Below are 69212 nucleotides of genomic sequence, written 5' to 3'. Positions count from 1 at the left end.
CTGGAAGAGGGGGAGTTTTCTTAACCATTGACATCTCACAGACCTCTAAGATGTAGTTTTACATATTTGTCCCTGGGTGTCTCTGTACATGTGTGTACATTCCAACAGATGCTCTTAGAAGACATCAGATGTCCTGAAATGGAATTACAAGCAGTGGTAAGCCACCCAGCAGAGATGCTGAAAGAGAACTTGAGTCTTCTGGAAGAGCACCAAGTGGTTTTAACCTCTGAGCCATCTCTGCATACATCAATATCATAGAATTCTAAACATGAAGGATAGAAATGTAAATATCTCTTATAATTATGGCTTTCCAAGGCTTTGTTTCTAAGTCTGAAGACAGGCTAATAGAAAACGTGATCTGCCCATTTCTGAAAAAGTCACAAAGTCTTCAGCCCATCCACATGCAATGCAAAGATTTCTATGTGGAGTTCAGATACAGACTGAAAACTGCCCTGCTTGAGAGGGTTTAGAATTTCACCCCTTACAATGGAATCAGCAGCACATGGCTAGGCCAAGTGAGGAAACCAAAGGCTGGTTTCACAAGCAGGCAATGAACCAATCTGTGGGTTCTGCATGTTGAAGACTCTGAGCCACCAGCTCCACCCACAGAGCCGGCCCTATATCTACGGCCAAAGGGCAGCTCACCCATTATCCCTGATTTCCAGGACAAGCAGCACTCAGTTCCACAGGAGCTACAACGCAGACAGGGTAAGACACTGCCTGTCTAGGCCTGGGACAGGAGGGGCAGTGATGGGAATGTGTCCAGGAGAAGTGGCTGTAGTGACAGCAAAGGGCCTTCAGGGAAGATAGGGAAACTGAGCCAAGGCAGGAGTCATCACTTCTCTTCTGTTCTCACAGGAAACATGGGTCTGAAGCTTCTTGAGTCCAGACTTTGTCTCCTGCTGCTGCTGGGACTTGTCCTAATGCTAGCATCATGCCAGCCACCAATCCCTTCCCAGTGGTTTGCCATCCAACATATCTATAACATGGCCTATCCCCGATGTGATGATGCAATGCGTGTCGTTAACAGTTATACAGGAAGCTGTAAGGACCTAAATACTTTCCTTCATACAACCTTTGATGATGTTGTCCGTGTGTGTGGCAATCCAAGTACCACCTGCAGAGATAGGAGAAGTACAAATTGTCATAATAGTTCATCTTCGGTACCTATAACTGTCTGTAGACTCACAAGTCGAGGAAACAATTATACCCAGTGCAGATATCAAACTACAACATCGGTGAAGTTCTACACAGTTGCCTGTAACTACAGACATCCATGGAACAGTCCCAACTATACATTTGTTCCAGTGCACCTGGATGGGACATTTTAGCTCCAGTGCCAGCAGTTTGTCCCTCAGCTCAGCTGCTACTGCCCAGGTCATTGTCATAGTGGTGAAGAACCAGCTCCTCTGTCTGCGCTAACTTCAGCCTCTGTCCTCATGAAACTGGTCCCGACTCCCTTTAATTTAGCTTTAAATCTTTTCTAATCAATAAACACCTTTGCATACTCATCTAGGTCTCTGGAATCTCTGTGTCTGACAGGGGTGGTGAGAAAGGAAAGGGAGAAGAAACAGACACACAGAAGTGTGTGTTTGTGTGTGTGTGTGTATGTGTGTGTGTGTGTGTGTGTGTGTGTGTTTTGAGGCAGAACCCTATATCAATTGAGGCATCTACCCAGTCCCTGGAAACAAATAAATCTAATAAGAAATGGGCATCTTTCCAGAACATTCCTACAGGTCATCTTCCCTGATGTTTATCTGTGGGGAAGAAGTGTCTGGCAGAGGAGACCAGGGAATTGGGATCTTTCAGTGAGACAATCCCTTGCTCTCTTCCTGCATGGCTGTCCACAGGGGTCATTGTGAGACCATTTAACAGAAACCAAGAAGGACAGAGTCCAAGATAAGGGAACCAAGATCCACACAAAAAAGAGATGAATAATCAGAGGACCTGCCATGCCTCCTGAGGACAGAACTGTAGTCAGGAATCAGTTTCAGATGGGAAGGTGCCATCACTTAAAGACATGGTTGAGCCCGGCATCAGCAGATGTGGCAGGGACCCTTCATGCAGTGTCAGATGCAGAATTAAGAGGAGGGGCACGTGACTCCTCAGGTCTGTACCTCTGTCTTTCAGTCTGCATTCCCAGATTCCATTTCTCTTCTTTTCTGGACCCCACATGAAATTCTTGGCCGCTTTTCCGCACTTGACATTGGTACTTCTTGCTCTCAGTGGACCACAGTCAGGGGTGCAGGGAAGCCACTTCTCTGCAGCAGCAAATATATATTCTCTTCCTCTGATTGGAGCATGGAATCTGCACTTAACGTGTGAATGCTAAGTTTGGGTAACTTCATGGGTTAACAAAATTTATTGACTTCAGGTAAAACAGTGTACAGCCGGAGTCAGGGTCTCACTATGTCAGAGTTTCTAGCAGTCCTGGAACTTAGTATATAGACCAGGCTGGGGTTGAGCTCAAAAAACTGTTTGTAACTTTTACTTCAACTTTAATAGGCTAAGGCTGTTTTTAAAACCTAATAAAAAACAAGTTTTTTCTCTTCAAGAATCTTCGAACTCTGGTACAAATCTTAAATTTGCTTTAACTCTCTGATTGGTAAGAGTTAGATTTACCACCAATCAGAACCCCAGCTGTTAACATCAAGCAGTGTGACAGCCATTGTGATTCTCAGATCACCTGGTATGGTCCTGCCCACAGAGGATCCAATTGGTCTGTGCATCTAGACTGGGTGTGTACAACTTTGTTCCCGTATTCCTGTAGGACTTGTTGGACTTGCCCCACGTTTCCTAGTGTATTATACGGAATCATCTGATTGACCTGAGAGTCTAACCAGAAATCATGTGAGGAAAAGCCTTCCATACAACAAACCAGGGCTGTACTCAGTATTATTTGTGGAACTATTCTAACACTTCTGAGGGCAATGAGAACAGATCCAGCCATTGTCAGAGGTTTCTTAGCAAAGTTTTGTTAGAATTTATTATAGAGCTTGGTTAATCCTTTCAGTACCACCTGAGGTGTGAGGCTTCCAATCAGAGTTCAGGTAATATTTTATCCCTAGAGTTGTGGACAGAGATTGAGTCACCTGTGATGTAAAGGGAAGTTCATTCATGAGTCTTCAATGACCAGGAATAGTGTCCTTTAGGGGCACATGTAACTGAGTCCTCTGTAGAGTCTTCAGCCCCGGTGACTAAAGTTTCTGTTGAGACAGAGTGGGTGTGCACAAACACTATCATGTATTTGAAGTTGCGAAAAGGAGACAAAAGAGTACATTCTACCTGGCAGACCTCAGTGGGAGAGGAGCCCCTCCTCTGGGTTGTTCTGAGGAGTGTAGAGGATGAGAACAGCAGCAGCATTGTGAAGGCTGTAGGCCTGATGTTCTTGTTTGACTGTGGCTAAGTCTCTACCCAAGAAAGGTCAAGTTACTGTTTATAAAGTGGCACCCCTCTGTGGACGGAATGAGGTGTGTGTCCCCTGATATTTTTCGTCACAGGACATAGATGGGAAAGTAACTGATTTCCCATATTGACCCATGGCCAGACTGGAAGAATGCTGCGCATATTGGTTTTTGTATCATCTGTCTTTGGAAGGACCAGTGCTCTCATGGGGATCTCTCTGTAAAGCTCCTTCATTGCCCTTTTCAGTGCTGTCCTGTTCCCTTAGGCAACATTAGACATGCACACCATCCTGATGGGAGTTCCAGTAGATGACCACATGAACAAGGTCTTAGAGAGCCCTCTATAGATTTAGAACCTCTCTTGTTTATGTTTTACGTGTGAGATGTTGTCTGTTAACCATCTTCAAGTTTCTAAAGAGGGCAGCAGAGTCATGTGACATCATGGAGGCATACTAGAAAGCAATGTAGATATTAGTCTCTTCTTTATCTTTCCCTAGAATGAGTCCCCATATTAGAGCTTAGAACTGCCCTGTGGAAACCTTTTCTCCCCATGCTTATTCTCAGCATACAGTGTACCAGATAGGAGGTCACTACCATAGTCGTGAGGCAGATTTGGTGTACCCGGCATTTTCTTTCTTTCTTTCTTTCTCTCTTTCTTTCTTTTTTTCTTTCGTTCGTTCTTTTACATCTTTATTTAAAAAAGAGAGAGACATGTACAGATTTTAAAGGTATTTTGTCATAACACTATATGAATGTATTTTTGTCAGTACTTAATTCTTTTAGAAGTTTGATAGTATGCATTGACATCTTACTAGTTACCATAAGCATAGTGTACATGTAGAACAGATTGTAACATGGAAACAGTCAAAGTTTTCTTGCTGTGTATAGATTAAACATAATGTTTTTTGAATACCATAAATTGCCACAAGGCTATATTCTTAGCTCTTGAATTATTAATGATTTAAGGTCCAGGTGTACCAGACTTTGAGAGGGTGCATCGGACTGTGAGAAGCCGCAAGACCCCGCTCAGAGGGTGGAGAAGCAAAGTCTGTGACATGGGAACAGGCGGCCGGAGCTGTCGGTTCTCAGGCTCCTGGACACCCAGGTGCTGCTAGATATTGCAGAAGAGCTGAGGACCCATGAGCAGGGCCGAGAGGGGGGAAGGGGAACTCTGGCTCCCATGGCCATTAGCTGTAGGCTCTTTATTCAGCAGTAGCTGCATCTAGGAATACAGAGAAGACTTCTTAGGTATAAGCTTTCCTACAGTTCCTGGCGACAGGTCCAGATGAAAAGAAACGGTTCATGAGTTTAAGATGTTCACTGTCAAGGCAGAAAGCGAATGAGTAAAACCTTACCCTGACTTTGCAGCATGGGCCTGAGATTTAAAAAATCCTTTCGTAAGGAGGAGCGTCTGGGAACAATGTATAATTGACTACGCTTTTAGGCCTTTAGAATTGGGGGTGATTTGGGAGAGGTTTTTTTGGACTTTCTTGGGTATTATTTTCTTCATAAGTAGTGTCTTCTATGTTAGTGTGGTTCCCCTCTGATTGGTTGGTGAGGACTACCTCTAGAGCCTGTAAGATATCTCTTCCTAGCAGATTGGTGGATACTTGAGCTACTAAAGGGCGTATGAGACCAGTGGCTCCACCCGGGTCTTCCCACTTATCTGCCTGTTTATTGATGAGAACATTCGAGGTGCCCCCTATGCCTAGTAACTGGGGTCCAGGGATCAGTTGCCACTCATTTGGGATCTCTTGCTGTCTTAAAATTGTCCTATCTGCTCCAGTGTCAATAAGGCACATGAATGGTTTGTTGTCTATTTTAATGGTCAACTTAGGGTGAGAGCTTTCTGAGATGCTGGATACCCATAACACTTCTAGGGGGGGAATCTTACTGTTGGAGCTGAAGACTACCCCGAATGAAGTTTAAAGGCTCCAGTGGTTTACCATCTTTATCATATGTGGCAGTACACTGTCTCCAATAGAAACCTTTTCTACAGTGGGGACAAACTGTGTTAGGGGGATTAGGGCCTGTTGTGGGGAGAGAATTTTGTGGGCATTCGTCTCTCCAATGTCCTGGTTCTCCACACTTAAAGCATATTCCTTTTGTCTTTACTGCTGCTGCAAATGCCTGAGCCACGAACATGGTCTGGTGTGATATGGTTCCTATGTCTTTGGTTGCCACAATCCACCTATCATGGTGTTCCTCTTGGAGACCCTGGCAGGCTAGTCTGGACTCAGAAGTCATCCCTTCCCATACAATATTTTTAAGGAGGAGGTCCCTGGCAGTGGAGCTAGAAATTTTTCTTTCTAGACTTGTTTTGGTTCTGAAAATAAAATCAGATAAGGGTTCTCCAGGTTTTTGTTGGAGAGGCAGTAGGAAGTTGGCAGGGTCCTGCGATCCTGAAGGTGGGGTAAGCCTCTTCCAAGCTTGAATAGCACAGATTCTTACTTGGTCATAATAGCCAGAAGGTTGGTTAGCTTGCTGGGCTCCTGTAGAAAGGTCTCCCTGGCCAAAGAGTTCATTAAATCCCCAGGATGTGTCACCTCCGTCCTGATTTAGCCTGACTTGCTGGAGGCATTCATCTCGAAATAAAGCATCCCATTCTATAAACATGGGGCCAGACATGGAAGAGTGACAAATATCTCTCCAGTCTTGGGGACTATTTAGGCTGGCCATATGGCTCTGCAGAAGAGATTTTGTTCAGAGTGCATGAATGCCATCCTCTTTCACTGCTTGCCTAAGTTCTTTTAAATCTGAAGCTTGTAGTAGATACAAATTTAGTGGTCTAGCTCAATTTGGATTGACATTTACAGGAAAGGCTCGAGTATTTGATTCTGTTTCTGTATCAAGTTCCTCAGTAACTTGGGGGGTGGTATTCGTCTCTGCAAGAGAATCCCTAAAGTTGCAAAGTTATTAGGTGGTCGATGGTTGAAGGCAGGAGACCAGGGAGTCTGGCTAAGCTTTATCTGCTATCTTGTCGTTATTGTGGCTTGGTGAATTATTATGGCTCAAGGGAGGGGAGGGGGAGGATAGGTCTTCCTCTTTTGCTGGATGGGAGGAGGGACAGGAGAAGCCAATAGCATACTTGTTATCTCCTCCGGAGTGTGAGGCAGGGATAGGTAGATGGATTTAATTTCTGCTATTAACTGGTTGATGACTGCAAGATCCAAGTTGGGGTGACTTTGGGGATCCTGGTCTGTTGGCTCATCTAATTTGGGGGGCTGAGGGGCTGCATTGTTTTCAGGCTGATTTGTTTTAGGTGATTTTGCGCATTGTCTAATTGAAGCTAAAATTGGTAAAAATTCACGAGAAGGTAGTTTTTTTTGTTGTTTTGTTTTGTTTTGTTTTGTTTTTTGTTTTTTTTTTGTTTTTTTATTTTTTTTTTATTGTTTTGTTTTGTTTTGTTTTTTTTTTTTTGACTATCTCCGTTTCTAACTAGGGAAGCTACTTGAGCCCATGATTTAGGGCTGCTAATTCCTTCATCCGCCATAAATGGCGCTATTCTAAGTACGTCTTCCCAGAACAAAGAGGCTTGCTTTTTGGCTAGGCTTATCTCACGTGACTTTAGTAAGGCGAGAATCTCCCCAGCTTGGGAAAAATTTTTACATGATTGTGAACCGCCCATTATAGAAAAGAGAAAAAATGCTTTCTCTATAGGGAAAGTTTCCTCAGCCTTTTGGCTTTTGGGGGGATTCCTCAAAGGTCCAGAAGCACTAAGCCCTCCTACCAACGCAGGCTCACAGCTGTTTTTATGGTCTTTTATGGTCTATAGCTACTGCTCTACCCAGGATTTTTGTATTTTTTTTGTCTTTGATTGCTAGAGAGGGTCTCTGGAGTTGCAGGGAGCTTACCTTCCTTCCTTAGTCTTCTGGGTGCTGAGCCTTTGGGTCACTGTCCTGCGCCACATTGGGCGCCAGTTGTTGTACTTGATCGGTCTGGAGGGAGGGGTTTCCTGCTCTGTTCTGCTCCTCCGGGGGAAGGTAGCTCCTCACACTGCAGGCCCCACGGAAGGCTGCTTCTGGTGCGCTCTGCCTGGCCCAGAGGAGTTCAGGCTGGGAGGAGTGGGAACAGATGTTAGCAGGGTGCCGCCAAGCCTGTGAATTCTGTAGGGCCAAGACTCAGCCCGGTGCTCAGATTATAGCCCTGCTGGCCAGTGCCATAAACTCCTGCCTCACTCTTAGAAAAGTGTAGAGCCTGCAATAAGGCTCTGGGATAAAGCGGTCACAGAGGACGAAAGAGTCAGAACCACAAAGGAGCCAGAACCAAGGAGAAGGTTTCAAAGTGTGTCTTTATTTTCGCGAGCCTCACTTCTTTGTTCTGTTCGCTTTTTAAACAGCCCATGATTCAACCATTCAATCCCATACGTTTGCCTCTAAGATTGGACATAATTGTTTTTCGAATGCTACCTGTGTGTGCAGGGGAGGGACTTAAGGAGTGGCTGATTTAGCTAGAGTCTACTTCACTCTTTCCTGTGGAGGTGGGTTTTGGGGCTTGCCTAGAGCCCCATTGTGGTGCATCCAGGAAAAGTGGATTTGCAATCAGGAGTTCAGAAAGCACCTGCCGGTTGACAGTCACCTGTCCTTGCGGCTTCAGCCGAACTCAACCTCTTACATTTCCAACTTTAGCCGTTCCCACAACCATGTGTTATTTTCCTTTGAGTTTGTTTATATGGTGGATTACATTGATGGATTTCCATATATTAAACCATCCCTGCATCCCAGGGATGAAGCCTACTTGATCATGGAGAATGATCATTTTGATGTGTTCTTGGATTCGGTTTGCAAGAATTTTGTTGAGTATTTTTGCATCAATGTTCATAAGGGAGATTGGTCTGAAGTTCTCTTTCCTTGTAGGATCTTTGTGTAGTTTAGGAGTAAGGGTTATTATGGCTTCGAAGAATGAATTGGGTAGTGTCCCAGCTGACTCTATTTTGTGGAATAGTTTGCAAAGTATTGTTTTAGGTTGTAAATAAATGTCTGATAGAATTCTGTGCTGAACCCATCTGGACCTGGACTTTTTTTGGTTGGAAGGCTTTTGATGATTGCTTCTATTTCTTTAGGTGTTATGGAATTATTTAGATGGTTTACCTGGTCCTCATTTAACTTTTGTATCTGGTATCTGTCTAGGAATTCATCCATTTCCTCCAGATTTTCCAGTTTTGTTGAGTATAGACTTTTGTAGTAGGATCTGATGATTTCTTGAATTTCCTCAGTTTCAGTTGTTATGTCTCCACTTTCATTTCTGATTTTGTTAATTTGGGTACTCTCTCTTTGCCCTCTAGTTAGTCTGGCTAAGGGTTTATCAATCTTGTCAATTTTCTCAAAGAACCACCTCTTGGTTTTGTTGATTCTTTGAATGGTTCTTTTTGTTTCTACTTGGTTAATTTCTGCTCTAAGTTTGATTATTTCCTGCAGTCTACTCCTCTTGGGTGTATCTGCTTCTTTTTGTTCTAGAGCTTTCAACTGTGCTGTCAAGTTGCTAGTGTATGCTCTCTCCAGTTTCCTTTTGGAGGCACTCAGAGCTATGAGTTTTCCTCTTATTACTGCGTTCATTGCATCCCATAGGTTTAGGCATATTGTGCTTTTATTTTCATTAAGTTCTAGAAAATACTTAATTTCATTCTTTATTTCTTTTTTGATCATGCTATTGTTGGGTAGAGCATTGTTCAGCTTCCATGTGCAAATGAGCTTTTTGTTGTTTTTGTTGTTATTAAAGACCAGCCTTAGTCCATAGTGATCTGATAGGATGCAAGAGAGTATTTCAATCTTCTTATATATATTGAGGCTTGTTTTGTAACTGACTATATGGTCAATTTTGGAGATGGTGCCATGAGGAGCTGAGAAGAAGGTGTATTCTTTTGTTTTAGGATGAAATGTTCTGTAGATGTCTGTAAATTCCAATTGGTTCATAACCTCTGCTAGTTTCACTGCATCCTTGTTCAGTTTCTGCTTCCATGATCTGTCCATTGATGAGAGTGGGGTGTTGAAGTTTCCCAATATTATTGTGTGTGGTACAATGTATGTTTTGAGCTTTAGTAGGGTTTCTTTTATAAATATGGGTGCTCTTTAATTTGGAGCATATAGGTTAAGGATTGAGAATTCATCCTGATAAAATTTTCCTGTAATGAGTAAAAAGTGTCCTTCCTTTTCTTTTTTGATAACTGTTGATTGAAAAATCTACTTTATTTGATATTAGAATGGCTACTCCAGCATGTTTTTGGGGCCATTTGCTTGGAAGGTTTTTCCCCAGCCTTTTACTCTGAGATCCTGAATTTTCATAGTTAGCTCTGCTTGTCTAGGAAGCTCCTCTGGTGTTTGCTTCCAGCTAATGATATGTAGCCATTTGATTCTACTATATACTTTACTAGGTGAGGTATGAGAGGTTCTCGCCATTGTCTCCAAAGAGAACTTGAAAGCCTCTTGAACTAGCAGTGTTGTGGCTGCCAGAACTTTTGGACAGGGTCCTTCCTGGTACTACAACATCTAATTTCTTTTTTTTAATCTGCTATAGGTTACATACTGTCCCCAACAGTTATAATCAATATCCCAAGGACAAGGTCTTGGCTTTCTGCCTTCTTTGTCTGGTTAAAGTGTTGTTCCAATTCACCATCCCAGCTATAGTAACAGAAGTCTGAGTTTTTGATAACCTTATAAAGAGCTTTTTTCCTGTTATTGTAAAGTTGACCACCCAAATCCAGCCTCCCCCAAAGGAGCAAAGTCCATCTTTATCTTTGGTATAACTAGTTCAATTTTGACTCAAACATACAACAGAATCTCTTTAGAGTCATAAAAACTGAAATTCATACCAAATATGGTAGTTTTTTTGCAGAATTATCTGGGCCATTTTCTGGTAGTTCTGGTAACTACAAGAGGCTAGAAGGCTAAAGATGCTAATAGTATTTTGGTTTCAAATTTTCCTAGTATCAACATGTATGCAAACATAATCTACATATTGTAGAATGGTTTCTTGTGGTCAAACAGGGTACCTAAGGTATTTCTCTAGTCCCCTGCCAAAGAAAGCTTTCCCTGAACCCTTGAGGGATGACTGTAATGCTGGCAATTTCAAGCAATTAGCAACTGCAGCTTGGAAGCAAACAGCTACTTCCTGGGCTATCTTCTCACTTCTGTGATAAAATAGGGCAAAACCAACTTGAAGAAGAATGGATTACTTTTGGCTTACAGTTCCAAGGGGACATTGGGACACAGTCCAGCATTCTTTTAAAGTTATAACAACAGGCATGGAAGTCATACTATTAGGAAAATAGGTGGTCACATTACATCCACAGTCAAAAGCAATGAACAAGACATGAAGGTAGGCTTGACCTCAAAGACCACCTCTTCCACCATCTTCTCAAATCAATAGGGGACAGGGACCCTCAGCATTTGGACACACAGATTCCTTTGTGATTTGGGTGAGCAGAATTAAGACAAAGCATTAGAACCAATGCCCAACAGAACAGGTAAGATAGTGGAGACTTAAAAAGTGTTAACTCAAGAATACCAGAGTGCAGTGTGTGCTAGCCCCAGGGAGGTTTTGAAGTGTCCAGCATTGAGCTAGTAAGGCATATCAAAAATAATCTGGCATGTGTGTGTCTTTCATTCATGAATCCAGAGTTCTTTAGTGGGTGCAGAGCGATGCATGATCCCACTGGGAGCTCAGAGAAGATTAGTTATTTACCGTTACACTTAACTACTGAGTCATCCCTCGGCTCCCTCTTTTAAATTTCTGTTTAGTCTTATGGGGTAAGTGGAAGTCAGGCATCAGCTTTGTGGAATCTATTTTCTTTTTCCACTTTTACATAGGTCAAACTCAGGTTGCCAGACTTGAATTACATAGGCCTCACTCCTCCCACACCATTACCTCCATATTCCTTAGTAGCAGGACTCAAATTGTTAAGACCTAGGTAAAAAATAGCAAGGCCTGAGTGGTATGTTCAGGCCCAACTAAAAATTTTAAGGCCTAGATAACTGTTACCTGGCCAGCTTGACACTTTGTGATGTTACTTATGTTATGAGGAAGCTTTCTCATATGTTGTTTCTGCTGTTACTAAGAAATTTTCTCATGCCCAAGTTGGTTCTTTTATGTTCTGTTCCTTTGGAAACTATGATAAAAGTCAATGGAAGTGCTTCCTGCACCTGTGTATAATAAGCCCTTATGGTATTTGCTTTAATAAGTTGCACCTTGGATGAACCCCCACATAAAAGACACGCCTGAATCTATTTAGGTTAAGACTTCCCTTTGAGTAGTGGTCGAGTAAAGTTTAAGTCCCCAAGATCTCCCTGGGACTGACATCCCACCTGGCAGAAAGAGACACTCACATGAGTAACTGACATCCTGGTTGGCAAGTTAACATGAATGTTAGAAAAGTCGCATCCTGGTTGACAAGTTAAGACATGAATGTTAGACAAGGGAAGTCCCCTGCTGTAGTTGAGTACTCTAACTAATGGGAACAGGATAAGTGGACGACAAAGACATGTTCCTAAGGAAACCCCCCATCCCTAATTCCTGATTGGTGAAAAACTTGGCACATATATTTGTAGAACTCAAGTTTAAAAAAACTCTACAGAATCTTGACTCAACATCATAGTCAGCTCCCGAGTCTGGCCAGAGTCCCTGATCTACCAGCCTGGGGGTGTGGTGTTCAGTAAACCATTCCCTGTTGACATTGTCTTAGTAGTTTGTGCAGTGATTCCCAGACCCTAACAGGAATATTTGAATCATATGTCATTTTATATTCCTAAATTTGCCATGACTATTGAACTATGGTCACGCATGCTTTCCATCCCAGCATCTCGAAGGCGGGTACAGGAGAATCTCTGAGTTTGAGGCCAGCCTGGTAAGTTTCAGGACAGCTAAAGCCACACAGGAAAATCTTGTCTCAAAAGAAATTGCCAAGGCTCACAAGAAAATTTGTTTATGTTTACTATATCTATTCATATTTATCTTCTTAAATGATGTATAGCAAATCATACACTACTTACTATAGTGTATGTTTATATAAGTATTGTTCCATTTATTTTAGGGAATTAGAGAGATGGGTTTAGCTTAGGGATATTTTGAAGCAGGATCTCATGTATCTTAGGCTGACTCAGATTCTTTCTGTAGACAAAGATGACTTTGAACTTCTGTATCCTCTACCTCTACCTCCCAAGTGATGGAATTAAAGACACGTCATCAGATCTACTTAGTAAACACGTCTTTTTCAAAACAAAAGGTAAATAAGAAAAATTGATGCTGGATGATATTTCAAAGACTCTTTAGTGGATGAAATCTTGATTCCAAATCTGATTTTCATCTGTATGGTTCTACATCATTGTTCTAGTGAGTTATATAAAGCCTGGCGTCATACAGATACGCAATTGGGAAAAGAAGAGCCTAACGGATACCACAGAAGAGCTGATAGACCACCAGGATTCCTGGTCTACACATGATGTAATCAGCAAGAGCCACTTGCTCCTGGGATCCACTGTTAAATGCAGAGAGACCTTGGCACTCAGGTGGAGACCTTGCCCACTTTACTCATTCTAGGGACCTGCTGTCACTGGAGTAGAAGACGCCAGAAAAGACCAATGATTAGATGACGATTCATTGATGTCTTGAGTCATGTACCTGGCTGGCTTACACTGTTGTGCTGCCTGTTTGCCGAGCATGACTTCACCTGTCACCTGAGACAGAATGACCTGAGAAATAGCTGAGACAAGAGTTCGCTACCTTCAGCCTCTGACTCCCGAGTGTGCTTCTGGAGCTCTTGCCTGCCTACCTGCCCACCCTGTGTTCCTACAGTGTAAAAGGAGGATAAGAACCAGACCCACACCGGGAGCCCTTCCAGGAGGTGTCCTGGTTTCTGTCCCCTGGTGACACCACCTCTCTTCTAGTCGCATTGGTGTCAGAGGGCTGATTTCAGAAAGATTGCCACAAAACCACCACTTTACCAATGTGTTAAGGACTTCTGCTTGAAAATGAACCAAGAGAGAAGTAACAGGGGGTGGGGATGTAATGGAGTCTGCTTTCACCATCTGAGTTCTGATTATCAGCTTGTTAACCCATAACGGCACCTTATTGCTTGGGGCATTTTAACCGTGATGTTCTTGGGACATTGGAATGATAACGAGGTTTTTGGTTTTTGGGTTTTTTGGGGGGAGGTTGTTTTGTTTTGTTTCTGGAGGGAGGGGGAGTTTAAAGGTAGAAGAGGGAATAGAATGGCTTTATAATAAACTATAAACTAGAACCTATGTTGTGTGGTTTTGTTATTATCACGTGAACACTCATGATTATAGTAGGATATTTGAGGATTGTTCATACACATACATAATATTTCAGGCACGGTGTCCCTTTTACTTCACTGAGATCTCTCCTTTTTAAAAAAAAATATTTATTTATTTTATATAAGTAAGCTGTCACCATCTTCAGACACACCAGAAAGAGGGCAACAGATCCCATTACAGATGATTGTGATCCACCATGTGGCTGCTGGGATTTGAACTCAGGACCTCTGGAAGAGCAGTCAGTGTTCTTAACCACTGAGCCAACACTTCAGCCCTTAAAACTTGATAGCACTGCAAATCAGCAATAGAGCTCAAGTAGACCAATGCAAGGGCCATTGGGGCTCTATGTCTCCTGCCATGCCCAGATGACACAGTGGGAAACCAAGAAATCTCAAAGGACAACAACTCCAAGGACATGAACTGGCAGGAGAGAGAAAATAGAAGATGAACAGGATAGGCAACTGTGCCTGTGTGCTAAGGAGGAGCAGCCCGTTTGTCCCTTGTGCACCCTGAGTGATCTGGCTGCTTTTCATTTGACACAAAAAGCTGATGATCATGTTCTTAAGTTTGCTGGGACAGGCAGCTTCTTCAAATGTGTTGTCCACAACAATGTTGTAATAAGTGTAACTAATTTCCACTAGCTCAGTTGTCTGTGTGCATAGCTTTATACTGTGCTTCCTGGAAGTTCACAGTCACGGTAAAGGGAGAAGATGCGGCCTTGAACTACAGAGCAACAGATATGGTCTCACGTAGGAGCAGGGACCTGATACCCACATCTGTGAGCTACACAGTGCCTTTTAAGTTCAAATTAACTGCAAATATGAAGACTTACCATTTCCAACCAAGAAAAATCTATATTTCTGCCTTCTGAGGAATCAAAAGTTTGGATGGTGTGGATCTAAATTTCCTGGATGCCACACCCAGCAGAATCTGAAGTGGCTGCTTTCTTCTGTGACATTAGACACGGTGGCACAAGCTTTAACTCCAGCACTAAAGAGGCAGAATCCGAGACCAGCCTGATCTACACAGCAAATTCCAGGCTAACCAGGGCTACACTCTGAGACCTGTCTCTCAGAAAACAGACAAAGCAAAGCAAGAACAGTCCTCAGCCCCCGAGGAGATGGGAGATGGTTTATTCTGTAACCAGCACCGGGGAGGCAGAGACAAGTTGTTCCTGGAGCGCACTGGCCACCCAGCAGACACAAATGGATGAGCTCCGAGTTCACTGAGAGACCGTGGCTCCAAAGAATGACACAGAGAGCAAGTGAGGAAGATGGTCAGTGTTGACCTCTGGTCTCCACACAGCGGGACACTCCCCCCCACACACACACACACACGTACACACAACTAATCGCTGCACATAAAGCAATATTCACCCCACTCCTGTCCTAGCCCTCATCACCTGGGAATCACTGCATAACAGACCAGGAGACTGTACCTCAAATGCCACCTCTGCATTCCAACAACAAATGAGTCCATTTACCACAGAGAGTCCTGTTTTTTAAAATGAAGATGATGTTTTATCTTGTCTTAGAGCTGTAAAGGTGTTTGATTAATACAATTCCAACATACAACATGCAGTGTCTCGTTCATTCATTCAGTAAATATTTTTGAACTTTAGTGTGTTAAAACAGCATGGATACACACACATACACACACACACACACACACACACACACACAGAGAGAGAGAGAGAGACACACACAAATACTACTCTCATGGAAGTGATGGTCTGGCAAAAAACACATATATTCAAACAACAATCACAAAACAAGGTTTATAATACACACAGGATGAGGATAAGAGAGGAAGGAAAATGGTTCTGAGAGTGTCATCCCTAGGCCCATGAGGTCACTGAAGACTTTCCTGTGAGAATTACGGACAAAGCGTTTTTACCCTCATCCTAAGAGCTGTTATCTTCTGACAGAATTTCTCTGGCTTCTTCATGTGAGATCAAAAAGAGATGCAGAGTTCTAGGCCAAGGCTGTCAGAGCAGATGAAGTGGCAGCGGTGGGAGTGGAGGGAGCGGTGGCAGGTGTGTTCTAAAGAGGACATTTGTATCTACGAACAGGTTGGAAGTCGGACCAAAGAGAAAGATGAAAGAGAGAGAAATGAAGAAGAATAGTGAACGCGTCGCCTTGCAGTGAAAAAGATGTCTCATCGCAGGTGGGATGGGTCAGAATAGTCCCGTTTTGGGTAAGAAGTGGAAAAGAACATAATCATTTCTACTTGAGACTGAGCCGTGAATCAGGCATCACATGAAGATTCCTAGTAGACAGTTGGATATGGCAGTGCCAAGGACTGGTTCAAGCTGGCTGAAGGAGAGTAGTTGGCACCTACAGCCTCGCTCTGGATAAGTGCCATACACTGAACAGGACCAGAGATGCTGACCCCTGGAGTCCCCACAAACAGCATGAAACTGAGGAGGGGCTTATGTATAAGACTGAGAATTTAAAAAAAAAAAAAAAAAAAAAGCCTTGTGGGCGAGAGAGATGGCTCAGCGGTTAAGAGCACTGACCGCTCTTCCAGAGGTCCTGAGTTCATATCCTAGCAACCCCACTGTGGCTCACAACCATCTAGTGCCCTCAACAGTGTGTTCATACATAAAATAATCTTTTTTTTTTAAGCCTTGTATGTTAGAGAAGGATACAAGAAGTAGGGGTGTCCCAGAGACCAGCACGCAGCCTCTAAATGACTGTCCCCAGGACTTATCATAACCACGTTCTACTCTAGTTTGTTCCAAGCAGCCGTGTTATCAAGAAGAAAGCTGCTGAACAAAGAAGTCCAGCCCCACTGGGATGAGTTCTCATTGCAGACGCAGCAGCCCCCCCCCCCCGCCACACCCCTTTACTGGTTACCCTATTAACAGGCTGAGGAAGCTGGGAAGTCCATTCAGAGTTACAAAATTCTTATTCTAGTAAGAAGACTCCAGTTGAGAATGTTCCAGTCTGAAGAACACATCTGTGTTTTCTGTGTTACCGGAGGAAATAAGGCCATCTCTATCCCGCTCCAGCACAGAGCTACATAGCGCACTCCTGCCCCCTGCTGGTCACGAGGAGCTCTTCTAGACCTCGCTCCTCTCTGGGCTAGCTTATGGGAACCAACCTTTCTTAGCTTCAGCCCCTTCATCCTATTCTGCACACACTTCTGGAATCTCCACCTCTGTGTGACCCTCAGATCGGGGAGTCACGAGTCTCGTTCTGTGTCAGCCTGGAATCATCCCCAGATTATGGTCTTCTGTTGCGAAATGAAGGATCATTTGTGAAAAAGACCTCAGATTTTTGTCCATCTTCAGAATCTCTCTAATTCTTTGAGTCACTGATTAAATGTGGGTGTGCGTGCGTTGTGTACATGTGTGTGTAGGGACGACTATGGAGGGGGCAAAAGGACAATCCTGGAGGTTTTAGTATGTAAGTGTGATTTATTTCAACAATTCTACCTAAATGTAGAAGAAATCTATACAGTGGTCTGTTCACCGTTGTGCTCACATGGGTTTGCAGGTCTATCTACACACATAGGTTCATCTGTGTACACACACATGTGTATGCAGTGATCTCATCATCCTTATTACACACAGGTATGCAGTAGTCCCTGTCCATAGCCAAGTTCAGTATTTTCTTCATCCACACACAGATATGCAGCTACCTCTCCATCTGAGACATCTTTTCCAGTTTAACAGAGATTGGCTCTGTGAAGAGGGTGGAGGCAGCACAGGGTGCAGAGAGACAAACACCCCATTCAGACATTCCGTTATGGTAGTTGTTCAATCGTATCGATGGTTCCAGTTAATCTCCTATTATACCCAATTTATAAGTTAGGCCATCATAAGTATTGATTGTGCTTAGGGGGAAAAAGCCACGGTACTGCACTCAGTAATGGTGCCCAGTGCGACCCGCAGTCAGGCATCCACTCAGCCTTAGGATCTGACTCCTGTAAATCGGGAACACCTGCTGCATTTGTTCCTTAAGTATTATCAAGAAAAACGGTGTCATGGGCAGCAGTGTAGATCCATAGCCTTCATTTCTGCCTAAGCCAGTGATGTGTTCCCTTACATCACTACCTCATTCTCAGGCTAGTGGGACAGAGTTCCTTCTTCCCTCCATAGCTTTATCTCAAACTTCCATTTGAACGATTCTACGTGAAACTGTGTGTTTTATAAAAGAGTGAAGAGCTAAAGATAACAGGGTCAAAGATGGCCTTTGTCCACTGTCCTCTCTTCTCTTCCCTCTGCTCAAAAGAGAGGTGAGTCCAGGCATGCTCCGCCCCCTTGTCGCTGCAGAAATGCTCCTGTTTGCTAGGACTGTCATTCACTCATCCCGAGAAGCAAAGACTCGGGTCCCTTTGCTCTGGTCCCTTAAGGAAAGTGGGGTTCTAGAGGAGTGCTCTTTCCCATTCAGATGTAACAGGGAAGCCTGGACCCAGAAGATAATTGTCCAGCAGCCAGTTGCTGGCATATTTAGAAGACGTAGAAGATGGACCCCTTCTCCAACATAGTCAGGCCAATCTTCTGAAACCAGGGACTGGAGCAACAGGGCTTTAATTACTGGCCAGAAGAATGGGACCAGATTCCTGTCTCTGACTCTAGAGGAAGGGTGTCTTTAACTGCCTAGAAGGTCGTTCAGAGATAACTATCTAAACCTGGCCTCAGAGGCCCTAAACCTTCTAAGAACAACGAACTGAAACTTTCTGCTTCACCGAGCGATCACACGATTGTCTCTCATAGACACAATTCAAACAGGCCGGCCAACAATATGAAAAGATAAAAATCCCTCAGAAAAAGCAGGTCCTTCTAGATGTCTTAGAAAATCCTGTAAATGATGATGATGGTGATGATGATGGTGATGATGGTGACTTTCCTTCTCTGAGTGGCCTGCCTCTCGCCTTCCAGCACTGTGAAAACAAGCCCGCAGGGAAGAAGCATCCAGTTCGGTCCTACTCTGAGTTTTCTATACCTTGTCCCAGAAAATGGCTCTGGAATCCATCTTAGTCTCCTTCATTCATTGGAATTAAACTGTACGTGTTCCTGTAAAACTCGTGTGGATTTCTAAACACAAAACTGCCTTTCTCGTTGCAGCCACTGAGTCAGGGAAAGCCGTGTGCAGGGTCGTCACGAATGGATGGTACCCCATGTTAGTACCCATGCAGGCATACAAGGGTCCCCACACCTTAGGAAATACCAGGTGTTGGCCATCAAAGTGGCATTGAGAAACCCTACTCATGACCAGTGTTTTCAACAGTTGTCTTTATCTCGGTGCAGAAGACCTTTTCCGGAACTGTTCTCTGACAACATTCAAATTAGAGAGTGGCCCAATGCCGTTAGTCAGTTGTGCACTTCCCCGTGATGCTCATGTGGTGTGTGTGTGAATAAAATAACAGGACAAGCCACATCCTTCTCTAAGAAAAACATTACCTGAGAACTCAGCATGTGTTTTATAAAATAAATAAAGGGGTTTCAAATTAAGGGGCCTTTAGCAAACATATCTTCCGCCAACAAAGTCATTTGGGTTTAATTTAGAAGAAATAGAGGGCAGTTAATCATACAGAGGGACCTCACCAATAAACGAACAAAAAAAAAATCTTCTTGGAGTTATTCCCTGAACTTTTTGAACACCGTTTTAACAAAGGTAAAGGATCAGGCAACAGACCTAAGTCATTTCTCAGGACATTGCTGGTGGCCAGCACGAGGGTGGGTGACATTACAAGTGCTACCGGCTATGACACGGCTCCAAAAGACTGAGCTGCTGCTGGACGTCACATTGGGACAATGGTGCCCTAATGTTGTCTATTTTAAGGCAACTCAAGAATTCATATTTTCGTATCTTGGAAAGACTTACCCAAAAATTGTTTCCGAAAAAATTTCTTAAACATAGTACTGTGGCTACCATATATAACTGCCCCCCTCCCCGTATGATAAACATTTTCATAGACAGGCTTGATGGTTTGCTTCTGAAATCCCAAGAACTGGGAAGCTAAGGCAGGAGGATTGCTGTGAGTTCAATGCCAGCAAAAATTACAAACTGAGATTCTTTCTCAAAAGAATAGGTGAAATAAATACTTGGTGTATTTCTTTGCATCTGCTTAGCTCATAAGTGACCCAAGATGGCTGCACCTCATCCATCTGTATACCCCTGCCTTGTATAAAAAGGCTTCTCACATCGCTTGGTCACAGGAGGAATCAAGTCACTCCTCAGAAGAAGGTATCAAGGCAGGATGCTGGTAGGTCTGTACTCAAGCCTGTCTAGGTCAATATTTATGTCCCTATCGATACGAATGGGATGACATTTTCAGATTATAAGAATAGAGGAAGAGGAGACAGGGACGACTCGGCGGTTGAGATCATTGTTCTCTTACTGAGGACCCAAGTTTTACCAGCACCCACGTGGTGACTCACAACCGTCTGCAACTCTAGTTCCAAGGGATTTCATGCATTCTCCTGACCTCCATGGGCATCAGCTGCACACATGGTGCACAAACATCCACGTAGACAAAACATTTATATACAAAAATAAAAATAAATAAGAAAGAATGTTTTCATAGTGTAGAGAAAGGGGGCCAGCAAGACGGTGGAACTGATGGCTAAGTCTGACAGTGTGAGCTCGGTCTCTGGGCTCGCTTGGTGGAGGGAAAGAACCAAGTCTCACAGTTCATTACACGCACACCCTCTCCCCCCCTTCTTTTCTCCCTTCTCACATTTCTTTATTTTCTAGACAGTGCTCTCATCTAGATGGCAGTACTGATCACGTCCAGTGACTAGCAAATATATTGATAGATCCTTCCAATCATTTCTCCAGTGTCTGTTTCGTGCAGGGCTGCATATCAGGTCAATATCAGGTTTGACACTTAGGCATCTTGCGGGCTTGCTAAGAGAGTAATTATCTTCAAACATCTTTTTACTGTATCCACATCGGAATCTGTTCTCCAGGGGAGCTGTGGGAGACTCCCAGTGCTTGTCTACTATTCAGTTCTTCCTCAGGGACATAGGTACCTCTCTCTCTCACGCACACACACACACACACACACACACACACACTAAATGAATGAATGTTTAGAAGATGTTTTAAAGGAAAGAAAAGTATACAAAAGTCTCTGCTAGAACTCCTCCCCACCTTTCCTCCCATCTGTTCCCGCTGAGAAACTGGCTTAGCCCCCACTCTTCCTTCACCTCTGCGCACCTTCTTTCTTCTGGTGCCTCTGTCACAGCACGGAGCAGTTTTTCCAAAACAGCAGTTTACACGTTTTCTTTCCGATTTGTTTGCTTTTATTTTATGTGCACTGGTGTTCTTCCTGCCTGTGTGTGTGTGTGTGTGTGTGTGTGTGTGTGTGTGTGAAGGTGTCAGATCCAAGAGAACTGGGAAGTTACAGACACGTGTGAGCTGAGCCAGCTCTGCAACCCTGGCCCCGAGTACTCTTAATCACATTTCTTTTTTTTTTTTTTTAAGTGACTCTTCAAGAGGGAGGTTATGGGCATGTAAACTGCGGGTGCTGCTAGAGGCCAGAAGAGGGCGGGAGATCCGTTGGAGCTGCAGTTAGGGTTATTGTGAGTTACCCATTGTGGGGCCTGAGAACTGAATTTGCAGCCCTGTAAGAGCTTAAGTACCTGGAACTCTCTTAACTGCTGAGCCATCTTCTCAGCCGCTCCTCATCGTGTTTCTTGCTTCCAGATTTGTTCAGAAAACTAGAGTGGATGGAGCTGTCACCAAGAAAAGGACCACATCCTTGTAAAGAGGAGACAAGAGATGACTTCATCCCAAAGAACACTTGTTTCTCAACTGAATTGCTCAATAAATGCCAAATGTACATTTGCAATTTGCTTCGGGGATTAGGACTTTTTTTTTTTTTATGTTGGGGTTTGAATCAAAGTTCTGTGAGGATAATGGCATTTCTCAAGCAGGGAATTTGGAACATAGAAATGGCTGCGGCCCTCCTCGGCTTGTAGAGAATCCTTAGGTCAAGTGATGTCACCATGCTAAGAAATCGTCCTGAAGAAAAGTAGCCTTGCTGTGCATTATATAAGTGTGACTGTGCTCACCTGATTATCAGGGCTCCTTGCTGAAATGAAAATGTTTGGCTCTGTTACCAAAGGGCCTGTAACAGTAAAATGAAGTTTGCACCTCTGCACTCACTTGCCTTGAATGTCCTGGTTTCCTGACTCGAGCCATAGGCATCAGTCAGGATAGATGATTTGGCTGGCCATTTATACTTTTTAAAATTTATTTATTTTATGTCTGTGAGTACACTGTCTTCAGACACACCAGAAGGTGGCATCAGATCCCATTACAGATGGTTGTGAGCCACCATGTGGTTGCTGGGAATTGAACTCAGGACCTCTGGAAGAGCAGTCAGTGCTCTTAACCACTGAGCCATCTCTCCAGCCCCCCATTTATACTTTTAAATCAGATCTCCCCCATATCCTTGTAAATTAAAACAAGTATTTCCCAATCCCATCATATAAGGGGAATATGGAGCCTCAGGATGTTTCAATGACTTCCCCATGGGCAGACAATGGTGAGCTGCTCAGATTTCCTATGAAATAAAGTGTGCTGGCACGTGCATTCAAAACTTACGTCATTCTGCTCAACCTGCTGTCACCCCAGCTACTCTGGAGCCCAAGGCAAGGGGAGCCCAAGTTCAAAGACTGCCTGGCACACGCTTAGTAAGATTCTGTCTCAAAAAGCAAAAGGATTTTTTTTTTTAATTGCAGAGTTGTAACTCAGTGGTAGAATACTTCTCAAGCAAAAGGAGGGAGAAAGGAAGAAAGTAAGAAGAGAAGAAGGAAAGGAGAAAAAGACAAGAGACAGGGGAAAGAAAAAAGAAATGGGGGTCGGGGAGTGAGAGACAGATTGCCTAACTCTACTTTCTAAGGGCTTACTCAGCCCCTTATCCAGTCCTGCCTCCTGCCTTCCTGTTCTTCACCTCAGGACCTCAGCTCCCTGAGTCCCCACAGCTTTCTCTGGCCTCCAGTGAGACTCCTCATTCCATCTTAATGTCATGACCTCTTCTTTACCCTCTCTAGGCTGAGGGTTGCACACCAGGCAGGGATTCTGTAACTGGAGACGTCCTCCTGAGATGTATGTAATGGCTCCCAGCAGTGGTGAGGAGCAGCCCAGGGTGAGGCTGCCTACTGATGCGTTATCTTTCAGGGGGATGAAACTGAATGGAGCGGTTGCGTGAGTTCTGCCGTGGTGTGTGGGAGACAGCACTGCAGAAACCTAGCAATCCAGGGGTGAGTCAGACTCACATGCCGGGCAGGTGAGGGAAGTTAGCAACCCTGACAGTGAGGTTCTCTCTAAACTGTCTCTGCTCCCTAAGCCCAGCTTTTCTCATAGGTCATAGATGAGAAAATACCTCATTGATTGTTTGTTTTCGGTTGTTAATAACACAATAGCACAGACTAAGGTGAATTAAATTTGACTCACAGTTTGGGGGTGGGGGTGGGGCCTCCAAACCTGAGGAGCCATATCCGGTGGTAGCCATCTTGCTAGCAGACTCCTGAGGCAGAGGCAAGTGGATCTCTAAATGCAAGGCCAACCTGTTCTACAGAGTAAGTTCAAGGACAACAACCAGGGCTACACAAAAAAACCCTATCTCAAAATAAAATAAAATAATAAAGCAAGCCACCAGAATACAATCATGAAATCTTCTAGTCCTTATCACCCTGCAGGTCTTGTGTGCCATGGCCAATCACTGTCTCTGGCCAGGCTCTGTTAGTGTTATTTGGTTCTTTCAGATGACCTACTCATCCCTGCCTGGCCTCCTTTTCCCGGAACTCAGAGCTTCCTTTGTGATTAATAAAGATCCCACCTTGATCTGATAAAAGACCCAAAAGGGACTATCATTCTCCCATCTCAGAGATTAATGCAAAAATTCACATGTGATGTTGTTGACCCATAAGTATCACAAGCTCTGTAATTTCTTTCTAGAAGAAATGAGGCTGTTTCATGAAAAAAAGGGCTGTCTTGGTCTTTAAAGCAGATGTCTTCCAGCCTTGTGTCACATGGCATTGTGATGACAGTTCTGTTGTGAAGCTCTCCCACCTCCAGGATTCCTGTCTGATGTCCGTCTGGCTCTTCACTACAAGCAAACACTATTTTATTTATTTTTATTTTATTATGAGACAGTGCTTCGCTGTGTAGCCCTGGCTATCCTGGAACTCTGTAGACCAGGCTGGCCTCAAACTCAGAGACCTGCCTGGCTCTACCTCCTGAGTGCTGGGACTAACAGCACATGTCACCACCATCTGACCTGCAAGTACTTTTTTTAACATAGTCCTCTTAACCTGAAAGCCTGTGACAATTGGACAATTGAATCATTCTTCACTCTTCCCATTTTCAGAGGACATTTAAAGATAAAAAACAAACTACATGTTATCCTTTGGTATGGCAAAACCACCCTTCCTTTTCTAAAACTCCTCTTTTAAAAACCCTTTATAAAAATCGTTCTGTTGGGTTTGTAATTCTCCAACTATTCGTCATGTCCATAGCCCTTCCAAAAGGTATTTCTGCCCCACCAGGGATGCCTTGTCAGATAGAAAGGCCGTAGAAAGTGAAGAGCTTCTGCCTCATGCTTTGGGCTCTAGGTGCCTGCCTGTCTTTCCTATTTGAGCAGCCATCTTTGCTTCAGGGTCTCAGAGAGAGCAGAGGTCTTTCAGAATACCACGGGGGCAAAGGGATTCAACTCATACCTGCCAGTCTACCGAAAAGAAGGATGTAGCCCAGACAAAATTGGAACCAGTGGATTAAAGGAGCATGGCATATTCCCAGGCTCTGGTTATAACCAAACAGCTTCGCAAGAAGTTCACTCCTGCTCACAGTGCAGAGCAACGTTCCTGCACACTCATGTTTAACCTGCAGCGCCTCGCCAGTAAAGCCGAGCAGTTTTCCGTACTCCTCTCCGTACGCTTTGTCTTAACAACACAGTAATTATTTACCAACAACTTGCAAAGGCTAAAACCAAATTTCCTTTCCTTTTGTAAATTTAATTATGTGAGAGGAAGCAATGCATACATATGAAGACAGTGCCCAGAGAGGTGAGAGACCCCTCGGTGCAGAGTTACGAGCAGCTGTAAGCTGTCTTATATGAGTGCTCAGAACTGAATACCAGTCTCTTGCTCTAAGCAAAAGATCTCACGCTCAAACCTGCAGTTACAGGAAGAGCTATTCCCCAACCTTGGTAGGGCCACATCAGGGTTCTGCAGAGCAACGTCTTAGCCTGGCTTCCCAGGGTTACGATGAAATCCATAACAAAAAGCACCTTGGGGAGAAGGTTTCTTTTACCTCAAAGATGGCAGTCAAGGCGGGAACCTGAATGTGGGAAGTGAAGCGGAAGCCACAGACTACTTGTATAAGGGTGACACTAGCCACAGCTGAGGTTCCCTCCTCTAAAATGATCTAGTTTGTGTCAAGTTCTGTCAAGCTGACAGAAACAGAAACAAGCAAACACCCTAGCACAGGCAGTAAGTACATAATCCATATCTGCCGTAGCCCTAGGTAGTCAAGCTCTCCCCAGCTCGCTCCATCTTCTTGATATGAAAACTCACTCATCAAATGGCTCTGGCTAGAGAGAGTTGGCTCAGTCATGAAAGGCTAGGTGCACCACCAAACTTCAGGTGCCTGTAACTCCAGCACTTGGAACTCCGGGAGGCAGAAGAATTCAGAGCTCTGTGAGTTGCGTCACGTTATCCAGGGCTACGTAGAGAGACGCCGACACCAAAACAAACAAAGAAACAAACAAACAAAGAAGCTGCTGTTTGTTTTGTCAGAAGATTTCAGCAGAAGAACGGGAAAAGAAAGTAAAACCTTGGAACTTCTAGTCCTCCTACCTCTGCCTCCCAAGTGAGACGCACGCACGAGCTGGGAACCAAACCTGGGACTCCGTGCATGACGGACAACATTTTCCCAGCTGTTACATTCCCAGACACTCCAGGTTTTTAAGACAGTCTCACTACGTAACCCGAGCTAGTCTCAAACTTATTTTCCTGCATCAGTCACTGAAGTGCCGGGATTATACGATGATTTTATTTTAATGTGCTTACTTAGTGAGTTGGTGTTATCTAATATCATCCAGTTTCTCCACACTCGTGTTTGGTTTAAATGCAGAAACACAAAATTAAAAATACGTTCCTAGCATGTCAGAGTTCACAGACTGAGCACAAAACGAACTTACTTGTGCTTTTCTTTCTTTCTTTCTTTCTTTTTTTTTTTTAAGGGCTGGGGTGGGGGAGGCAACCTAATCAGGAATGTTAGATCCAGACTTTTATCTTTCTATCTTGCCAAGGTGTTTTTCAGTGTTTTTTAAATCTGTGTGTGCCCATAGGTGAGTATGGGACATTCATGTAGGTGCTTTCAGAAGCCATAGAAGAAAGCACTGGGTCCCCTGAAGCTGGAGGTATCAATGGCTGTTGTGAACTGCCCTCTGTGACTGCAGCAAGGTCCTCTAAACGAACAGTAGGGACTTTGGCCTGCTGAGCAATAAATATACTGCTCCAGTCCATGCTGACCACAGAAGCAGAAAGTATGAAAGCTGCAAGGTGTAGGCGGGGCATTGATGGCACAGGCCTTTAAACCCAGCACTTGGGTGGCAGAGCTTGGTGGGTCTCTGTAGTTCTAAGCCGGCCTGGTGGGGGGTAGGGAGAAGGACGGGGGAGGGGGAGGGTTGGGGAGGGGCACTTGTAAAACTGCAGTAGGTAGCACACACCTGTCATACACACTCCATCTAATCTCCAAAGATTTATTTGATAAAATCAAACCTCTACGACTCACGTACAAACAGGCACCTAAGTATCCAGCTCAAACAGCTGTCCATTCGTGGTCCTGTAATTGTCAGCCCACTTCTGCCCCCAAGAGGCTAAGGACGAAACCACAGCTGGGTTAATTACGTACTGTAGCCTGGACCCAAAAATTTACAGGACAATGAGGCTTTTTTTTTTTTTTTTTTTTTTTTTTTACCCTTCAGAACGTTTAGCATAAAATTCTCCGTTTGCATTTCAAGGGCCAACAGCGCCCAGTAAGGTGCATTTGTTTAAAGGTATAACCCGGATTTTCAATTCCCTAGCACTTAATTCAGCGGCTACCTATTAAGTTTGTGGACTTGGCTATATTAACCACGTGAAAAATTAAGTTAGCCACGGAGGTTTGTGGAAACAGGACTGTGGGAGTTCGGTGTACGTTGTGGAAGCTCGACAGAAAATCTGAAGCGTACTCGCAAACAACGAGTTTTCAAAAAGCAAACCGATTAGGGTTTATATTTATTGCGACTGCAAACTATAATAATTATTAGCTCTCATTATCGCTGGTCGCCTAAATCTGATTTTTGTTATGAGACTGTTACTGCTCCGCTGGTCCCCAAACTCCCCAAGCCCAGCCCCCCACCCCTGGCCTAGCCCTGCCTCCGCCTTCCCAACCCCCACACCCTACCTCCCCCACCATCTCCCCACCCCAGGGAGACTGCTCCCCTCCTCCACCTCTCCCCCATTCCCCTACTCCCCTAACCCTTATCCCCCCACCCCTGTGATCCTGCTCCCTTCCCGACCCCTCAGAAAACACACCCCCGCCCCCGCCCGGTTAGTCTCGCCCACAAGCTACGCACAGCACTGAGGCCACACCCCTTCTGGAGACTAAGCCCCTCCCACACACGGCTTCCGACGCAAAGAGCTGTACATAGAGGTTGCTTATTGGCTGCCAGCAAATCCTCCCTCTCCTTTGTGGATACCGTCCGGGTCGAAGTTCCACGGAAGATGCTCTTAGCTGCTTGGGCTGAGGGTCACAGGCACGTGTACTTCCGTTTCCGGCATGTCCTGAAGTCATGGCCACCGCCAGGGCACCGGGGTTTCTGCTACTGTTCTGCAGATCATGCAGAAGCCTTCGAGGACCCCAACTCCGAGTAAGTGCTTCTTCCTGTGCTGGAGAAGAACTGGGTTTCCAGAGACGTCTCTCGGAGAAGGAGCGACCTCGGGGATGCCTCGGGCAGCAAGCACCTGCAACCTTTCGGTTTCTTTCGCTGTCTGCAGGCATTCGCCGCCCTTGTGCCCGGTGTGTCCCAAGTAGACAACAGGTCCGATTTCCTGGGGAAGAAGCCCCATCGTAAGCATCCCGGCATCTTGCATCTTCCGCACGTACAACTACCGCAAGCACTGGCTAACGCTGCGCAGTTATTGCTTCTTGGTGAGAAACTGCGGGAAGGGAAAGCCAGAAAAGCAAAACCGAGGTCAGCGCCTAGCGATGACTCTTACCATTTGTGACCACAGAGAGACCCATGAGCAGTATAGAGAAGCAGGTGCAAGCACTCACCAACTATCTCTGGAGCCGACATTTACCAGTAGAGCCAGAGGAGTTGCAAAGACGGGCTGCGTATCTTGAGAAAAAAATTCTGGAAAAACAAGGTAAGGCTTAAGACTCAAAGTATACCGGATTAAGATGTCAGTTAGAAATTAAGAACAAGGAGTAATTTAAATCTCTTAGAAAAATGCTGATTTTTCCCTCTACCTCTGCAAGTCAAATAGATTATGACTATATCTTGATTCGGGTAGATAAAGGCCATATGTCTGTCCATTAAGTATGAAACCCTCTTCAGAGATAGAAGATGGTTACATTTCAGATTATTTTTAAGACTAGGAAGTTCATATTGCAAATTTGCCCTTTACTAATCTTGTACTCCCCGCACTTAACACAGTATCTGGTTCAGGGTAGTGTCTTAGTGTTCTATTGTTTTAGAGACACCATGATCATGGCAACTCTTAAGACAAGAAGGCATTTAACTGAAGCTGGCTCACAGTTTCAAGAGATTTAGTCCATTCTTCAGCATGGCGGAGGCAAAGCTCTGGAGGAATAGCTGAGAATTCTCCTTTGGGATCTGCAGGGAGAAACTTTGGGCTATACCCTTGTGACCAATCATTCTAATCAATGAGCCAAATGGGGCCGAATCGGGGCCATTCTCATTCAAACCACCACAATATGTGTTTGTAGAACTTTGCTCAGTGGTACAGAGCTCCACACGGTCATGAGACTTGGATTTTTCAAGCCCCTTTCTGTGGCAATATTGAAGATGTCTCACTCCTAAGTGTAAGGGAGTGAAAAAGTCCATAAAGGTGCCCTTATCGTAGCTTTTAAATTATCACATGGGCAGGAAAGGTGGTGCAAAGTAACCTGCTACCGAAGGGTGAAGTTGAGGACCTATAGTCACACAATAAATTAATAGAAGAAATATTTCATTTTTTTTCTCAGGCTTCTGCTTACTAGGAAACAAAACTCGGATGGGTTAAGTTGACTAAACTACTGTTCTAGTAGACTCGATACTATTGGGTAGATACTGTAGAGACATTGGATACACTATAGGTCTGATCACTCTTCCCTGAAGTCTCTCATAGACTTTCTTCCCGGGTGGGAATGGGAAGGGGGGGTGGCAGCGTGTAGTACATGGGATCTGAGCAGTTCTCCAAGGCCCCCACCTCCAGTCCCTCTCACCCTAGACTCAGCTCAGACAGAAGAAAAACTTCGAGAGGCGGTGCTGCATGCCCTGCGCAAAACTACCTACCATTGGCAGGAACTCTGGTAAGGACTTACAGAAAGGGTAGGAAGAAAACGTGTTTGAGGCCATCTGAGGGACCAGTCCCCTTTGTGTTTGAGAGGGAAGAGTCCTTGACAGATACTTTGTTTTGTAAATTTTAGAGGGTAACCCGGGCTGGGCTGTTTGCTAGGGAGACTGTCTCTCTGACTTTTTTTTTTTTTTTTTTTTTTTTTGGCAGCTACAATGAAGAATTGAGTCTGATCTACATGGCAGCAAGACTGGACGGCGGTTTTGCCGCAGTTTTCAGGGCGTTCCACGAGGTGAAAGTCTGACCCCCTTTATCCTTGGTTTTTGTTTTCTGTAAAGTGGTCTTCTGTGGTAGACGTTCTTGGGATGTTATACACACTAATGGTCCGATTTATCCTTTGAAAATAATCCTGGGGCCTAAGAAAGGTTGGGATCACTGAGATGTTTGCTATCTGAAAGTATTTTTTAGGGAATCTTACAAGTGCGCTCCTCTTACCTCCGTCACAGTCCCCTAACATTCACTAAAGTCCTTATTGCTGATGTACCTTTCTCTGGGGTGGTCTGTATCTCCTTCAGATCCAGGCTCGAATCCCAGAGTTCTGGCCACAAACGTTGATGGACTTTGGGTCCGGCACTGGTTCTGTCGCCTGGTAAGTAACTTTGTTAACCCTTAGCCGTGTCAGGGCTAACTCCGGAGCAGTCGTTCTCAACCTGGGGGTCGCGACCCCTTTGGTAGCTCAAACTACCCTTCCACAGGGGTCGCATAACAGGTATCCCTGCATATCGGATATTTCCACTGCAGTTCACAGCAGTAGCAAAGTTACAGTTATGAAAATAATGTTATGCTTGGGGGTCAGCACAACGTGAGGAACTGTGTTAAGCATCAGGAAGGCTGAAAGTGCTGCTCTTGAGAATCAGATTTTGTATTCCACCTCAATATCAAGAAACTGGGATACTAGAGAACAAGAAAGTTGGACCTAAAAATGCTGCTGCCCTCAGATTAGGCAAGGCAGAAGAGGGCGTTTGGGCTAGGGTCAGAAGGGGCACACAAAAAGGCTCAGTACTTGGGTTAAAAGAGAAAGAAATTTAGCGAAGGAAACAGGCGTTTTTTTAGATACACCAGAATTTATATGTCTACAGATCAGTTTTTTAATCATCCGCCTTTTATTAGATTATCTGTTGTGATGTAACACCGATTCCCCAGGGTTAGGACTGAGGGCAAGCAGGACCCTTGGAGGAACAACTGTTTGTCATAAAAGTTGGTGTTTTTTCATCTCGCCATCTTAGGGCTGCTCACAGTACTTGGGGCCAGAGCCTCCGTGAATACGTCTGTGTGGACAGTTCAGCTGCCATGCTAGCTTTGGCTGAAAAGCTCCTTAAAGGTGAGGCCACGCTGTGACCCAGGACTTTCCAAAGTTAAGGGAGACAGGAAAGTGCTTTATTGGGACAGGAGGAGACTGTAAATTATTATGATCGTCTTCCATTATTCTAGTGGACCATTGCTAGACTCCCCTGCCGGCCTGCGCTGTTGGATGATGTCTGTAGATCACCCTTTTTTTAATGCTCCCTTACAGCCCTGCGCCCCTCGGCTGGTGTTATCATCCGAGGCGTGTTTCTTCATTGAGTATAAACTTGTGGCTGTAAAGCACGTGTTCACTGTTGGCTTGCGCATCTTTTCTTCCATAGGTGGTTCAGAATCAGGGAAGCCCTGTATCCCAGGTGTCTTTTTCAGACAGTTTCTACCTGTATCACCCAAGGCAAGTAGCAAGTAGGCTTTTTCTCAGATACACTGTGTGGCAGACAGGTACGGCCTCAGCCGTGAAATGCACCATTTCGTGTTAGTAGATAAAAGGAGCAATAGAAGACATTTAAAAGTAGGCCTCATGATGCACACCTGTAATCTCCGCACTTGGGAACTGAGGCAGGAGGTTTACTGTGAGTTCAAGTCCAACGTGGGTTACATAATAAGACACTGGGGTCAGGAGGCTGTAGAGGCCAGGACTTTGGTGTACCTTTGGATAGGGAGATAGCTGGTGTGTATGTTCCTTGTCTCGATCCGCAGGTCCAGTTTGATGTGGTAGTGTCAGCCTTCGCCCTCAGTGAACTACCCAGCAGGGCCGATCGCACTGAAGTAGTTCAGAACTTGTGGCGTAAGACAAGCCATTTTCTGGTGAGTCGAAACCCTCAAGCTGCATGTTTCAAAGCATCTGTGTGGTTCTGTGCCTTTTCCTCTTGTAGATGTCTGTGCACTTCTTAGGGTACCCACCCCCTTTCACACAGTGCCCCCTCCCCTAGCAGCTGTTTGAGGGGCTGCAGAATGCCTGCCTGTTTTTGGTTGTTCCGAACAGGTATTAGTGGAGAATGGAACAAGAGCCGGGCACCGACTTCTCATGGATGCCAGGAACCTGGTCCTCGGGGTAAGGTTCTTTGTGCTCGGTCCCCACCTTTTCGTCATAAGTCATCCTCGCACCCTTGGGAGCTGGTGACTGTCACACACTTACACTGATGACTCAAGAGTGAGACACACAGAGTCATGATACAGCAAAGTGGTTGGCAAATGAGGGTTTCTGGGTCAGATCCAGCCCAGGACCTGTCGTCCTAGGAGCTACGCATATTCATGAATGTGGTAGCTTAGAAACAGGTGTTGCTGGCTCCTCGGCAGATTAAAAACCTACTTTGCTCACTCCTGGTTGAAGGTGTTGCTGAGCCAAGAACTTTGTCTCAGGATGAGCCAATATAGACCCTAAATCTAATTGTGCCAGAGTGAGAGATTTTTGAGTGGGGGTTGCTGATGAGAGAGTACAAGCCCGTGTGCCAGCTTACCTCGGTGAACATGGTTTGTCCGTATAAGAATTATTAGGAGGCGTCTTCAGTCCGCCAGCCACGGAGGTTGGATTGTGAAGACAATCTCACAAGTTCTGCTTTATCTCCCTGATTTCAGGAAAAAGGGAAGTCACCTTTGGACCTTCTGCCTAGCTTTGTCTTTGCCCCAGTAAGTGCTGCTTCCTCCTGTCCGCTCAGATCTGAGAGAGCAAGAGTAAATCCCAGGCAGTCTACACCTCCTACAGTGCTTCCCTCCGCTTTCCCAGCCCCTGCCACGCTCCCTTCCCCTGACCCCTCTTGACCCTAAACTTATTTATTTTACTTTTCACTGTGCGCATGAGGTGGATGTGGGTGCATGTGTGCAGCGTGGTGGAGGTTAGACAGCTCTGAGTCTGTCCTCTCTCCTTCCTCTGTGGAACTCGAGGGTTCAGATCCAGGCCATTCGGCTTTTGTAACAAGCTTTTGTACCAGATGAGCCTTTTCCCCAGCCCCAGTGACATTACTGATGGATCTTCTGTTCGCAGTGTCCGCATGAACTTCCTTGTCCTCAGCTAAGTGCCTCCAAGTCCCTGGCCTGTAGCTTCTCCCAGGCTTACCATCCTATCCCCTTTAGCTGGGTATGTATCCACCGAGTGCTGTAACAAGGTGAAACGGAATAGCCGGGAGCTCTGTGATTTATACTATGAGAAAGGACTTCAGGGAAGGGAGCTAAGGCTTGTTCCCTCTGAACAGCCTCTATATTCTTCTCCTAGAATAAGAGACCAAAGGAGGAAGTGTTCTCTATGGTAATCCTTGCCAGAGGGTCTCCGAAGGAAGCTCACCGCTGGCCCAGAATCACACAGCCTGTCCTTAAACGGCCTCGCCATGTGCACTGCCACCTCTGTTGTCCAGACGGGCACATGCAGCACGCCGTGGTTACAGCCCGTCGGCACGGCAGGGATTTGTATCGCTGCGCTCGGGTCAGCTCCTGGGGAGACCTTTTACCTGTGATCGCTCCATCTGAGTTTCCTCCTCCATCCCCTGCGGAAGAGCCCCCTGAGAGTTGACAAGGACGTTCCTTTCCATCACACCTCCCAAGGGCAGAGCTACCTGGTATCCGGGACGACAGCTCTGGTACCCCCGTGCTTGTATTTGTTTGAAATTTTAATAATAAATGTTTTGAAAGAACAGACGTGGATTTTGTGGCTGCTTAACGATACAGGATCAGTTGTCCTGGCCTGTCTGTAATGCAGAGCACAATCAAATGTGGAGAGGTCTCACTGCTTCAGAGAGACACCTCCCTGAAGGACATGGAGGATGGTGGGGAAAGGCACCGCTAGTCCTGTGAGAAGGGGCTCAGCAGGTCTCAACCGGTGGTCATGTGGACCTTCTAAGAGGGAACTAGCAGTTAGCTGACTTCTTTACCCATTTGTTTCCTTGGACTTTGCCTCATGTTTCCCTCAAAGTTAATCTAGCCAGGACACTTCTGTCTATTTGGTTTGTTTCCATTTTCTACAACAACCCCAGTTCAAAGCAAGAAATGTTAACCTCCAAAACAGGAGAATACTGTAGTGGTGATTCCTGGTTGTCAGCTTGACAATATCTGGAATGAACCACAATCCAGAATTGGAAGACTCACCTCTGATCCTGATCCTGAGGCTGGGAGATACAAGGTTCTGACCTGGATCTTGGCATGGAGACCTTGAGGCATAGAGGCTTTGAATCCCAGGACACTAAGGCAAGGAGAACTGAGTTCAAGGTCATCTGGGACAAAATTAAGTCCCAGATCCAGGTGTGGTGGTACACACCTTTAATCTGGGACACACCTTCTGTTGGGGACTTACAAAAGGACATTGGAAGGAAGACTTTTTGCCTGCTTGCCTCGTGGGACTGAGCATCTGCTAAGTCCTTGGACTTTCATTCACAGCTGCTGCCGACCATTGTTGGGGAGTTGGACTACAGACTGTAAGTCACCAACAAATTCCCTTACTATATAGAGACTACCCATAGGTTCTGTGGCTCTAGAGAACCCTGACTAATGCAGATACCCACTGGAAAGGGAAGGCTGCCTCGAGTCAGCCTCTGCACAACAAGCATAAATTCTGAGCTATAAGGAAAGGCACAGAAGAGGGCTGGAAACAGCACAGGCTTTGATAAAGATCAAGGGTTTTAGGTTTCTTGGCACGGATGGACATCTAACTGGTGAACCATTCAGGTTCAGCAGTCCGAGGTTCTGCACTTCAAGCTTGTAAATTGTCCTGTGCAATGAACGTGTCAAGGTTAACAGTTGATAATTCTAGGACTGGATCTCAACAGGGACATCGCACAGCTCACCCTCAATAAGACAAGGATGTGTTCTGCCTGAGTTTTGGTTGTTTGTTTGAAGTTTGTGGGTTTCCTTAAACTTTAAGATTTTAACCAAAAAAAAAAAAAAAGTGTTTTTTATGTAAGCTTTTATGTAAGAGAAAACAATTGACTGATTTCACTGGGGGATGGGGAGAGGGCTTCATCACTGAAACAGAAGTGACAAGTGGGGCATAGTGACCCGAGGCTTTGGAGAAGCAGAGGCAAGTAAATCTCTGAGTTTATCAAGGCTAGCCTGGTCTACATAGTTCCAGGCTGGTCAGAGCTACACAATGAGACCCTCTGTCCAAAAAAAAGTGACAGTATCCATGTTGTAACACCATACACACACCACAGAGAGAGATGAGAGGGGGAGGGGGATTGCACGCCGCCACACACTCACACACTTACCCTGGGAATTTCCATGCCTGGAGCTATTTTTCTAGAATTAGAGGAAAGGGGACTCTGCTTGCTTGCTAATTCACCCAGAAGAGTAGCAACTCCACCCCCTTTACCCTCAGGTGGCCCCAAATCCTCTCTGAAAGGGTTCAGTTCAAGTATCAGAGAAGCAACCTGTTAAGACTTAGGACAGGGTAGAGCGTAGGTAGAGCATGTGGAAGGCTTATATTAAATGTCCAGACCATGGCAGGCCCAAATTGCCTCACACATAAATTAGCTGGGACCTAACTACCATAGGTTGTTCTATTTGAGGTCAGATCAACCCCAGACATGAACTAAGTCCTCAGAGCGCTTGGATTAGTCACGGCAGCAAAGAGAAAACTTCTCCGAGCTGTACCTGGCAGGGAGTCTGGAGTTTCTGGTTTGGAAGCTCAGGAAGGTGTGAGGCAGGGGAGGGGCCTCCAGATTGTGGGAGGGTTGGTGGCTGGGGCTGAGCCCTAGTCAGCTATGCAGGTGAGGGCTGTGTTAGCCCAGACAGTCCAGGGACGGGAGGCTTATCGGCAGTCCTGAAATTCACGCAAGGAGATACTCCGCTTTGGCCACTTCAACTGCTCCTCGTTGCTTTTATCTCTCTGAGGTCTCTGCTTACCCTACACCCCAAAGATGGAGGTACTACTAGGAGTAAAGATCGGCTGCCTGCTTGCCCTTCTAGTTCTCACACTGGGCTGTGGCCTTACCCCCATCTATGTCAGATGGTTCCAGATGGATGCAGCAACAGGTATAGCCCCGACTCTGACTGTCCCTTACTCCGCCTTACCTCAGCCCTTTCCTAACATTCCCCCAAAGACGTCTGGGTGCTGTCTGTCGCTCTTCATTCATGTCCGTTTACCTCCTTGCTGACTGTAGAATAACCTGCTTTTTATCAGGTCACCACCACAGGGTTCTCAGCCTCCTGGGCTGCGCCTCTGCCGGTGTCTTCTTGGGAGCCGGGTTGATGCACATGACTGCCGAAGCCCTGGAGGGAATTGAGTCTGAAATTCAGAAATTCGTGGTGCAGGTGGGTAGCAAAGAAACCAAGTGACAGGGTGCTGGGGCCAGGATGATAGACAGACGCTGGAAGACACCGGAATGCCTAGAGCACAGCGCACGGGAGTAGGAGCCGGAGGTGGTCAGGCCGAGCATCTGAGGAAAGCTTGCTGGCCGGAAGGGCAGGACAAGGACCAGAGCTGCCTCAGACTCCGTCTGATTTCTGTTTCTGCCTTCCTAGAACAGTACAGGAAGTAAGGGAAATTCTTCTCGTGATGCTGCGTCTAGTTACGTAAGTATCTACTGTTAGCCCCGCGTCTGAAGAGGGAGGCGAACCTGGGACTTCTCATGCCCCCTTTGATATGTGAGGAATACCAGGACACTCTTCTCTCAACTCAAATAATCTAGAGAAAGACGGTGCCGACCTAACCCTCAGAAAAGGCTTTATACCTCATCCTTCCTACCCTGGACCCTCTGGCAGGCTTCACATTATTTTCCTTTATTTCTGATCCAAGCGCGGTTCTGTCCCTCAGCCCCTCTGGGTCTCCTCTGCATGTCTACTCTCAAGCTCCGCCCCGTTTTGTCCTTTTCCATTCTCCTCTCTCTCCCGGTCCCAGCGTCCACTTCCCGGCTCATGGTCCCTCTCTCTCTTCCTAGGTGGAGTACCCCTATGGCGAACTCATCATCTCCTTGGGCTTTTTCTTAGTCTTCCTTTTGGAGTCCCTGGCCCTGCAGTGCTGTTCCGGAGCTGCCGGAGGATCCACGGGACGGGAGGAGGGATGGGGAGAGACTCATGCCTTCGGATTCCACAAGCATCCACCCCTGCCCTCACCCTCACAGGGCCCCCTCCGCGCCCTCATCCTGCTGCTCTCCCTGTCCTTTCATTCCATCTTCGAAGGTCTGGCCGTGGGACTGCAGACAACCGTGGCAGCCACCGTACAGCTCTGTGTTGCTGTGCTGGCTCACAAGGGGCTTGTGGTGTTCAGTGTGGGCCTGAGGTTGGTGAAGAACGGCACCGGAGCACGATGGGCCACGTTCTACATCCTGTCATTAGCTCTCATGTCTCCTGTGGGCCTAGCCCTAGGGCTGACTGTGGCTGGTGGGACCTCGGGACAAGCACAGGAGTTAGCCCAGGCTATCTTAGAGGGCATAGCAGCTGGCACGTTTTTATATGTCACCTTCCTAGAAATTTTGCCTCGGGAGCTGGCTTGTCCTGAGGCCCCTCTGGCCAAGTATGGCTGTGTGGCTGCTGGGTTTGCCTTCATGGCCCTTATTGCTTTGTGGGCCTGAGATATTCCTCACCGCTCTGATAGAGCTAAGATAACTTCTCCTGAGGACACTCCCTCAATAACTTTGGTCCTCACACACTATTTTTCAGTGAGACTAAACTTTTACTAGGTACGGACTAACCCAGCGTTTATATACATAAGATCTCGTCCTTGCTCGGGACTTGAAAGAATGTTTTGATTGCCTGTTTAACTGGAAAATTGGTATCGAGACCATCATTCCAGATTTGTTACTGTGTATAATAAAATTCCCATTTTACCTGTTCCCTTCAACCTCTCATTAATTCTGCCTCTGGTAGAGGAAAGGGGGGTGGGGTGGAATTAAGGTCATAGTTATTTAAGTGGCTATAGGCCATTCTCCCCCAACCCCCACCCCAGACATAGGACTGCTGAAAACTTCAACAACCTCTTAAGCATAATGGCTGAGAAATAGCACAGCATTTAGAGGAAGACGGACATTTAGAAAACAGAAACTAAGGCATAGATATTTTTTCCTTCGCTAACTACCTCACCCCACTCTCAGTGCCTGATGCCAGCCCCACCAAGTTTCTCTTTTCACTGAGTCTTGCCTACCCTCTGGGACACTACTGCTGTCCTCTGGGCTTCTCTCTCTCTCTCTCTCTCTCTGGCTGCCACAGGCTGAAGGATTAAAATCCAGTGTTTGTAGAAGGGGACAGGCGCCAGATAAATACCTAGTGTGATTATCTGAGGTGAAACCACCTGGTGACTTCTGTCTTCCCGACCAACTGCTACTAAAGATAGTGCAGAAGGCAGCTACCCCTGAGTCAAGGGCGGACAGGATGGCACTTCTCTGCCCTCGCCAGGTCAGAGTTTCTCACCTGGGGATGGACAAACGGACTGTGCAGCTCGCTTACCTCACCAGTTTACCCTTTCTTGTGATTTTCCTTGTGATGGCCCAAACAGCCTTAGCATGAAAAAACTCCCCTGAATTCATCCATGTCTTCTTTCTGCCTCGTTCCCTCCTGAAAAAGTAAGAAATCTGGATCCAGTCTCCACACAACCAGGGATCGATGAAAAACCAAACGGGTGGGCAAAGATAGGAGAGAGAAGGAGGGAATGTTTTCCCTTGAACAGTCCCTTTGTGCTCAAGCAGTGGCTACACGGAGTAAGGTGCCCAGGAGAACCTGGTGTATTAATAGACCTGGCAGGGGACACCTGCGATGTGACAGGTGCTCCGCTGCTGTTTGTACACAGATTACCTCACTGGCACAACTCCAACAGTGTGACATTATCCCCACAGTAACCCAGGAAAACCAGCATCCAGAAAAGTTAAAGAACTTGATCTCTCAGCCGGTGGGGCCTCAAAGCTCATTTCCCTATAACTGTACAAAAGGGTCCATAAAGAGTCTCTTTTTCCTTGTGCTTTCTCTTCCAAACGTCCATCTGTGTTAGAATCCCAGAGCAGAGCAGAGAGTGTGGGGTGGAATTGAGGAAGCAGAATGGGAGGGTATTCGGCAAGATGTGTGTGGGCAGGGTTTAGACAAAGCAAGAAACATGCAATACCCTGAGCTGAGTAATAAGTATGCTGATAGTAGAAACTAGAAAGGACCAGCCCCGAGAGTTGTGTCCTTGATATACAGAGACCCAATGAGGAAGGTGCTATAATAATCTTAGTTTCCTGCTCTGGTTTGCTAATGTCTTATTACGTGTAAAACCAAACAGAAGGCTGCGGGTTGAAATGGCTTGTGGTGCTCCATAGACTGGTCAGCCTGGGGTCACAGATCTCTCCTGCATGTCATCCGTTCCCTGCCAGAACTCTGGCAGGATCAGTTGTGTAGAAGCTAGAGAGTCATACCTATCACAGGAATGTGTCTGTCTAAGAAAGGAACCTGAAGGAGGAGTGCCCAAGGCTGCTGTGGCTCTGTCCGTGTGTCTGGATCACTGGTGCCGTCAGCATCGGAGACAGATGAGGTAGAGTTTGTTTTCTCAACTGGCTGGTGAGTCTTGAACTCAATTCCATCCCGGAAACCTGGATTCCCCTTCTGCCTCCTCTCCAAAGCCACCAGCATGTTCTTTTCCTCCCCATGTCTATCTCCCTTTCCCCCAAATTCTTACTAGACATGTGTTTATTTTGGAGACTATTATGCCAAGAACAGACAGTAACTCTAGAGGGTAGGTGCATCAGGAGAGCACCAGGGACCAAGAGAAGGACTGAGCGCTTTCACAAGGCACAAAAGAGCAACCCTAGGAACAGGAGCGCGCAGAAGAACCCTAATGAATAAGAAGCAAGGTGGCTGCCTCTGCCCGGCTCAGCCTTGAGGAGATTGTGCTGTAACAGAAGATGCTAGGACAAACAATGAGTCTTAAAAACAGAGAGGAGAGGTGAGCCAGGCTGTGTGTGTGTGTGTGTGTGTGTGTGTGTGTGTGTGTGTCAATTTTCACATCTTCCTGTGATGATGTAAACACAGAGGAAGTTTTTCTCTGGGGCCATATAGGACTGGCTGTAGCCCAGAAAAGATTTAGGTTACCCCTCATTCCATGTTCCAACCATAGTGACATGAAGTTTGTAGCTGCTTTGGGGTTGGTTTCGTTTGTTTTTTCTGTTTCAACTCAGAGACTCTATGTAGCCCTGGCTATCCTGGAACTTACTATGTAGACGAGGCTGACCTCAAACTTAAAGATCCTCCTGCCTCTGCCTACCAAGTGCTGGGATTAAAGGTGTGCAAAACCATGTCAGGTATCAGTGTGTTTTAATAGACAGGACATAAGTCAAAACTTCAAGGACTCAGAGGCTGTCTGATGACATCCTTATTTTTTGTTATTTATTTTTATTTGTATGAGTACACTGTCTCTGTCTTCAGACACACCAGAAGAGAGCATCAGATCCCATTACAGATGGTTGTGAGCCACCATGTGGTGGTTGGGAATTGAACTCAGGACCTCTGGAAGAGCAGCCAGTGCTCTTAACTGCTGAGTAGTCTCTCCAGCCCGTCTGATGATATTCTTAACCCTGTTGACACTCAGGTTAGTGAGAGCTAACGGTTATTAATTTATCCCAGAAGACTTTACCTGATAGATGTCAAGGTGAGTCAGGAATGGTTATCTGGGGGGAGAGGGCTAAAGATCGCCTAAGAGAAACTGTAATTAAGCACCAGACCTGCAACATGCCAACTTCTTCAACAGTCACATATAAGTTCTGATCAGTTGATCAGCCTCATAGAATGGTCACTGTGGGAACGTCTTTCCAGGAACTGTATTTTATACAACTCATCTTCTCCATCTCTCATGGCCACTCCCTCAAAAATTTTGTATTTTATATTGCCAAGGACCAGCCTTGGCTTAGAGAGGGGTTCTGAGAGAAGGGGCGTCTGGGAGCAGTGGGGAAAAAAACACTTGAAGACAAATCATAGGGTCCAAGCTGGTGGCCGCTGTTCTTTCGGCTTAATACAGCTCTCTGCTAGTAAAAAGTCTAAAAGCTCTCTAAATAGTTCACGGGTTTTTTGGACCAAAGTTGGAAAAACTACTACAAGAAATTCTTGTATCTTCCAACTAAGTCAGAGATCCTGTTAGGAAAATTCTAAAAGTAATTTTTGAGTTTTCAGATCAAAATCGGAAGGCCAGAGTAACTTCTAAAGGATCAGCGTCTGCTCTTCAGACAGCCTTCTCTGGACAGCTGCTGGTCAACATTCTGGAAGAATTATGTCATCTCTCTAAGTAACTTTCAGGATTTCAGAAATCCTGTTAGAAAAAAAATCCTAAAAGAGCTATTATAAGAAAATGTTTAAAGAGCTTTGTTGGCTCTCCATGGATTTTCCGACTAAAATCAGAAATCCTGTTAGAAAAAAATTATTGAAGAGCTGTGTTCGCTTTCCAGAGATGTCCAGTCAGCTTGGCTCTCTCTAGAGAAAATTCCGAACAAAGAACCGCTATCACTTTCTGCTAGCTTGGAGCTGGAGAGACGGCTTAGTGGTTAAGAGCACTGACTGCTCTTCCAGAGGTCCCGAGTTCAATTCCCAGCAACCACATGGTGGCTCAAAACCATCTGTGATGGGATCTGATGCCCCCTTCTGGTGTGTCTGAAGACAACTACAGTGTACTCACATACAATAAATAAATCTTTTTAGAAAAAAGCTTTCTGCTAGCTTATTTCATGAGGACCAAAAGCCAGTTTTTATGTGCGTACATATCAATCCAGTTATTTATTCCATGTTCCCTCTTGACTGTTCCATGAGTCAGCAGTCTCTGACTTTAGCCTCTTGATTCTCGGGCAGACAGCAAGCAGAAGAACAAAATGGCTGGACAGGGCCCACCCTGGATTCATCCTTCTTACCTCAACAGAAATTCACTCTGTCCCAGGCTGACCTTGAACTCAGGAACCAGCTTGCATTTGTATCTCTCTGACAAGCTGGCTCATAGCGTATGTGGCTGCCACTGTTCCTTTAGATCTGTGAAACCCCTTACACAATTCGTCCTTATATTTTTGCATAATTGAAAAACTGCATGTTTTTAGAATTCTTTTCCACAGCCTTAAGGGCTGTCCTGAAGGTCCCAGTATTTACCATTTGGCTGAGATATCAGCCACACCTTTGCCTCCTGGACTCATGCTGTCTGGTTTTCAGGGAGTCATTAACATTAACAGGGAGAATGTTCCTCAGAGGAAATGAGAATATGTACATTATTACACAGGCAAGCCTTACGCCCACAGCAGCCATCACACTTGTGGAGGCCCACGCCTGCTGGCCCTGTCCCAGGGGCAGGGACCAGTCACTCTGTCCCTTCCAAGGCCATGCCAGACTTGGCACTATACGCTTAAGAAGAAAGCTCAGGAATTAGGCTTCCAACCAACCTCCTTCAGAGAGCTGGATGTCTGTTCCTGCTACCAATAAGCTGTGTCAGAGGCAACTTTTCTGGGACCTCTCCTGCCTCTGCTTGAAGGCTTGGCTTGGCTTGCCTTCCACGCTGTATTCACAAGAAGACAGTTTGTGAGGAATGCAAGAGGAACTAGACTTCAAAAGATTGACTGGAGCAGAACAGGTCCTCAGGCAGAGAACAGCATTTGACAGCTCCTTGCTTATTGTGTGTGAGGACTTGGGTTTGGTCCCCAGAACCAAAGAGAGGACTGAGCTAAAACCTCAGACTCACTCTGCCAGGGTAACCCGTGCCTCTTGGTCCTTCCTGGAGAAGTTGTGAAGTGCCTTGCCTCTCCCACCACAGAAAATAGTCCCTGTTTCTGGAGACAGAGGACAGTGCTAGAGCTTAGAGGGGTGGGGTGTATGTATAGACACCCTAGGCACCCTGAGATGCCCGTTGCCACTAGCAAAATTAAATTAATGCATCATAATATGGTTTGGGGTTGGTTTTTTGGGGGGGATGGGAATGGGTTTTTGTTTGATTGGTTGGTTTGGGATTTTTTTTTTTGGGTTTGGTTTGGTTTGGTTTTGGTTTTGTGCTCTCAGTGATTCTCCATGGTCATACCAGAGTGTGCCATATATTTTCCATGAATTCAGCATTATAAGGGAGCGTCTGCTGGCAGAGGGAACTGGTAAAAATAAGCTACATTGCTCTGGGCACCCTATATCCTTGCTAAACCCTAAGCCTCGGGTCAGAAATCATTCCTCTTTTCAGGTTACTCCTGACTTACATTTCAAAAGTGCTGTTTCCCACTCCAATCTGTCTTCTGACCAGGGGTTTACTTCTGCCTACTGTGAGGCCACTGTTCTTTTGGTTCAATCATATATTGCTTAAAGACAGGGATACGTTCTGAGAAACATATATTAGGTAATGTTTCTTGTCATTGAGCAAACACTGGAGAATGTGATGCACAACCCAAAAACCCTTTGGTCTCTGTAGGAGAATACTGTGAGTCTATAGTCACATATGTGGTGATATATGTTGGGCTGGCCAAAATGTCATTATGTAGCCCACAGAGCATCCTTCATGGTTTTCCAAACTGATACTGAAAGGCCCTTTTTCACTCTGTTCTGATTTCTCATTCTCTTGAGCTATCTCTTATCTCACCTGCCCCTAATGTCTGGAAGACACTAACATGCCTTAGGAACAAAACAAGATTCAGAGCAGGTCTTGGTTTCTGTTCAATTATGAACAATATAGGGCTGTAAGACTGAGAGCTGACCACGCGGGGGCGCTGTGTCTCCATGGATAAACTAGACGATGTATGTCCAAAGACTAGGGTCAACCAGGGACAGCAGACGCCCTCCCCCAAGTTCCCGCAAAACACCTTTTCTCCTGCCTTAGATTCTGGAGCAGAAACACCCATAGTTGCGTGCACAAACATGTACACTTAAGTGAGATTTTTCCTAGTTGTGAAAATTACCCTGCTAACAGTACAACCTTTGTAGACGGATATTAAGCAAAGATCTGGCTTCCCTTCCACAATACAGAACAGCAACTATACCAGTAAAGGCTGGTTGAGGTCTTAGGTCTTCACTGCTTTCTTATGTTCTGCTATATGACCCCAGGGATTACAACCATGCTATGCATTCCCACCCATCCAATCGCTAACTCTAACCAGCCAACACCCTCTTCAGACACTGGTCTACAACGTCTAACTAGGCTTAGGGGTAGGGCCATAGCTCAGTAGTAGAGCACTTGCCTAGCATGCACAAGGTCCTGGGTTCAATCCCCACCACAAGAAAGAAAAAGGAAAAGGCCTCAGAATCAAGGACCTAGCTTGGCTCACTACCACGTTGGGGTGTGAGCACTTGATGTCAAGGGGCTCCGTCGTCCTCTTATGCCATTGAGGAAACGGTGCAATTGGGACTTCCATAAAACAAGCTTTAATGACCACACATACTCTATCCACATTATTCATAAAGAGCTTTCTTCTTTATACTTGTGTGCATGCACAAGCACACGCTCACACACCCGTGCATGTTTGCAGTGTTTACACCTACATGCGAAGGCAGAGGTGGACTTTGGTTTGAATCCTCCGTCACTCTACACCTCATTTTCTGGGACTGTGTGTTGTCTGGCACAGCCCCCTAAACCAAACAGCCACCACTGTCATGCCTGCTTGTAAATGATCCATACAGCGGGGCCTGTTGACATGTAGGAGGGAAGCAGGGTCATAGGATCCTCACCCAAGAACCCAACCCTATGTGCTCAAATCCCATGAGGCCTTGGAGTCTCAGGGAGGAGCCCAGGGAAGACTAGAAGGGAGAGGCACCTGAACAGCAATGGGGAGTCACCACCGATGCTGGATACAGACCTTCCAGTGTGCCTGCCTTAAAGCTACCCACAGTCTCTAAGGAAGCTTAATGAACTCATTGGCTACCCAGGATGAACTTTGGTAGAACCCATCTTTGCTTGGTTACTGGGGCCTAGTGGGGGGGGGGACATACGTTGCTTAGTTCCACACCCTCAGGAAGAAAGTTCTCTCAGGACTAAGAGTGGTGTCCACTGATTAGCTAGAATAGCCAGCTAGTGAGCACCAGGGTCCTCCTGTCTCTGCTTCCCAACACTGGGATTATAGGTGCACAGCCAAACCCAGACTTTTCCGTGTGTGCTAGGGATCAGAACATGGGTCTTCATGGTTACATAAGGACTTTACATGCTGAGCCATCTCCTCAGCCCCTCCTTTTGCCTCAAGAGTCCAAGAAAGAACCTCCTGTAACAACTACAAGACCATATTTGGTTAACAGAACCATAGTTTTGCTCCCAGATCTCCTGGAATCTATCGGTGACTAAAATTCTAAAAGGGAGTTCTTTTCACTGTGGCCTCCTTGAAACACAAATAGGATGAACTTATAAGCAGCACGTAGTAAGTCACATTCTAAGTCTGGGTTCACACTCTTACTGAATGGTCCTTCTAAAATGTTCTCCAGGTAAGTCCAAAGGGGATCCTGAAAGATGGGTCGTTAAGGAGTTCCATCCTTTATCTTTTTTTTTTAACTTTAGTTTATGCATGTGTATGCTTTGTCTGCATGTTTGTCTGTGTACCACATCTGTGCCTGGTGCCCATCAGGACTAGAAAAAGGCACGGCTCCCCCGAGAACTAGAGTTATGGATGGTTGTGAGCTGTCATGTGGGTCCTGGGAATTGAACCCAAGTCCTCTGGAAGTAACAATTGAGCCATCTAGATTAGGCTGGCCTCAAACTCAGAGATCCTCCTGCCTCTGCCTCCTAGGTACTAGAATGTGTGCCACCACCACCCAGTTTTGTTTCTTTCTCTTATTTAAGGTATGTTAAGTGCACTGTGGCTGTCCTCAGACACACTAGAGAAAGCATCGGATCCCATTACAGATGGTTGTGAGCCACCATGTGGTTGCTGGGAATTGAACTCAGGACCTCTGGAAGAGCAGTCAGTGCTCTGAACAGCTGAGCCTTCTCTCCAGCCCCTCAGTCAGTTTTCTTAAAGGGCATGATATGGAAGACATCTCTGAAATCCTACAGTCTTTCTCAATGACCCGCAAACAATAAAGAAGCCTTCTAACATCTACCACGGCTCCTCTTTCCCAAGCTTGAAAATGTTACTAAGAACAACACCATTTTCTTGGCTCCCATGGTCATGCTCCGTGAAGCTTACGTACCCCGAAAGCCATCCCGGTTATGGGTGCTTTAGGAGGAGCAAGGAACGGGTAAGAAGGGCAGGGTGAAGGCACATTCAGACCCGGATTAACAACGGTGCTCAGTTTCTTCTGTCATTTATTGTCACAGCAGAAGTTGTGTGAGACAGGAGGTTACGCTCTACACATAAGAGTATGGTCAGAGCCTGAGGTAGCCCTTCCCACCCTGATGCCAAGCCCCAAGCAGTCAGACCTACGCTCTTTCCCCTAGTCCCACTTTAGGTACACACTGAAGGCTATTAAAGTTAGTGCGGCCAAAGGACCCAGGCCCCTCCCCACTGCCCCAGCTTCAATGTGTTCACCATGGTTCTTCACTGGCCAGCATCTCCTATTCTGACGTTCTTCATACATGCTGGATATTCCTATCACGTTAAGGATCAGCACACCTTCCTCTAATAGACAATTCGTTTAGGATCATTGCCTTCAGAGGCCTGACGCATCAAGGCAAAGCCCCTGTTAGTTTTGGGGCATGGAGTTCCCCGTATCCCACCACCACCCCTACGGGTACACACACTCTCCTACCCTTACAAATATGGGATAAAGAGGGGGAGTGGTGGAGGGAGGTCCCGTGACAGCTAGAACAGCTTATGGTTCCTCGTCTACAGAACCTAAGTCAGGGGGAGAACATAAAAGCCTTCTCAAGACCAAAATGGGAGAGGAGATAATTTAGGGGGCCTGGATCTCTAAGAGATATTAGGACACCTCACCTAGGAGCTAGAGGATATCACAGGTTAAAGGTCAAGGTTAGGGTAGCAATTAACGATCAAGGTTATCTATCTCCCTGCACAATCTGCCCATTTTCCTTGCTTACTCTGGCCCAATGCCCTAATAACACCTCTTTAGTTAGTGCCAAGGGAGGTGAGGGCTGGGTTCCACACCAAGGCAATGAGGGTCATTCAACAGGAGACTTCCATGGTGTGTCCTGGGGGTCCGGAAGGGAGAGTCCCAGACTCGCTACTCTGCGACAGGGTGCGGGATCGGGACCGACTGCCATCAATGGATGCTGCACTGGTCAGAGATGCTGTCCGAGACCGAGATAGGCGAGTCATGCAGGATGAGGCCACTGTAGACACATAATGATAAGAAAGGCATCAGAGAGGAGTGGGAAAGACAGCTGGAACTTCTAGTGGAGCCTAGAGGAAGACAAGAGCTTCGGCCAGAGAATCAGCAAGCTTGTCTCGGTAAGACAACAAGTCCAAGAATAAGCCTAAAATAGGTCTACCTCACAGTGCTCTTCTTACCCTCTGTCCCAATACTCACTGTAGCCCATGCCTTGCACGAAGTACTTGAAAGCTTCTGTCAGCTTGCCTGGCTGTGGGCCCATTACAAGGAAAGAGAAGAGAGAGAGAGAGAGAGATGGCTGGACATTGTACATGGCTCAGCAACCCTAATAATCCATCCCATTTCCTCAACCCAAGACTGGCAGGGAACTTACCTGAGTCAGCTGCGGCTGACCTCCAGAGTCGGCCATCTGCTCCGGAAAGAAACACCCGGAAAAGAAGGACAACATGGAGACATCAGACGATCCATGTAGAGGGAGAGGGGTTCACTCCTCAGCTCCCTCAGTTAGCCCCTTTGTTCTTTGCTTCCTTGACCCATAAAGAACTGCAAGGCTTAGACGCTGGAATTTAGAATATGTATGCCCCTGCACTGGGGGGCGGGAAGCAAGTGAGGTTTAGAGGAGACCACTAACCTTGAGGAATGAGGTCTGTGTGGGGTCCAGTTTGGAGTTACATTCCACCTGAAGTAAGAAGGAGGCTGAATGAATCAGGTGGCCCTGTCCACAACCCTCCAAGGGACCCTGATCTCTTCCCTCTTTTTGTCAGCCCCCACCCAATTACTTCTTAACAGAAGCCAAATCCCTAAAGCCCTGGGGTTGCTCCTCCTGTCGCTCAGCTCTCCAGTTTGCAACTTGGGAAGATCCACGGCTTGGGTGGACCCAGTGCTGGCAAGACCCCAACATTCCCTCACTATCCCGAAAGCCACTACTGACCACGGCATCTTCGTGAGGTGCTTGGTCTCCTACCACCAGCATCACAGGGCACCTGGAGACACGGTTCAGGGAGAAGACTGTGAGCCTTGTATTCTCTCACCCACACTTCCCAGAAAAGTAGCCAAACAAGAGTCTGGTTCCAATGATTGCCTTTCTCCTGCTGACTCAGCAAAAGGATCAAATAGGGAAGCCCCAAAGGAGACAACTTGTTACACAGAATGGGATAAGGGAGACTGATAACTTCTCTACAAAGGTTAAGGGATGTTGGTACCAAGGGGCAGCGCAGAGACAGGACAAAGCCGCATCTACCAACGTCTTACTTGAGGGTCATCTCACCACCTCGCTCAAAGTTCAGGTCTCGACGGCTGCAGAGGGTTCAAAGAGAGATTGTTTTGACAGGCATCGCTGTCTACCTAGATGAGCCTACGTCCTCCATAGGAAGCTATCTCCCTTATTTATGGTCAGCTGTTGGTGATTAAAAGTAAATACCAAGGCAGAAGTTACACCCTGGTGATAGAGTAGCTGCTCAGCTAGCATCTGTGTGGTACCAGGTTTGATCCCCGCAGCAGTTAAAAAGGGAAGAGGGGATACCATAAAAAAATGGTAGGCACAGGCCAAGAGCACACCACCTGTAACCACCGGTGCCCTAGATCTCTGGTAAGAGGCAGCTAAGGGAGAGGAAGGGCCCAAGAGAGATACCCTCACTCCTGTCCTGAAGATGCGCAGCCACACTGCCTGTGACACACACTGCTCATGGCCCTCTCTCTTCTGTTTCTCCACGCGCACACAACCCACTCACTTGTTGTAGCTGTTCCAGTACAGCTCAATGTTCTCCAGGTTGGGTGCATGTGTGATGATACTCCTATACTTCTGTATCAATTCAGAGTTTCCAGACAGCTCTTCCTGAAGCATGGGAGAGATACTATATTAACATGTCAGACCCTGGGCCAACTAAGGAAGTCACCCCAAAGCATTCAAGTCCCTGCTGTTCACCTCTACTTCTTCCGCCTCCCACAACCACTTACCTGGCTGAAAAGATGGCCAAGAATCATCTCCGGGATGGAAGACGTGAGGCCGGTTAACTACGGGGACAGGTGAACAAGTAGAGTAAGAGACCCAGGCAACACAACTTCATCTTTTGTGCTCTACGATGCCCCCTTTGAAGGTCCAGATCTATTCAGTTACACTGGTAGTGCCATGAAGAAAAGCCCCCACCCTCGATGTCTGCACACATGGCCCTCCGAACCTTGTGGGCTGCCCAATCCATCCAGCCCTTGGCGTTGGGATCAATGTTGATGAGAACAAGACCTTCGACTGTGTCCGGGTGGTTCAGCTAAGGGATAAGAAAAAAGAGATCAGAACCAGCCACTCTTCTGTCCCCACCTCACTGAGCCCCACCTATCCCCCCCCCAGACTCCTATATGGCCAACTCTCTACCCCCTCCCTATTTCCTTCCAAAATTCTGGAATGACAGGAATGTGGACCATTCATTCCTGAAATATTCTGTCGAATATGGGGGACCCACTGCTCCCCAATGTAGCAGTTTTTGCTTCTTACAGCATATCGTGACAAAATGTAGGCTCCAGCTCCAACACCAACTCCAATTATTGTAGAGAAACTGTAAAAGGTAAGTGTGTGTGTCATAGGCTCCAGCAGCCAAAAATCTGTCACAGTCCAATCTCTTCAAACTCGTCGTCCCTCCTGAGTTCACAGCCACAGAAGAGGACAGCAAAGGGCTTGGCTTTGAGGATGGAAAGAGGCACCAAGAATGCCTGATCCTTGGTGTAGATGCCTGAAGTCTACCCTCAGCTTCCTCTCGGAGAACGTCTTGAAAAGACATCTCTTCCTACACACAGCTTATCAATTCTCAACTCCCTGAAATGGGTTTAACTTGTTCTGAGCTTTGGCTCTACAGAGGAACTGGAATTATGCACCTTAAAGCAAAAAAGGAAACAGCTGTGGTGTTAGTCATTTGGGAGAACGGAGGGGGCAGGAAAGTAAGAAACTCAGAGCTGCTGAGAGCCATGGTGCCCAGGAAAAGCTAAACCAAGAAGAGATCCCAGGATCCCTGGGCTGGCAAGATGGCTCAGCAGCCAAGAGCACTTGCTTCTTTTGCAGAGGACCCAGGTCCAGTTCCTAGCACCTCCTTGGTGGCTCTCAACCATCTGTTATTCAAGTTATGGAGATTTCAATGCCCTCTTCTGGTCCCTGTGGTTACCAGACACGTGTAGTGCCCATACATGTATGCAGCAAACACTCCCAGATAATAAATAAAAATTAATAAAATAAATAAATCTGAGAAAGAGAAAACACCCAAGAGTAAGCATTTTCCTCTGCATGCCAGAGGCCCTTGTGAGTGAGGCTTATCTTCCTTCTCCCACTGCCTTACATACCTCTCTCCTGGTGTACCAAATGTGATCGTGGGAGACAGGAATAGGGACCAAGACAGGTCTATCTAGTTCCTCAGGGGTGAGGTCACCCAATACCTCCTCTTGCCTAACTTCCAAATCAGAGAAACTTCCCCTAAGCCTGAGACAGGGACAAGTTCACACCCTTTCCTCCTCTTTCTCCGGGTCAGTAATAACATTATTCTGATCATTCCAATCAACACACCAAACCCACTTCCCTTCCTAACAATCAAGGTGAAAATCCATGGAAGAAGAAGATGGACTGAGACCAAAATTAGTCCAGAAACCATGGTGACCACATTCTAGGGGCTTTCTTATGAGAAAAGAAAATTTGAAGCCTCTCACTTTAAGTACTGCAGGATGCAAGGAATCATGTCAGCAAGCTGGTCCAGAGATGGGTACTGGTACCTGGAAAAGAAAAAACTAGTTACCCGTCTGTACCCATATCCCTCCTCCTGGAGTAACCTGTGTATCCTTCATGCCTCCTTCACTTTCATCCTCTCTGGTACACTGTGCACTATCTTGCTCACCCCCACCACACACACACACACACACACACAGAGAAAGAGAGAGAGAGAGAGAGAGAGAGAGAGATAGAGAGAGAGAGAGAGAAAGAGAAGCGGGAGAGACCTGCTTAGTAAGGAACTAATTCTTACCCCAGAGGGAACACAGGTGCCCCCTCTTCCATTCCAGGGGCATCTACATGAACCCGCACGAAGTTCTGTATGATTTCTTGCATATCCCCGAACTGAAACAGTGGCTGGAAGCAAGATTTATCTAAAGAGAACCCACGTTCCCCACCCAGCAACAAAATCAGAGGGTGAAAGCAACCTTGTGTCAGAGCCCACACTCTTGCTTTGAACCCACCCTCTTCTTCCTACACTAGAGGAGAATCTCTCTGCTGTGTCACTGGGTTCCCTGCCTGACCATACTGACTACGCCCCAGTACACATTGGATTTTCCCCTTCCCCGTCTCTTCCCAGAAAGAGGTAGGAAAAGAAATGAAGGTCTTACAGTTGAGTCCTACATCATGGTAGGTGAATATCGCTGGGCGTTTGGGTTTGGGGGTGCCATACACGGTAAAAGTGACCGAGCCATAAGGTGTCTCCACCGAGTGTGTCTGTTAAAAAAAGAAGAAGAAGAAGAAGAAGGCTTACCATCAGAGAGGGAATACACTGAACGTTTTCCAAAGGGGAAAAGGCAAAAATAAGTGAACCATCTGTTAAAAACAGGATCAATGGGGTCTTTAGGGAAATATGATGGTGGAACTGGGTCTGAAGGTAGAAAAATCATGAGAGATCAGAGATTAAGGAACTCAAGGCGAAAAAGAAAAGAAAAGAGAGAAGCAATGTGATGAATAGGAAAAAAAATGGAGAGGGCCAGATTGGGGTCCTCTCATTTGGGGGACAGAAGAGTTCCTCCTCCCACCCCTGCACAGTCCCCCACAGTTACCTGTCCCTGGTCCAGGAGGATGCGGGCAGCTAACTCGGCCTCCTGGAGAGACACACATCGACGGACACACACGGACAGAGACATGCAAGTAAAGAGATGGACACAGAGGTAGGTAAAGAGAGACCAACAGACACCGAACACAGAAAGAGTGACAACAAAACGAGACAGGAGAGGATGAAGGTTAGTGTAGTGACAAGACGAGGTCTGGTGGGCTCCCTTTACAGCGTCTGGGACGAGAGGTGGGAGGAGATGGGTAAAGGAGACGTGTGCATTAGAATGAGAGTCATGGGCCTGGGGAGGCGGGAGGCAAGGGCGATTTTTCAGAGCATGGGACTGAGGCAGGGAAGTCAGAGAGTCTTTATAAACCTTGGCAGTTTCGGGTGTTTGTCCTGGCAACAGTGGTTTCTCCTCAGTGATCTGCACCTCCTGAAGCTCTGCCATGGTGACCTGGTGGAATAAGAAGCAGTAAGCCAGCCAGGCAGTGGTGGCGCACACCTTTGATCCCAGTCCTAGGGAGGTAGAGGCACGCAGGCGGGCCTCCGAAGTTGAGGCTACCCTTGTCTACAGAGAGAGTTCCAGGACAGCCAAGGGCTCACTGGCCGGGCACACAGGGTTAGGGTAGTAAGAGTTCACAATTGACTATGACCTTCAACAATCTTGAGGGGCTAAAATGACTGGCAAGGACCACCTGCAAGTACTCAGCGGAGGGACCAAGATGTTCAATCCAACCACCATCTCCACCCAAATACACAAATGAGCGTTCATCAACTGGTCGGTCCAGAGAGCAGCAGAGCCACCTGAGCAGGCTCGGGGGTGGGGGTGGGAGGAGAGTCAGCAACATGGGGTGGGTGGGGTCCATTTACTGAGCTCTTATTGGTTAGATACGGTGAGCGAGGAGGTCAGGGTTCTTATTCCTGACTCTGGGGTCTGAGAAAACACAGGAACAAGGTGAATGACATGGGAGACAGACTTAGGTCTTTTAGGGACATACAGCCACAGCCAAGACCCGGAATTCCAGGGTCACTAACCCTTCCTAATCTCCCCTGAGTCCAGAGAACGAGTCCTCTAGAGGTTCCAGTCAATACAAGCTAGAGGGGCCTGCGGGGCAGCAGGAGCAGGTCCAGGCTGGGTGGGGTATGAATGGCGAGAGAGCATGACTGTGTCAAAACCTCTGGGTCCTACCCTACTGCCACTACTAAGTGACCTTGTCCGGTTAGTTACTACTCAGTTTTGACAGTTCTCAGCTGATATGTGGGTAGTACTGCATGACCTTTTCCTCCACCACTTAAAAACAAACAAGCTTCAAGCCTTCGTCTCTCCCCTCCACCCAATCTAATCATAGGTCGGGTGGAGAAAGAGGAGGGTAGAATAGAGGGGCCCTGTAACCTCCGCACTGCCCCAGACTGCCAGCCAGCATGTGCCAGTCAGAAAGGATGGGTAGGACTTGACCTGCTGCTCCCAGAACGCGAAACCTGACCCTGTGAGTCCCTGTCGGTCCTCGTCCGGACCAACACCCTCTCACGGCGGACACGTAGTGCCCGGAATCCGGTACATCATCTCAAGAGAGCCTCAAACACGCCCTGCACTTTGCAGCGCCTCCGTCTTTGTGCGCAGCTGCGGAGCGCCTCACTTAGCCAGTTCCTTCCCCAGAACAGCCCCGGGACCAGAACCACGATGCCCACCCTCCTGGCCCGCGCCTTCCCGGACCAGAGGCGCTCTTGCCCCTCCCCCTACCTGCTGCAGCCGCCGCCGCGATCGCTGCCACCTTCACTTGCCTTTGACTTAGGTCCGCCCTAGCTCTGGATCCCCAAAGACCCGCCCCGGGCCCGCCCCTGGGCCATCTCCCTGCAGATCCGCCCCGACCCCCCATAAACACGCCCCATAACTCTCAGGGGCTACCAGGGGAGGGGCGAGAGGGTGCGGCTTGGGAGCACACAGAGGCAATGCTTATAGGCTTTCCGAGTGCTCCCCACAACTCTGAGCCGCGGAAAGTGGGGTGGGTGTGCATGGGGACCCCTTAAACCTCCAAATGATCCCCACGCTCACCCCAACGGCGCTCCCTACTGTGACCTGGCTCTGCCAGGATCACTTTTGGCTCTCTTCCTAGCCCCCCCCCCCCAGATTGAGTGGCGGCGACGGATAGAGTGGGGAGGCCAACCCAAGGTGCCCAGGTCCCACGATTTCTGTTCCGCCCGCCCGGAAGCAGAGAGCTAGGTCAAGGAAGGGGGAGGTGGGTGAGGGCCACCGCTCAGACCCGGTCTCCGGGCAGGTGGGGGTAGAAGTGCCAGCGTATCTGGGGACGGGGCGTCGAGGACGCAAGAACTCCGAACAATTGGGGTGCTGGTACCTCCTCAGCCGAGTCCTGCCGCTTGCTCTCCGGCTGCTCCGTGAGAAGTTGGACAACAAGCAGGGGGTTGGGGGGGCGGGAAATGCTGGGGGCCGCTATAAATAGAGGATGAACGAAGGAGGGGAAAGATGATGGCCAACAGCGACTCCCGGGTCAAGGCCCCAAAGAGTGGGGCGGGTAGAGGAGGGGCTGGGGACCCCCCAAGGGCTCTGACTCCTGTGTAAACAGGCGCGGAGGCGGAGCTAACTCTGCAAGGGTGGAGTCAAGGGTTTGAGGAGGACTCGATGTCCTGGGCTGAGACCCAAGAGACCCTGTGGCTGAGGCGCTAACCCCTCCTAGTCCAACCCCTAGATCAGCTCTGAAAAGCCGAGTGGTAGTGCTCTGTTGGCGATGCCTCCTGAGCTGCTTTGTCCGGGGCCGGACCCTCGGTGCCTGGGTGGATTTACTATCCTCTCCTAAACTTCACAAGATTCACACCTGAGACACGTCCTCCCTGTGCTTTTTAAAAGAAGGCTTGCTGAAGCGGAATGGTTGACGGGCTATGGGGATTGAAAGTTGTGTTGAGCAACCAGATTGTATTTTCCCATATGCCCTCGTTCTCGCACCCCTGCGCCCAGAATCAGCCCTACCCCATCCCCCTTCAGCCTAGTTCCAGACTTGCCATTTAGGGGGCTGGGCGCCAGGCCAGTTGAAAACAATGTCCAATGGAACCGGAGCTGCCAATTGCAACACCAGAGTAGACTGCTACCCCGAGACCCCCAGATTGCCCTTCCCCCTGCCTGGGAACTACCCTCACCACCCACGACCCCCCTCCCCAAGGAACATCAATGCCCCTTTCATCCCCAGTTGGCAGGTCTGTTGGAAAGGAGGAGAGGCCAAGAGGGAGGGGGAGAAGACCTGGGTAGGCTCAAACCCAGCTTAAAAAAACAAAAAACAAAACCACCCTAGACCTAAAGAACTTCCTATATCCCCCAAACAGAGCCCCAAGTTTTTCTCTGTTCTTTTCTCCTGCTCCCTTCCTAAGAATTGCCCTAGAAACGGGCACAGAAGCCTGGCATCCTAGCTTCCTGCCCAGCCCCTGGATGCAGGTTTATCGCTCTCCTGGACAAGTTTGCTGGAAATAAGAGCAGAGCTACTGATGGGTAAGATAAGAAAGCTCTCCACAGCCCCCATGACTTGCAGAAAGGAAGAGAACCCCGACTGAGCACTTCAGCCTGCAGGCTTCTTTCATGTGTCCAAAGTAGACATACTTGGAGAGGGGGAGGGAGAGACTGGAAGGTTCCAGCGTCTAAATCCGTCTCTGGGTCAGGATGACTCAGGGGGAACATGATAAGGGGCAGACACAGGGGCTTGGGCAGGGCTGGAGGTGGGAAATTTCCACTGAGGTCTGTTTACTTCCAAGACCTAGGGGTCTCTAGGAAGCTCCTGGGGAGGGACACACACACACACACACACACACACACACACACAAACCTGGTTCTGCCTCATTGGTCTTTACTGTCTGGACAGATTCAAGACCAACCTGAGTATTGTTTACCAACAGTATCTAACCCACCTTGTCTGGGTCGAAAGCAGTTTCAAAGTATGCTTTTAGCTAAGTGACAGTTTCAAGCACATTCAGTGTGCAAATCCTGGAGAGATGAAATTCAAAGAAGTAATAAGTTTTGCTCAGTTTTGTGATCCAGTGATTGAAGCAGTGTAAAAATATAGAAAAGGCTAGGGAAAAGTATACGATCAGTGTACAAGAACAAGTCTTATAGCAGGCTCCACCAATCACCAGTGGGAGAGAAGAGCTTTTCTCCCCCACCCCCACAAATGATTTTAATAACCCCTGATGAAGAAAGCAGAAATCGGAAATTCTGTACATAAAAGTAATTTTATAGCACTCTAGCTGCCGTTTATGCATTTGCAAAGCACATTATTTAGAGTTCACAGTCAATCTTGTTTGTGCCGGAAGCTTTCAGGGCCCCTTAGCAATACTTCTGAAACCCCACCCCTGGAGGCTAAGAGCCACCCCCAAGTGTTCCTACAATCTGGAGAAAAAAATTTTGTTTCTAGGGTGAACCGTCCAGATAAGAAGTGGAACATTTGAGAGGGGGGTATTTCATCTCGGCAGAAAGCAGAAGAGAAGGGATCCCCTGAAGAACTGAGAGTAGGAAGTGTGTGTGACTCCCAAATCTGCACCGTTATCCTTAACTACACAGATGGGGAAACTGAAGCCCAGGAACATTAATGACCAGCCCATGGCCACCAGCTGATCACACACCCAGGATGTGAATCCTCATCAGATTCCTTCCCCTCCAGAGTCTAGTCTCTTTCCACCAGGTAAATGTACACCTATTATGCCATTAGGGCCCCAGGTAAGAGCAATGTTAGTGAGAGGCGGTGGCACTTGGTGGCACAGACTGGGTCCAGGTTCTGCCCTTGAATGCTAGGCAGAATGATGAGAACCATAGAGTATACTCTCTTTTTAAAGATGCTTTATATCCTTTAATGTGTCTGAGTGTGAGTATATGCATGTGAGAGCAGCACCCATGAAAGCCACAGACATCAGATACCTCTGGACCTGAACTCACTGGCAGCCATTAGCTGCCTGATGTAGGTTCTAGGAGTTAAACCCAGGTTCTCTGCAAGAGCATTGCATATTCTTAACCACAGAGCCATCTCTCCAGTTCCAACTATTCTTGAGTCATTCAGTGAGACAGGGTATCAGGTATTCCTCAAACTGGTCACATATCTATGGCTGGCCTTGGCCTCTAGGGTCCTGTCATTACAGACATGTGTCACTGTTGTCGGGCACCATGATCTGTTCTCCAGCAGGAAAAGTAGAAAATCTTGGCTGGGGACCAATACACTAATTGGAAGGGTAGCAGAGCTGGTCTGGGAATAGAAAGAAGTAAAAAAAGCCGAACCTAGAAAAATGGCAGTTCAGAAGTCTCAGATAATTGCAGAGATGTAAAGTACAAAAGACTTGAACCTGGAGACAGAGCTTAGTGGTTTAAAAAACCTAACTGTTCTTCCAGAGGTCCTGGGGTTTTCATTCCCAGCACCCACATGACAGCTCTCGACTGTAACTCTGGTCCCAGGGGATCTGACGTTTCCTTGACACTGCTCCTCTGGTCTCCATGGGCACCAGACCACACATGATGTACAGACATGGTTGCCGGGAACACACCTGTAACATGAAAATCAATCAATTGGATAGACTTGAATAGGATGCAGGAACGGGAATGGAAAGGGTTTTTTGTTGTTTTGGTTTCTGTTTAGTTCCTCTTCGTAGCCCTGGCCATGCTGAAACTCAAGTCTATACACCAAGCTGGCCTTGAACTCAGAAATCTACCTGCCTCTGCCTCCCAAGCGCTGGGAGTTAAGGTGTGTGCCACTGCCAGCAGGGATGAAGTCATAAAATTACAAACTGCTTATAGGATTTTAGGACCTGGTTTGATAGCTAAGACTGGAAGGAAACCAATCTCTGGTGTGGGATCCCTAACGCTTGATTCTCTTAGAAGGCTTTTGTCCAGAAAGAAAACATTAAGGGACATTTGGAACTGCTCAGAATCATCTCTGGGGGATTTTCAGAGTTTGAGACTTACTGACACATTTCACTCTACTTTATATGGATCTGTTACGCTCCGGGTCCTCTGCTTTTTCCCCCGTCTTGAGTCAACAGTTAAAGCTCCTTAAAATCCCTCAGGTGGTTGTTTTTCTACAGCCAAAGGGATTCTCCGCCTGGTAGTCAGCACACCTGGGCTGGGAGATTAGACAGGAGGGCAGTGCCCAACTCAAGCCAGCCTATTCTCAACCCCACATGCTTCAGTGTTGGGTCTCCCCAAAATGTACATGCTAAAATTCTTCCTTCCAATATGGTAGTATTAAGGATCGGGACTTGGGGGAGTCGTGTTGTGATGAGGTTCTGTGAGGGTAAAAAGATAAAATTTCAGGAATGTAATTCATAAGCCAAGGGAGCTCTAATATGCGAGGGCATAGTGAGGCCAAAAGCTGTAAGACTGGTAAACTGGGACGAAATGATTGGGGGGGGGGGTGGCCATTTGAAAATGCTGCCAGACCGGCAGCTTACTCAACTCAACGGTCACATCTTGCTGGTCATGATTACCCAGTCTTCACACGGTTTGAAGTTCTTGCTGATTTCAATGCTGTGGCTAGACCATTCCCCAAAGACGGGAAACTGATGGATCTCTGGTTCTGATGCTGGAAGGGAAGACAGTAGAGAGACCGAGCCAGAGCCAGAGGTGATGTCATGTAACACTGTGACATCACAGTGTTTCTTCTCTGCTTTCTTCACCCATTTTTGTCTTCTTGTTGCCACACCTTCTCCTCAGTCATCTGACTACCACATAGCTGCACACACTTGTATACAAAGGCACAGACACTGTCTGGGCTCCCAGGTATGTGAAAGTGATGTCTAAAGAGGATTGCTCATGCATAGGAGTTTAAACTTGACTCAGGGCTGGGAGGGGAGGCTCATGCAATAGCTGCAGAGGTGGGTGGAAAGGTGGGGGAGACAGGAGAGCAACAGGGAAGAGAACAGTTGTTCCTGGAGCTGCTGTGGGGTACCTTGCTCCTTACCCTTCACCATCTCATTCTCCCTCCCCAGCCCCATTCCCTTCTACCCCTCCCCCACCCCACCCCCACTCTCACAGCAATTGACCATGGCCTCAGAAGCAGAAAGAACATTCCATCGATTTGCTGTCTTTGGAGACTCATCTAGCAGTGGCAATGAAATTACCAACAAGAACTTCTCCAAACTCTGTAAAGATTGTGGCATCATGGATGGCAAGGCAGTGACCTCCACAGATGTAGACATTGTGTTCAGCAGAGTGAAGTAAGGAGCCAGAGGTGGGGGCTGAAGTGGAAAGGTGATTGGTCACAGCGCAGTGTTTTGTTTTGCTGAGACAAAAGTTTCTCTGTGTAGCCTTGGCTATCCTGAAACTCTCTCCGTAGACCAGGCTAACCTAGAACTTACGGAGATCCATCAGCCTCTATCTCCTGAGTACTGGGACTAAATCATGCCCCACCAGCCTGGCACTGCCTGACACTGCCTGGCGTAGTTCTTAAGATGGAAGATTTATAAGGAGCATCTGACAGGTCCTGGGAACTGTCCCAGCCCCTATTCTTAAGATTTATTGGCGGGATAAAATAGGCCATTCCCAACTAAGAACAAGGTAGATGTTGGGAGGTGATGACTTCACACTCCACAGTTACTGGATTTCTGTCTGACTGGCCAGGGCCAAGAATGCCAGGACCATCAACTTTAAACAGTTTCAAGAGGCAATGAAGGAGCTGGGCCAAAAGCGCTTCAAGGGGAAGAACCCAGACGAGGCTTTGGAAGATGTTTTTAAACTTATGGAAGGCAAGGACCCTGCCACCACCGGTGTTACTGTGAGTCATGCTCTTACCTTTTGTCTGTCTTTCCTTCCTTCCTGTCTGTCTGTCTGTCTGCCTTTCTATCTAGTAGTCTCACTCTGTTAGACTAGCCTGAAACTGCTTGTGTGACCCAGGCTGGTTTTGAATCTTCATACTTCTGCCTCCCAAGTGCTGGGATCACAGGTGTGTGCCACCCCCACTGACCTCGGTGTTAACGTTCGTCTCAAACCCAGAGCCCTACTACTTCCTTAGTCTCTACTGCTTTGGTCACCTCTCTGCTTCTGTGCCCCAAATCTTGTTGGCAGTGTAACTCAGGAGACAGGGTGAATAGACTGTGGTACACTGCCTGTGCTGCAAGGCTTTCGAACCTTGTTGTCATTCCGAAGATGAGGGATCTGTGGCCTAGAGAGAGATGTTTGCTCCCAGTGCAGTTGGAGTTCCAGCTACATCCTTCACCACAGAATAGCTGTTCACTAGAGGAACTTAGACTGGTCTCAGACCTCATGTGTAGTCAAGACACCTCAGCCTTCTGTGGCTTTAGAGGCACACTAGCTAACATTGGTGGACTTGGTGCCTGCTTCTCCGGTCCTCCTACATATATTAAAGTTTAATCCTGCCTCTCACCCCTCTCCTTCATAAACTCTTCCCTCTGTAGAAATAGTGCTCTCAGCTCTGCACAGTGTGGGCGTGGCTCGGGATGGAAGCCCTCTGCTGGTATCCTGATCAGAATGATTTCTCTGAATATGGTGGTGGTGGGGGGGGGGGGTAATCCACAGTCCTTTCCTCAGGAATCAGCACCATGTCTGAGGCAGACCAAGCACTCTCAGCATGTGTCCTAAGGCTCTAAGACTGTCTGTGGGGAAGGGCTGTGAGAATCAGGACAGGAAGGCTTCAAGCTCACCCTCTGGTTTGCAGAAAGCAACGACGGTGGGTGGAGTAGAGCGGTTGACAGACACCAGTAAGTACACCGGAACCCACAAGGAGCGCTTTGATGAGAGTGGTAAGGGAAAAGGTATCGAAGGACGGGAAGAGACCACTGACAACTCAGGCTATGTGAGTGGCTACAAGGGGGCTGGCACCTATGACAAGAAAAGCCAGTAAGGGAGGAGCCATCTCCGTCTGCTAGTTTGCCGACCTCGTGTTTCTAACACCAGGATATCTAGGAAATAATAAACAATGTGTGTGCAGCATCAAGTGAGTTCTCTCTCATGAGTATGAGGAACAGATTGGCCCACAGACAAAGGGAGAAGAGAAAGCCCAAAAAGCCAGGGTTTCAGTCATGGACCCTTTACCCTACTAAGCCTCATGCATACCAGCTATAGGATAGTAGTCTCCTTGGCAACTGCTCCTGAGACCAGGACTAGAAAGTACATTTGGTGATAAGGGTTAAATCAGATGCAGAAAAAAAAAAATATTTACTTACTGTGTTCACACAGGACCATGGCCCAGATAATCATTTATGATCTTGAATGTGTCTCCCAACTTCCTCATCTGTTAGAATCCAAGTTGTTGGAAGATAAATAGAAGCCAGGAAGGGAAGCCTCACACCTCCTACAAATCACAAATTTATTTTCAAGCTGGGGAAAGATAGAGTATTTTTGGTTGGTTGGTTTTTGAGACATGGGTTTCACTGTGCAGTCCTTGCTAGCCTTGAACTCCAGGTCAGGCTGGCCTTGAACTCCCAGAGATCTGTCTGCCTCTGCCTCCCAGATGCTACTATTAAAATCTTTCACCACCCCACCTCCATCCTCATGGCCACAGAGAAGACATTTCCAACTGCTATGACGGTCAAGGCGGGCGGTCACCAGGACACCCAAAGCAGGGAAGGGAATTCAATCATAATTGAGTTTGAATGTGTTTTTAACTTTTTATTTTGAAATTATTACAGATTCTCAAGAAGTTAGTATAGAAAGGGGCTCATGGACCTCCTGCCCGGTTTCCCCCAATGGTTTTTACACCTTACATGACTGAGCCCGGGACTGCCTCTTACCCTGCCCCCTGAGTGAAACAGAAATAAGGAGGGAGGTAGGGGGACCGTGGGACCTTGGGAAGAACAGGAAAGCTCATTTGAAATTGTGGTGGGCCAAGGTGAAAGACATGGAGACAGGGGTTGGGAACAGGCATGGCTAATGTTGATTGGGAGAGTCTTGAGGAAAACCACCAGACTCCATGGTGGAAGGAGGTGGGAAAGGATAGGTTATATGAAGGGAAAGGGGAAATCACAGATGAGTACAGGCTGGAGACTGGGGGGGGGGTGGCTGAGGAAGAGAGGCAAATGGGCCTGAGGGTCATAGGGAGGTTCTTATTGCCAGAGTGTGGGCGGGAATTAGAAGGGAACTTTACAGGAGCTGTGGTGGGGGGTGGAGGACTGACTGACACTAAAAACAGGCCTAGGGAGCAGGGTGCCTGTTGCCATGGAGTGAGTTAGGGCCTGGCCTCCCTCCAGGAGTCGGGATCTGGCCCAGCAGATACACAGGCGTTGCCAGCTGGACAGTCTGCTTCTGGGGTGGGTTTCACTGTCGCTGGGAGAGAAAGGCTCGTGGTGGGAGCGATGAGAAAGCCAAAGAGCCGGATGAAGGGTGGGGCTCTGCTTCAGACGTCAGGGAGGAAGAGCTGAAGACAGACTCAGAGTTTGGGAGCAGGCCTTGGTGTGGCATGTCAAGGCCTGTAGCAGGTGGGACTGGTTTAGGAGCTCCATCCCTAGTAGAGGCCAATGATCCCTATGGGTTCAGCATCATGCTTGCGGGAGCAGAGCAAGTACAGCCTTTGGTTAGTCAGAGTGCTGTTGTAGTTACAGCTGGCTGGCTCCTGTTTGTGGCCCAGGGTGCAGACTGTGATGGGGAAGGAGTTCTGAGTGAGGGTGCAGTACTCATTGTAATTTTCACAGAAGCTCTCGCTGTATTTGCAGAACTTCTGGATGCCTTCGAAGGGGGCATGGACCACATAGTGGACCTTAGGGCAGTACCAGTCCTGCAGTTTGCCCCTCACGTAGGCCATGAGGCCATTACAGTATCCGTGGAAACCCTTCGGGTAGTTAACCATGGGGTAGTCGACATGCAAGGTTCGGAAGTTCTTGATGGCTGTCTGCATTGTGATGCCTGTCACCAGAGTTGGCTGTAAGACAAGTTGGAGGACCAGGAGCCAGGCCACATCTGGTGCCATGCCTTCTGTTGGCAGAGTTAAAGTGATCAGAGGAGCATCGGGCTAAAGAGACTGTCTGCCCTTTCCACCCTTCCCAAAGTCCACAGCATTCCCCAGCTTTCCCTACATGCCTCTCCTAACCTGTAAAGAACTGCTCAGTACCTTACAGATGCTCACACTCCAAAGCAGCAGAGCGCTTGCTCAAGGCCACCCCTTAGACCAGCCAACTTGAGCTAACCCTCTGTGATTCACCAGCAATACTCAGTCTCACCCAGTCTTTGGGCTGTGCAGCACAGAATCGGAGGTCCAGCTGGTCCTTGGGGGAAGACGCTTCTGAATGCTCTCTGTTTCCTGGTTCTCCTTCGGGTAGATACGGAAGGAACAGAGAGTAGGCTGCCTCGGAAGGAACTGAAGACAGGATGGAGGGGAGTGGGAGGCAGGGATGTGTCTTGCCTAAGGCCACTTACGGCCTAGAGGTGGGTTGGGACTGAGAAGTTTCTGGATAAAGACAGTCTGGAAGGATGAAGTGTCCTCTGGGTTTGAGGAGCACTGTGCTAACGGGGTGAGATGAGTAGGAGGAAAGAGATGCCACTGTCTGGTCTCCATGATGGTATCCTCAGGACACTCGGATCCAACCTCCTGGCCAGAAATCCCTAAGTTCTTGGGCCTCCTTTGATGTTTGCTCTGGCTCACTGGTCCTGCTTTTAGCGAAGTGGGAAGGAAAGAACCATCTTTTCTATGAAGAACAAAGTGTTTACCTTTGATCAAGGGTTCACCAAGGTCTCATCCCACTAATTAGCCCCGGGGCCATGTGCACCACCCACCAAGAACCTCCAGGTCTTCCCACAATCCTCATCACCAATGCCCAGCTGAGCGTGCCAACACCTCGCACCCTTAACGCAGGGCCTGTCAGTTCAGAGCATTGCTGGGAACCTCTGCACTCTGCCTCTGAAGCCCCAGCATGGCAGGCTGGTTCTGGCTCTTGAGAGAATGTGAACCACCTGGCTCGATCAGATTCTTGGTCTTGGCTGCTGTGTGGTAGTTTGTCCTGCTGAGGAAAGGGCTAAGTTACTCAGCTTTTTTATCAATTATCTGGATCTTCATCAAAGTCAACAAGCTGGTTTCAAGGAACTTACCAGCTCCAACCTTTGACCACACAGGCCTTTCAGCCTTGTCTCCCTGCAGGCATCCTCCACATTTACACATCTGGGGGTTTTATTTGTGACAGGCTATCACTGTGAGTGCTAGGCTGGCCTCAAATTTCTCATCAGCCTGTCTTCAGACTCATGAGTGTCCAAAACAAAGCTAGGTATCACCCTCCCCAGCCCCTGGGGTGAACTTAGGAGAACCTTTTCACCTTCAACAGCAGAAGCAGGAGTCAGAAGGCAGATCCCCAGGTGCTCTAGGGTTCACTGTGGAACTCACAGGAAGGAGTTTGTCTCAAGAGACACATTGGTATTCTTTCTGTGGTCTCTCATTTGCAGCCTCCTCTGGACTCCTCCTTTCTGGCTGCACAAGCCTGAGCCCAAAATTAAATCTATTCTGCTTAGACTCGACTCTCTTGTGTGTCTTTATTTTCCTGTTGCCATGCTAAAAAGCTTTGACCAGAGCAACTTTAAAGGAAAAAGGTTTATTCTGGCTCGAATATCAAGGGGTGGGGAAGTCAAGGCGGCAGGATCCTGAAGCAGCTGGCTGGTCATATGGAATGTTCAGTAGAAGGCAGATCCGAATGAACACACGTTGCTGCTCAGCACCTTTGCTCCATGCATCAGTCCGGGGTCCCACCCAGGAGACAGCAGCTGGGTCTTCCCACCTCGATTATTGCCGTTAGGAGTGAGCCCCAGAGGCATGCGCAGGTGCCCCGGAGGCATGCGCAGGTGCCCCGGAGGCATGCGCAGGTGCCCCGAGGCCATGCGCAGGTGCCCCGGAGGCATGCGCAGGTGCCCCGGAGGCATGCGCAGGTGCCCCGGAGGCATGCGCAGGTGCCCCGGAGGCCATGCGCAGAATCTCACCTCCCAGGGGATTCTAGATTCTAAGTGAACGTGAGCACTATCACCGTCAGGACAGTGTGTCTACTTCCTCGGTTTTCTTCGATAGGCTCCTCCATCTCCCTAACCGTTAACCACACGGCATAATGGTAAAAGTCAAGGCTCGAGTCTTGGCTTTATATGGCACGTGCCATCGCGGAGTTTTCCAAGCCTCTGCTTCATCTGCTCCTGAGGATAATATGTTATTCCTTGTAGCGGTATTGGGACTCATTACCATGCAAATCACAAGCTTTTGCCCAGTGCCTGAGCTATGGTGACTACTCAGTATGCAGTCCCTAAAGTCATGCAGTCCTCAGAATCTTATTTAAAACTCTCCCCAAATTAGTCCCTTCCTTGCATACTTCTTTCCCAGCCCAGCCTCTCCTGACACCACACACTCAACTCCACTAAGTCTTGGATATCGTTTATTCAACTACTGAAAGAAATGAGTTCCCACCGGACAGGAGAGATGGCTCAGTAGTTACGGTAGTCACAGGACTGGCTGCTCTCCTGGAGAACTCAGTTGCATTTTCAGCACCCACATGGTGGCTCACAACCACCTGCAACTCCAGTTCCAGGGGATCTGATCCAACCTGCTGAACTCTGTGGGCACGAGGCATGCAGGTGATGTACGTACATTCATGCCAGCAAAATACTTATCCACATTAAAAATTTAAAAAAAAAAGTTCCCTGTTTTTGCTTAACACTTTGCAACTGTTTTATGTCTCTTACAATATATAACCCAGTCAACATGTCATAGGACATGAGACTGTCATGCTATTGCTTTTTTGTGTGCCTGTATCTGCATTTTCACCCAGATAGCTTCCCACCTTAAACTTCATCTCACACCATGTCCCCAGAAAAGCTGCTACTGTCTCCCCTTGGCCTCTTGCCTCATTTTTTCCATAACTAGTTTGTATGAGGACAGTCCTGAGGTCTCATTACCAAAGGCTCTGCTCAGCAGACCTGCCCTGAGGACTGTGACAGTTCAGACAAGGGACAAATTCAGATCCACAGAGGTAAGTGGCTGTCCTTTGGGCTGCAGGACGGTGCCCTGGCCTGGCGGATTGAATCTATGCTTTGAGGACGTCAACCCACAAAGTCTAGGATGCCAGTTTCAGTCTTGCGCCTCACCCCTCACCCAGGCTCCAGTTGGAGCTTTTATATGTCTCTTTCCATCTCATTGGCCACCACTCTCTAGCCCCGCCCCTTCATCAGCTGCTACTCACAAGTGCATACAAGGTCCCAAACCCAAAAGCATGTTAGAGAGGAAAGGGTTTCTTCCTCAATGGCTCTTGTCTCATTTTCTGTAAAATTATTTTACTTATTAAATAACATGCAGATGGGTAGCTGTCAACACCTTTCCTAAGTTCTACATTAATTCGCTTGTCATCTTTAGAGTCTCATTTATTCCCTACACAGACCTAATGACAAACCTTCATCCCCATGTCACCAACCCAGAGTGTCCTTTAAACTCAGCCTCTGTCTGAGATTCATCTCCACAAAGCTCCCAGTGATAATACTATGGCAGGATGTTTAAAATGTTTTAATTTATTCTTTGAAGATTTTGTTAGGGTTCAAGGATCACTGAAGAATAATGCCCCAGACACAAATAGTATGTCAAAGCAAAACGTGTTTATTTTGTTGAATTTTCTGCATGCAGAGATCTCCCCATTTGGGAATGGAGACCTCCAGAAGACTCAAAGGCCCAGATTTTATTGTCAGGGGAATTTTAGGGAGGGTTATGTGCCTTTTACCTTGGTTGGTTAGTTCTGTCTCTGGGGGTTTGACTGACTCTACAATTAGGCTCTGGAGACTTCCCAGGTGGTTGCCTGCTCACTTTAGCTACCTGTTCTTACTTTAGGCCAGATGACAAAGTGTCCTCAGATTGGCTGCCTACAGTTGTGGTTGGCTGACCACAGGTTCCTGGATCTGGGTTCTTGTTTCTGAGGAATAGAAACTCAGGTCTAGTCTCTCGAATTGCCAGTTTGCAACCTGTCATGGAGTCAGCCTGGCTCTGGCTAACTCAGTCCTCTCAATTTCATACATCTATTTACACCATCCTCACCCCTGTTTCCCCCTCCAACTGCTCCCAGACTGCCCTTGCCTTGCTCCTATCCCAACATCATGTCAAAAAACAAAACCTATTAAGTTCAATTAGTACCATTCATGCACGGGTGTAGGGACAGTTAGGAATGTGAGTACTCTACCAGGGAGTACAACCCTGAAGAGAACCAACTCTTCCTCAGCAACCAGTAACTGCCAGTAGTAGCTCTTCAGTAAGGGGTGGCTCTTCGGAACTCTCTTCTCTTTCTTTTGTGTCGGCAACCATAGCTGCTATGAGTTCCTGAGAACAACAGCCTGTCCCGTGCAGAAGACTATGTTTTACAGCAGTCCTACATGCCCTCTGGCCCCTATAATATGCCCACCCATCTTCCTCAATGGTCCCCAAGCCTTGCAGGGAGGAGGTTGTGGTATAGATGAGGGATTTAGGGCTGAGCTTTTCACCCTCATTTATTCCTTGCACTTTGATGAGTTGAGAGTCGATATTGACCATCATTCACTGCTAAGGGAAGATTCTCTGATGAGATCTGAGATTTCTATGGGTAGAAAGATACACGTTTAGAAGGCAGCTTGATATGTCCATTAGCAAGATTAGTAGTAAACTTCTTTCCTAAGGTCTATGACCTCCCTCCCAAGCCATGGGTTCTAAGTCAGTAGCAGGCATGAGTTCTATCATCCTGTGGAGCAGGTCTTAAATATAATCAGAAAGCTGCTGATTGTGCCTGTAACATTCAAGTCATTGTTGCACCGGCCGGCATGTCCTACCAGGCTGTTCATCGTTGTCCCTTGTAGGATCCACAGCTCGGTAAGACAGCTAATGATTTTTTTTTGTCTCCCAGCAGGCTTTTTTGCACTTTCTAGCACTATAGAAGTGAGCCAATAGAAATGTGTCCAGCAGATCAGTACCGGTTTGCTTTCTCCATGTCCTGTGGTCCAGGTATGTGGTACCTCCAGCAACTAGGTCTTACCTCCAAGTTCTAGTGATTAACGGGTAGCAACGGCAATGTCCTGTATTGTTTGGAGGCTCTGTCACTGCCCAGCCTCCTGAGTGCTACATCTACACTGTACCACATGCTGTGCTTGTGTGTGCATGTTTATAGCATTCTTCTGTTTAATGCAAGGTACAAAAGAACCGTTGTTAGTGGATAAATCTGGTCTTCCGATGACTAACCATCTTATTGTTGATCCTTTGAGACATCATCTCTCTATTACGTAGCTCTGTCTGTTCTGGAACTCTCTATGTAAACCAGGCTGGCCTCAAACTCACGGAAATCTGCCTTCCTCTGCCTTCTCCCAAGTGTTGGTATAAAAGGCATGTGGCCCCATGCCACACAAATTTTCCTTCTTCTTTTTTCTTTTAGGTTTATCTTTATTATTTGTTTAAATTATATGTAGGTGTGTGTGTGTGTGTGTGTGTGTGTGTGTGTGTGTGTGCATGTAGGTATGTGCACATGTGCACAAGTCCCTTGGAGGCCAGAAGTGTAGAAGCCCCTGGAGCTAGAGTTCCTGTCAGCTATTAGCTCTCTAATATGGGTGCTAAGAGCTAAACTCTGGAAGAGTAGCAAGTGCTCTTAGCCGCTAAGCCATCTCTAGTACCCCCCACCTTTTATTTATGGACATAAATAAGGGGTATGGAGCTGGAAAGGGTTTAGAACACAGATCAAGCTGGTAAAGCCCCTCACACTAAGACCAGGTCTCTCTCTCCTGTGTCCTAGATTGTCTAAAGGTCTAGGAGCCAAGGATTCCAACCTTTGGTCTGAGCTCCCTCCTCCAAACTCACAGCTGTTCCAGGAAAGGTCATGGGAATTCAAAGACCTGAAGAGAGCCCCACAGCTGATCCCAACCTTGCAATTTTTCACCTTCTCCAAATATAAAAATGAGCCTATTGCCCTTATTTATCTAAGACCTACATTAGGCTGACAGAACTTGGATTGGCTCTAGACTGGAGGGAAACGCTCTCCCATGGGCTTCCCATTAGTATCTAGAGGCTGTGTGGAACTCCGGAAGAAAGGCTTGGCTCTGAAGGGTAGGCACCAATCCAGGCCTAGCCTCTCTCTCCACCCCCCTGCTCCCTCCCACTGCAGGCTTGAGGAAGCAACAGCTGTTGTGCTGTGGGGAACACAGGCGGGGATCCACCTGGCACTGGCAGAATTTTCACAACACCCACCCCAACTTTAACAACATACACACACACACACACACACACACACACACACACACACACACGGATAGTTGGACAGACAGTCAGTTGGGCCAACAGCAACAAGTAATGGTGGGGAAACAAGGAAGCCAGAGCTCATGCTTCCCTCCTCCAGCCACCTTCTGCTCCGCCATCTTTCCTTCCCAGCGCCATCCTCTTTCTCTCAGCTTCTCCTCCTTTCGCCGTGAATATAAAGCGTCAAAATGGTCCTAGCAAGTTCAGCTGGCAAGTTGGACAGTTTAGGCTAATGAAATCAGATGCAGATAACAACGACAAAGGTGTCAACCTGACTTGTGTAGAGTGTAGGCTTCAATTTTTGTGTACAAACCTGAAGGTCCGATTCTTTCCCTTTGACGGGAGAAACTAAAGCTTGTTGATCTCCTTTATACTCAGAAGGCAAGCAACCTCTGGAAAGCCCAGGGTAGTAGAGTCAGGATCATAAGGACAGAAAAACATAACGCAGATCGTGGCTTGGAAGCATCACACTTTGGGGAAAGGGAAACTGTTAAAGAACCCTAAGAATTTTAATGAGCTTACAGCTCCTTGCCCCTCTTCCCACCCTAACCAGGGGCAAGCCTGGACTAAGCCGATAT

At 47.1% G+C, this 69212-nt stretch overlaps 6 protein-coding genes across 7 annotated transcripts; 4 read left to right on the top strand and 2 right to left on the bottom strand.

Annotated features, from left to right (window-relative positions):
- Positions 1–668: 668 nt before the first annotated feature.
- On the top strand, positions 669–1331 carry LOC308427922 (ribonuclease 2B-like; the record flags this gene model as incomplete). The annotated part of the gene is made up of 2 exons (XM_080926198.1): positions 669–708; positions 859–1331. The coding sequence occupies exon 2, from the start codon at positions 864–866 to the stop codon at positions 1329–1331; it is 468 nt and encodes a 155-aa protein (XP_080782324.1). The 5' UTR covers positions 669–708; positions 859–863.
- Positions 1332–27462: 26131 nt separating this feature from the next.
- Positions 27463–33141, top strand: METTL17 (methyltransferase like 17). The gene is made up of 13 exons (XM_080926210.1): positions 27463–27550; positions 27678–27831; positions 27915–28049; positions 29136–29217; positions 29412–29493; positions 29777–29850; positions 30488–30582; positions 30887–30957; positions 31263–31370; positions 31549–31617; positions 32142–32192; positions 32548–32640; positions 32776–33141. The coding sequence occupies exons 1-13, from the start codon at positions 27473–27475 to the stop codon at positions 33067–33069; spliced, it is 1386 nt and encodes a 461-aa protein (XP_080782336.1). The 5' UTR covers positions 27463–27472; the 3' UTR covers positions 33070–33141.
- Positions 33142–33871: 730 nt separating this feature from the next.
- SLC39A2 (solute carrier family 39 member 2) lies at positions 33872–37060 on the top strand (the record flags this gene model as incomplete). Its single annotated transcript, XM_080925861.1, has 5 exons — positions 33872–33967; positions 35382–35522; positions 35671–35801; positions 36012–36062; positions 36428–37060. Exons 2-5 carry the CDS (start codon positions 35408–35410, stop codon positions 37058–37060), a joined length of 930 nt encoding a protein of 309 aa, XP_080781987.1. The 5' UTR covers positions 33872–33967; positions 35382–35407.
- An 8604-nt stretch (positions 37061–45664) lies between these two features.
- On the bottom strand, positions 45665–53878 carry NDRG2 (NDRG family member 2). 2 transcript variants are annotated; one of them, XM_080926467.1, is made up of 16 exons: positions 53803–53878; positions 51822–51902; positions 51456–51497; positions 51018–51123; positions 50660–50780; positions 50349–50411; positions 49153–49213; positions 48842–48928; positions 48621–48677; positions 48395–48498; positions 47916–47960; positions 47596–47647; positions 47296–47343; positions 47038–47073; positions 46863–46914; positions 45665–46665 (listed from the first exon to the last, which is right to left on the bottom strand). In XM_080926467.1, exons 2-16 carry the CDS (start codon positions 51894–51896, stop codon positions 46499–46501), a joined length of 1116 nt encoding a protein of 371 aa, XP_080782593.1. In that variant the 5' UTR covers positions 51897–51902; positions 53803–53878; the 3' UTR covers positions 45665–46498. The 2 variants fall into 2 exon arrangements, with proteins under 2 accessions (XP_080782593.1, XP_080782592.1); XM_080926466.1 differs by lacking the exon at positions 53803–53878 and adding an exon at positions 53190–53264.
- Positions 53841–60368, top strand: TPPP2 (tubulin polymerization promoting protein family member 2). The gene is made up of 5 exons (XM_080926468.1): positions 53841–54944; positions 55861–56127; positions 58418–58645; positions 59049–59202; positions 60103–60368. The coding sequence occupies exons 3-5, from the start codon at positions 58473–58475 to the stop codon at positions 60286–60288; spliced, it is 513 nt and encodes a 170-aa protein (XP_080782594.1). The 5' UTR covers positions 53841–54944; positions 55861–56127; positions 58418–58472; the 3' UTR covers positions 60289–60368.
- A 1243-nt stretch (positions 60369–61611) lies between these two features.
- Positions 61612–63756, bottom strand: RNASE13 (ribonuclease A family member 13 (inactive)). The gene has a single exon (XM_080926469.1). It carries the CDS (start codon positions 62347–62349, stop codon positions 61888–61890), a length of 462 nt encoding a protein of 153 aa, XP_080782595.1. The 5' UTR covers positions 62350–63756; the 3' UTR covers positions 61612–61887.
- Positions 63757–69212: the final 5456 nt, after the last annotated feature.

The sequence above is a fragment of the Micromys minutus genome (assembly GCF_963924665.1).
Source record: "Micromys minutus genome assembly, chromosome: 12".
NCBI lineage: Eukaryota > Metazoa > Chordata > Mammalia > Rodentia > Muridae > Micromys > Micromys minutus.
Note: the sequence above shows the minus strand (reverse complement) of the source record. Positions and strands in the feature narration are given on the sequence as shown.

What these genes read in the sequence shown, in the direction of transcription:
- METTL17 (XM_080926210.1), top strand. Translation starts at nt 27,473, where the DNA reads ATGGCCACCGCCAGGGCACCGGGGTTTCTGCTACTGTTCTGCAGATCA. An exon ending in CCAGGAACCTGGTCCTCGGG is followed by an intron (nt 31,618 to 32,141) that starts GTAAGGTTCTTT and finishes CCCTGATTTCAG; the next exon opens with GAAAAAGGGAAGTCACCTTT. An exon ending in CTAGCTTTGTCTTTGCCCCA is followed by an intron (nt 32,193 to 32,547) that starts GTAAGTGCTGCT and finishes TTCTGTTCGCAG; the next exon opens with TGTCCGCATGAACTTCCTTG.
- NDRG2 (XM_080926467.1), bottom strand. Translation starts at nt 51,896, where the DNA reads ATGGCAGAGCTTCAGGAGGTGCAGATCACTGAGGAGAAACCACTGTTG. An exon ending in TACTGGAACAGCTACAACAA is followed by an intron (nt 47,961 to 48,394) that starts GTGAGTGGGTTG and finishes AACCCTCTGCAG; the next exon opens with CCGTCGAGACCTGAACTTTG. An exon ending in CACAGACCTCATTCCTCAAG is followed by an intron (nt 47,074 to 47,295) that starts GTTAGTGGTCTC and finishes TTTCCGGAGCAG; the next exon opens with ATGGCCGACTCTGGAGGTCA.
- TPPP2 (XM_080926468.1), top strand. Translation starts at nt 58,473, where the DNA reads ATGGCCTCAGAAGCAGAAAGAACATTCCATCGATTTGCTGTCTTTGGA. An exon ending in ATTGTGTTCAGCAGAGTGAA is followed by an intron (nt 58,646 to 59,048) that starts GTAAGGAGCCAG and finishes CTGACTGGCCAG; the next exon opens with GGCCAAGAATGCCAGGACCA. An exon ending in CTGCCACCACCGGTGTTACT is followed by an intron (nt 59,203 to 60,102) that starts GTGAGTCATGCT and finishes TCTGGTTTGCAG; the next exon opens with AAAGCAACGACGGTGGGTGG.
- RNASE13 (XM_080926469.1), bottom strand. Translation starts at nt 62,349, where the DNA reads ATGGCACCAGATGTGGCCTGGCTCCTGGTCCTCCAACTTGTCTTACAG.